The 67,020-nt window shown below is 50.6% G+C and overlaps 7 protein-coding genes and 1 long non-coding RNA gene across 9 annotated transcripts; 7 read left to right on the top strand and 1 right to left on the bottom strand.

The window, feature by feature from the left end:
- The first annotated feature begins 10,329 nt into the window (after nt 1-10,329).
- Nucleotides 10,330-18,643, top strand: Siglec10 (sialic acid binding Ig like lectin 10). 2 transcript variants are annotated; one of them, XM_055613384.1, is made up of 11 exons: nt 10,330-10,587; nt 10,683-11,060; nt 11,197-11,475; nt 12,274-12,321; nt 12,645-12,908; nt 13,118-13,165; nt 13,262-13,519; nt 13,588-13,872; nt 14,091-14,178; nt 14,275-14,386; nt 18,119-18,643. In XM_055613384.1, exons 1-11 carry the CDS (start codon nt 10,392-10,394, stop codon nt 18,383-18,385), a joined length of 2,223 nt encoding a protein of 740 aa, XP_055469359.1. In that variant the 5' UTR covers nt 10,330-10,391; the 3' UTR covers nt 18,386-18,643. The 2 variants fall into 2 exon arrangements, with proteins under 2 accessions (XP_055469359.1, XP_055469360.1); XM_055613385.1 differs by lacking the exon at nt 13,588-13,872.
- Nucleotides 18,644-25,703: 7,060 nt separating this feature from the next.
- Nucleotides 25,704-26,867, top strand: CUNH19orf84 (chromosome unknown C19orf84 homolog). The gene is made up of 2 exons (XM_055613387.1): nt 25,704-25,876; nt 26,336-26,867. Exons 1-2 carry the CDS (start codon nt 25,842-25,844, stop codon nt 26,865-26,867), a joined length of 567 nt encoding a protein of 188 aa, XP_055469362.1. The 5' UTR covers nt 25,704-25,841.
- A 1,586-nt stretch (nt 26,868-28,453) lies between these two features.
- Nucleotides 28,454-33,921, top strand: Lim2 (lens intrinsic membrane protein 2). Its single transcript, XM_055613390.1, has 4 exons — nt 28,454-28,628; nt 31,596-31,745; nt 33,406-33,540; nt 33,753-33,921. Exons 1-4 carry the CDS (start codon nt 28,454-28,456, stop codon nt 33,812-33,814), a joined length of 522 nt encoding a protein of 173 aa, XP_055469365.1. The 3' UTR covers nt 33,815-33,921.
- On the bottom strand, nt 28,525-41,875 carry LOC129681480 (uncharacterized). Its single transcript, XR_008720851.1, has 5 exons — nt 41,793-41,875; nt 41,222-41,341; nt 40,844-40,986; nt 30,580-30,763; nt 28,525-28,609 (listed from the first exon to the last, which is right to left on the bottom strand). It is a non-coding gene; the product is annotated as an uncharacterized LOC129681480 (long non-coding RNA).
- Nucleotides 35,275-36,325, top strand: Nkg7 (natural killer cell granule protein 7). Its single transcript, XM_055613388.1, has 4 exons — nt 35,275-35,544; nt 35,622-35,768; nt 35,857-35,991; nt 36,104-36,325. The coding sequence occupies exons 1-4, from the start codon at nt 35,388-35,390 to the stop codon at nt 36,160-36,162; spliced, it is 498 nt and encodes a 165-aa protein (XP_055469363.1). The 5' UTR covers nt 35,275-35,387; the 3' UTR covers nt 36,163-36,325.
- Cldnd2 (claudin domain containing 2) lies at nt 39,692-41,604 on the top strand. The gene is made up of 4 exons (XM_055613389.1): nt 39,692-39,860; nt 40,145-40,285; nt 40,874-40,993; nt 41,257-41,604. The coding sequence occupies exons 1-4, from the start codon at nt 39,692-39,694 to the stop codon at nt 41,328-41,330; spliced, it is 504 nt and encodes a 167-aa protein (XP_055469364.1). The 3' UTR covers nt 41,331-41,604.
- A 149-nt stretch (nt 41,876-42,024) lies between the features above and the next one.
- Nucleotides 42,025-55,354, top strand: Etfb (electron transfer flavoprotein subunit beta). Its single transcript, XM_055613386.1, has 6 exons — nt 42,025-42,137; nt 50,224-50,382; nt 50,573-50,719; nt 52,222-52,284; nt 54,106-54,264; nt 55,136-55,354. The coding sequence occupies exons 1-6, from the start codon at nt 42,081-42,083 to the stop codon at nt 55,304-55,306; spliced, it is 756 nt and encodes a 251-aa protein (XP_055469361.1). The 5' UTR covers nt 42,025-42,080; the 3' UTR covers nt 55,307-55,354.
- A 4,778-nt stretch (nt 55,355-60,132) lies between these two features.
- Vsig10l (V-set and immunoglobulin domain containing 10 like) lies at nt 60,133-66,566 on the top strand. Its single transcript, XM_055613552.1, has 10 exons — nt 60,133-60,172; nt 60,262-61,062; nt 61,634-61,927; nt 62,027-62,311; nt 63,047-63,301; nt 64,145-64,423; nt 64,603-64,899; nt 65,311-65,424; nt 65,627-65,781; nt 66,398-66,566. The coding sequence occupies exons 1-10, from the start codon at nt 60,133-60,135 to the stop codon at nt 66,464-66,466; spliced, it is 2,589 nt and encodes an 862-aa protein (XP_055469527.1). The 3' UTR covers nt 66,467-66,566.
- Nucleotides 66,567-67,020: the final 454 nt, after the last annotated feature.

Here is a 67,020-nt window from a genome sequence, read left to right as displayed (position 1 = left end):
TCGCCGAGCATGCGCAGAGCCCCGGATATTATCCCCAGAATCACATGCAACATGAGAGGTACCACACACTTGGAATCTCAGCACGTGGGCGGTGAAGGCAGATGAGTGAAGATCTGGGACCGCCCTTGGCTACGCAGAAAGGTCAAGGCCAGCCTGGAGTACTCGAAACCTGGTGTCAGCGAGATGCCTCATGGGGTAGAAGCCTTTCCCATGCAAGTCTGCAGACATGAGCCTAAGCTTAATCTTGCAAAAGAAAACCAACCCCCTCAAGTTGTCCTCCGACTTCAACACGCTTCATGGAATGTGCACATGCTCACACACACACACACAGTGACAATAAAATGAAATTAAAAATTATAACAAAATTAAATTATAATAATATAGAAAGATAAATTATAATAAATTACATAAATTATAATAAAATTAAAAAATAAGCCATAATCAAAATATAACTTGCATTGTAACTAAGTAATAAAAGTAGGAAGTATGTGTGGTGGGGAGAGGACGCCATTCTGTTAGGTAAAATAAGCAAGACTGAGAACTGCAAGTCTAAAAAGAAATTTCTGTTATGTGCAGAATCTAGGAAAAGCAAAATGATATGAAAGTAGAAGAGAGAGCATTAGAGATGATGGGAGGAAGAGAGGAGAGGGCAGCTGAGGGTCAAATGAGATAAAATCAGACGGCACACATGACGTATGCCAACAACCTGAGATCAAAACGAGACACCACTTCACAGCCATTTCAAGACAAATTGCCAAAAAAATGGGAAGTGGCAAGAGCTTGATGGTGGAAACTCCAACAGACACAGACACAAGGCACGTCTGACCCAGTGGCTCTACCTCTGACCGTGTCTGCTGGAGGCTGAGACCAGGTTTTTAAGCTAACGCCCATGATCCACGGATTGGGAACCAGAACATGGGAGCTTCTTCTCATGTTCGGCTGACCAACGTTCGGAGCTCAGTGTATGTGTCATTGACGGGTGAGTAAGTACTTGCAGGCTTCAGCTACCCGAGGGCCCTCTTCCTGCCAACGCACTCACCACAACCTTATAGCATCCTGAATCCTTCCGTGCCCAGCACTTGCTGAGTGTGGACTGGGTTGTGACAAGTGAGGCCAGGCATGACGGCCCCAGCCGGTGCCCAGAAAGTCCCTCAGAAGTTAAGCGTGGGGCAGTGAAATGCTGTCTTCAGGGCATCACATGCCATCGCAAATAAAGTCTCTCGGCAGCTGTGGTTGTCTGCAGTGGGCCTGTATGATATGGGGCCTGTCCACAGTCCATCACAGACTGGGAAGAAACAGATGGGGACCTGCCCCTTTGTTGGTTAGGTTTTGTCAATATGACACAAACTAGAGCCATCTGAGAAAGGGAACCTCAGCTGAGGGATTGCCTCCTTCATCAGACTGGCCTATGGGGCATTTTCTTGATTGTCGATTGATGGGGGAGGGCCCATCCACGGTGGAAGATTCCATCCCTAGGCAAGTGTCCTGGGTTGGATAACAAAAAAGGCTGAGCAAGGAAGAGAAGGCAAGCCAGTAAGCCGCACTTTCCATTGCCTCTGGTTTAGTTCCTGTCTCCAGGTTCCTATCTTGAGTTTTTCTCCTGACTTCTCTTAGTGATAGAGTATTATCCGAAAGTTGTAAGATGTAATAAACAATTTCCTCCCTAAGTTGCTGTTAGTCACAGCATTTTGTTACAGCCCAGGGAACCAAACCATTGCCAGACTAGTTTCTACGATGGATTCTATGGGAGGACAATTGTATTCAATTGAGTGCCCAAGAGTGAGCCCGTCAGGCCCCAGTGGACGGCTCCAAGCCTGTAGATACATACACAGCCGTGGTTAAAATCCACAGGTCACAAACCAAACCAAAAAGACACTAATGTGGGAAAAGGACCTGAAGGGAGGAGGATGACAAAGAGGAGAGGGAGGTGAGAGGGCGGGAGTGAAAGAGAAAATGATGCATTAAATACACGTATGCCGAAGAACAAGCTCAATCAATAAGAAAAAGAAACTGAGTGTGTAGTGGGTGCCTGCAACCCCAGCAACGGAGAGTCTTAAGTCTACGGAAAGCTAGTTCAAGGCCAGCCTGATCTACATAAGAATGTCAAGAACCAAAATCACTAAGGGACACTGATGAGTTCCATGGGAGAGTTACGAAAGGCCCAGGGTTGGATCCACAGCACTGCAAGAAATGAAAAATGGTTGCTTGGAGTGGGAGGTCCTGATATGACTCCTGTGTCTGGCTCCTACTCAATGAAAGCATCCCCTTCCCCTGTCCTTCCCTTCCCTCTTTCCCTGGCGGACCTGGCTGTCTCACAAACCTAACCTGCTTCATGCCCTGGGCTTGTGAGAGAGGGACACCCCTATCTTCTGGATGTCACATACTCTCACCTCCCTGGGCCCCAGGACCATTCTCTGACCCTCATGCCCAGGCCTCAGCACCATGGTACCAACCTCACCTGTGACTGTCCCTGATATGACTGTAGAGAGGGCCATCCAGCTCAATGTCACCTGTGAGTTAAGCTAGGACGGTCTGTCCATGAAGATGTAGAGATAGGAAGGTGGGGCTGGACCACCATGCTGGGTGAATCCTGAAGCCCCGGTGAACTAGGGACACCGAAGGGTGCAGATTCTGCCCCTCTGAGCTGATTTCTGGGATTGCTAATTGCTGTGTCAGAGATTGTTGCCTTACCTCATGCTCACCCCCAAGAGATGAGAGAATCTCAATATCTGCATGCGGTACAGAGAACTCTCAATCCCGGCCTCTCCGGATGGAGCCGGCAGCTGGAGACTCAGCTGAACCAGCGTGGCTCAGAAACGGTGCAGGAGGTTCCTTGTCAACCACCCGTCAAGCCTCCTCCCGGGGATCTCTGATACTCGCAGGGATATTCATGGAAGACCGGCAACTTCTCCCTGTCCTTCTGTGGGGGCGTTTTTCCTCCAGTCAGTGGACCTCCTGAGGAGGTTTTAAATGATCCTTAGTTTTCAGATTGGCTTAATTTCCACAGTAGAACTGAGTGGCAAATACCAGCATTTCCTACGTACCTGCTGCATACATGTATACAGCCCCCCGTTACCGTAAGATATTCTATTGTCACAAAGAATGAATACCCAGAGACAGGTCACTCTCCCCCAGAGACCACAGGTCTCATCAGGGTCTATACTGGCATCACATGACCTTGGGTTTGACATGAGTATGTTGGCCTCTACCATAATGGTGTCAAAACAAATATTGACTCAGCTCTGAAAGTCTCTTGGCGATGCTTTGTTGTTATTGGTTGCCAATCCTCAAGCTCTTAACCCTCACCTCTGCCCAACCATCAGCAGCCCCTATCCTGCCCCATTCACACTGTTAATGGCATGTGATCTTAAAGAGGCTAAACATAACAGACTCCATTTTTTGTCACTGGCCTCCATCTTACACATGACCTAAAACTTACCCCACCTTCAGAGAAACATGTTTATTACACTTGCAGAAAACTACAACATTTCTGAGAATGGTCACACAATGTGACAACCCTGAAGCTGGCCGATCAGAAAACAGGTCACAATGACCTTTGCCCTTGAGGTCACTAAAACAATTACATGTTATCGTTATGGTTGCCAAAATAGTTACTCCGGTTGGTTACAGCTTGCCTCTAACCAACCACTATGTAACAAGCTTAAAAACCCTATAAAATCTAGTTTCTTTCCAGGCGAGGGGCTCCTAGCCTCTGACTGCTGTGTCAGTTCATGCTGGGAGCCAAAGCTTAAGCCCAAAATAAAGGCTCTTTGCTTTTGCATATGATTTCTGACTCCTGGTATGGCTGATGGTCTTTTGGGGTCTCGCAAACTGGAGACAACAATTAGCTTGTAGTGCGAGGCCAGAGGACAGCAAGTTCCAGGCCAGCCTGGACTAAATAATGAGATTTTTTTTTTTTGTCTCTAAGAACAAAATAGAACTCAGCATCAGAGATGTTGACACAATCCAATCACAAAAGATGGATCTAGATGAGAGAGATTCCGCACACTTCTTGAAGGAAGACTCAACGGGTAAATGAGCGCCTGTGTCGTTTATCAAAAGAAGCTTGCTGTCTTCATCTCACATGTGTCCTAGCTGTCAGGGATGACTCACAGACATTTCTAGATGTCACGGGTGGCCACAGAGGTCACACATCACAACTCTGTGGTTGCCGTGAGTAATTGCCGTGAGTCAAGCTGCCAATGACTCCCACAGCCAGCCCTGCAGATGGAGGAAGGCCTGGGAAGCACCTTCAGTCTAGTTCACCTGGTCTAGGACAAGGAGCCTGAGATAGCTGCTGGCATTCCTGATCAGATGCAAAGGTATCCTGGGACTCAGAAACACAGGAACCGCACAGGTCTGGGGTGCAACACTGTGCAGTGAAAGGGTCCCCTGAGACATGGGAGCCCAGGAAACACAAGGCTCTGAGAGGAAGCCCCTCCAGCAGAGGCGTTGCAGCTGTTAAGCCCAGCAGGGAGCCTAACTACCAAAGAGGCTTGCTGTGAAGGAGGCTGCAATCAATGCAATTAGCAGGAGGTTTTTATTTATACCAGCACGCTGGGGCTGACTCTAGATTTGGGCTAGAGTCAGCAGTGATTCTCAGTAGCCTCCAGTTTTTAAAGGGGTAGATGAGGGAGTTACAGGTCTGACATCATGGGAGCGGATATAGGGTCTATTGTGGGCACCAGGTCCGGTCGGCTAGACATCTGGGGTTTCTGATATGTGCAGATTCAGCTATTGTTAAAGGTGGGAAAAGGATTAGTACATTAGTGCAATGGTCAGACTAGGCCATTGTTAAAGGTGGGAAAAGCAATCTGCTCGTCCTGTGGTCTCTGAGAAACGGGGCTATGTGCCTTCAGTCAAAAAGTAAGGGGCTATTTGGGAGGGGAAATAGGACCATCTGGATCCGCTGCTACTTCCTTCTGCAACTGGGTGGAGGTCTTCTTATCTCCATCCGTGCAGATGGCTAGGGTCAGGAGGGGCTGTTACATTCTCCCGTTCTCTGGAAGAGTACTGAGAGAATTCAAAAATATCAGTTATAAGGCTAGTCTGAGTCTTTCACAGCCTTGAGGGAGAGTATCCCTGGCTGAACTGGAGTGCCAGAGTGTGCCAGCTCTGCTTCACCACGCCTCTTCTTCACATCCCCAGCTGAGCTGAGGAGCCCAGAAGCCTCCACCCGACTCTACTTCTTCTTCTCTTCCCTTCCTTCTTTGCTTCCTGGCTTCTTCAGATGAAAGAGTAACATGAAGCAACAAATCCCGTAAAAGAGATTTATTGGGAGGGACAAATCCAGGGTTTGGAGAGACAAATTCAGGGGTGGCTGCCTCTGTCACCCGGGAGTAGACAACAGGGAACTGAACAAAAGGCAGGGCTTACATAGGATTTCCTGGAGTGGGGGGATGGGGTGCTTTCCTGGGTGAGGATTGGTGGGATTTCAAGTCCTCAGGGATTAGTGGGTTTTCCTGTTCAGAGATTACTGGGATTTTTCTTGTAGGGTAAGGTTTGGGCACTCTTCTGCCTTGGGGCTGGGAAAGACAGGTACAGCCCTTAGAAAATGAGCATAGGGCCATTAGGGAAGTCTGTGGGGGGTGGGCCTGGCTGCTGGAACTCCTCAGGCAGGGTCCTGGCTACTTTCCGAGGGTTTACAAAGTTTACAAAGGGAACACTTCCCTGCTGCTTGAGTTGGCATGAATGGCCAACAATATGCAGATGGAGATGGACAGTAGAATCCAGAGCATGGAGTCAGGGGAGGGGTCCAAATTGGATGGAATCTGGGGACTCCCCACATCCAGGTCTAAAGTGGTTAAAACCACACATACAAGGAAAGCCTACATAAAATGCATTAAACCCTCCGCCATTCAAAGTCAGGGACATGAGGTAGAAGAAGCAAGAAAACTGGGAAGAGAAGCCACTGAGCAGAGTCCAGAGCTGGGTCCTGTGGTCACAGGTGAGTTGTCAAGGAGGGGACTGAGAGTCAGTCTCAGGTGTGACCGGAGCAGGGGGCTGGGGTGAGCATGATGCTGGTATTTAACCTGGTATTTAACTGAGGCAATCAAGATGATCTTGGTTCTCAAAGGTCTAGGAGCTGGGTTGGAAGAAATTCCCCTGGGCAGTACCCGAAGAAAGAAAGAGAGGTGAGGCAGTGGGCACTGTGGGTGTTAAGGATGCTTTTGAGAAAACCTGCAGCTAATCAGAGCTGGAAAATGGACCAGCAGCAGGAAGGGGCTGTTCTCTGTAATCTTCAGCCATCTCTGCCGAGGCTCAGTGCTATGTCTCCAGGGCATGCCACCCACTTGTATGTGACAGACATTTCATGCCAGCGGTAGCTGGACTCCCGTGGTGTTCCCACCACGTGGAGACCCAAGAAGATAAGCTAGGGTCTGGGGAAACTGCTGTCTTTTGACCATACATGACTGCAATGTCAGCCATCATGAAAGATTTATGTCTCCATCCCTCTAACACCTGAGTCACATGACACATCTTTTGCTTCTCTGTAGATTCATGTTCAGCACGTGAAACATCTCAGAGAGATCTGTGGTGCGGGCTCTTTGACCTCCCCACCCCCGAGGGAGGAGCAGTCTTGCTAGGCCACAGAGGAGGACATTGCAGCCAGTTCTGATGAGACCTGATAAGCTAGGGTCGGATGGAAGGGGAGGAGGACCTCCCCTATCAGTGGACTTAGAGAGGGGCAGGGAGGAGATGAGGGAGGGAGGATGGGATTGGGAGGGGATGTAGGAGGGGGCTACAGCTGGAATACAAAGTAAATAAACTGTAATTAATATGTAAAAATGTAATAATAAAAAAGACACTGACTAAAACAACCTGGGGGAGGAAGGGGTTTGTTTGGCTTACATTCTCATGCCACAATCCATCACTGTGGGTGCCAAGGCAGGGACATTGAGGGAACTGAAGCTGAAACTATTCAGGAGTGCTGCTTGCCGGCTTGCTCCCTCTGCCTTATTCAATTTGCTCTCTTATATAGCCCAGGACCAACTACTCAGCAATGGCACTGCCCAAGGCAGCCTGGACCAGCTTAAGAAAATATTCCATAGATGCGTCCACAGGCCATTTCAATGAAGGGAATTCCTCAGTTGAGGTTTCCTTTTCCCGGGTGTGGCAAGTAGCAGCTGGAGCTAACAATGACACTATGGATGTGGTGTGCATGCCTATAATCCCAGCACTCGGGAGGCTGAAGCAGAAGAATCCTGTGTTCAAGGTCAGTTTGAATTAAATAGCAAGTTCCCAGCTGCCCAGCCTACATTCATAGCATTAGATAAGTAGGTAGGTAGGTAGGTAGGTAGGTAGGTAGGTAGGTAGGTAGGTAAGTAGGTAGGTAGGTGGATGGATGGATGGATGGATGGATGGATGGATGGATGGATGAATGGATAGATGGGTGGGTGGGTGGGCGAATGGATGATAGTAGCAGACAGATAGTAGGAAATAGTGCTGGCAAGCAGCCTCTGTATGTCAGCCCATGTACTTTAAGACATTTCTGAATTGTGTGTGATCCCTGACACAGTGTAAGCTCTGTGCATGCTTTAGTATTAGGGGAATATTGGTCAGGGCAAACTTTGCATACTCTGGATAGACACTTTATTTATGCTTTTAGTCCGTGACTGGTTGTATCTCTTGAAGCAAAACCCAGAGACCAACATATTTTCCTACCATATTTCACACCAGCCAATCCAGCGAACATGAGAACCAAACATGGTGCAAAGATCAAGCCAGGAAAACTTCCACCCCAGCAACGGCTGGGGAAGAGCCTAGGGCTCTGTCCCTGGTGGAGAAACTTTTGGCAGCTGTGCAACAACCACCCGATAAGCGAGCCACACAACTCACAGACACTCAACAGGAGAGTGTCTCTTCCAAGCAGTTCACCAGGTCCCTGCTTCTTCTGGGTGGCTCAGGTGGGCTGAGCCTCTTTAGGATGCCCAGTTTGTCTGAGAGTACCTCTCAGAAGCCCTTACTGCTTCTGTACGCCTAGAGAAGGAGAGAGCTAATGAGTTTGCTATGTTTCAGAGACTTCCTGAAGCCTTTGAGTTGTATGTTTTCTGAACTTAACAAGCTTCTTTACAGAATGGCATGTTTCATCTCTTCTTAGAACCCCTAATGAGCTCCCCTAGAGGGTAGAAAATTTCATACGCTACACAGCATGGGGAGGATGGGGGAATACTAGGGGTATTTGGAGGTAATTGGTGGTGGGTAGATATGATCAGTATTCAGTGTATAAATATATGATTTCTTTCAAAGAATAAATAAAACGTTATTTTTAAAGGGATTCAGGCAGAAACAGCTAATGGTCACTTCCTCCAGGATAGCTGTTGTGTTTTCTTTTGAACAGGAATAAATGAGCACTCCATCCATAAAGCCTGTCATGAATGCTAGGCCCAGAACCCCCATATTATGGGCTTTTGAAGTTTATAGATTCTTTATTTGCCAAGCCAGATACTCCTCAGGTCAGACACCTTGTGGAGTTCACTGTTGTACTCCTCTCCCATCAAGCACTGTGCTGGATCCACAAATGCACAGAGGTTGATGATGAGCACAAAGAATCATTTTGGGAAGGATCGGGTAAGGGTGCTAGAGAGAGGGCTCAGTGATTAAGAGTCATAGTGTTCTTCCAGAAGACCAGAATGTGGTTCCCAGAACCCATGCCAGGCGCCTCGCAACTGCCTGTAACTCCAGCTCCAGAGGATCCAACATCTGGCTTCCAACGGTGACTGCACTGATTTGCACACACACACACACACACACACACACACACACACACACACAAAATCCATACACAAACACACAGAAGTAAAAGTAAAATAAATCTTTCTTTAAAAGGAAGACCAGGTAACAGGGCAGCATCTTAAAGAAAATCTCAGTTGCTCTTTTCACTGCTGTGATCAGATACTGCACAGAAGAAACTTCAGGGAGGAAACATTTTGGCTCACAGGTCAGAGAGCGCAGCCCACTGTGGCAAGGAAAGCAGGATGTGGGGACCGACTGGCTCCTTTCTGTGCTGAGAGCAGGAGGCATCTTTCCACTCAGGTGTGGAAAGGCGTCAAGGCAGCCCTCTAATCCTTGGAGACCTGCCCCATCCCAGTGAGCCACCTCTGTTAACCTTTGACCCTGCCCCAAAGGTTCCATGAACTTTCAAAGCAGCAACACCAGGAATCAAGCTTCAAACACAGGAGCCTTTGGGAAACACACACACTGCACACCCTTTGGCTTTTGGGGTTCCTGGATTCCTAGTACCAGTGTCAGCCCCAGATATGGAAAGCCTCATCAATGCAGAGATTACAAGCAGGATCTTCAGCTCTCTGACCAAAGAGGAAAGAAAAATGGGGAATAGTATTGAAGACTATGGGTACTGCTGGAGTTCAAAGTGTTCTGGTATACGAATAGCCTCACAAACTACCCAGACTCTGGTCTCAGTTAGGTATGGATGGTTTATTGGAACGTCTTTTCCAGGCTGATCGATCAGGGCCACAGTACGGACTCGGGAGCCTACCTGTGACATCTACAAGACCTCACAACAGGCTTTTTATAGAAAATTAACCAAATGCAAGAGACATGGTAGGAGCAGTACAAAGCAATATTACGTTTCTGGCTAGCCAGACAAAATATTATCAGCTAACCGTTAAGCTGATTGGTTCTAGGTGAGGTGAGTGAAGGTTTTCCACTCTATACAACTGACTGCAACCAGCTGTATAGATAACAAGAGTGCAACCAGACTGTAGCCAAGTGTATAGATAGCCAAGTATGAGTTGTGACACTATTGAATCACAAGGTCAGCTATGAACAACCACTTCTAGGAAGCAGAGTTGAAAAGTTTAAAACTTTGAACTCAATTTCCCCTTAGAAACAAAATGGAAGCTGAAGACAAAGATGGCTGAGGCTTTGTCTCAAACAGCAGGCTGCAACAGAAGGTCAGTCGCACGCCAGGGGCGATGAAGCGGTAGACTAAGACAAGTCTGTACTTCCCGAGTTAGCACAAGGAAAGAAAAACAGTGCAGTAAGAAATACCCAGTTACATTTGAACATCAGACAAAAGAAACTTTTTTTTTTTTTTTGGCATGAGAAGAATCCAACAAGTGTTTGGGACATTTTCCTACCAAGAAATAAAATGATTACCCATTTTTAAAAAATCTGAACATCAGTTTGGCCAGGAAGTCTCATTCCCCTGCACCCACAAGGACTCCCTTCAAAAGGCACCAACCAAAACTTTTACTTCTGCTTTCTCACTGACCTAGCACCTAAAGGAAAGCCCCCAACCTACAACCACCCACACCCAGGTCCCCAGGCCAGACATAGCCCTGTCCCTTCCTTCCCAGCTGGGAAGGAAGACTTGGCTGGGAAGGACCAGTTCCAAATTTCCCACAACACATGCAGTGGGCAAGTGGATGTGGGGGGAGTGGAGAGAAAGAAAAAGATCAACGGCCTCACAACTTGCCATCAGCGTCTTGCACCACTTCCCAGCGCTCAGCTTCCGCCGATATTTCCCCTTCTCTTTCACCCCAGTCAAACACCGACCAGATGGGGAAGGAGGCCTCTTTATGATGTCACTGCTGCTGCTTCTGCTGTCCTTGCTGTTGTGTGGTGAGTAGGCCAGAGGCCAGAGTGACCCAAACTGGGGCTGGGGCTGGGGTTGGGGCTGGGGCTGGGGTCGCAGGTTAAGCCTCTGTCTCCTACAGGGTCTCAACTTCAGGCGGGAGACTATGTCCTACAGGTGAAGAGAGTCGTGAAGGCACAGGAGGGTCTGTGCATTTTGGTGCCCTGCTCTTTCTCCTCCCCTGAGGCCCGCTGGTATAATGCTTTCTCAGCTTATGGCTACTGGTTCAAAGAAATCAGAAAACCATCACTTGACTTTCCAGTGGCCACAAATAATGAAAACAAATTGCTAGAACCAGGAACCCAGGGGCGATTCCAGCTCCTTGGGGATCTCCTCAAAAGGGACTGTTCCTTGCTGATCAAAGATGTGTATTGGAGAGACGCGGCAAGGTATTTCTTCCGGATAGAGAGAGGATTTGAGAAATTCAGTTTTCTGGATGGGTTCACTCTGCAAGTGGAAGGTAAGAGGTCAACATAACAGGCAGGGACTCCCTGTTTCTCCCTGGGGGAGGGGCACTGGAATATAAACTCTGATGCAAAGAAGACAGCTCCTGGGAGCAGCAGCTGGAGCCACAGCGTTGGTGCCCTCTCCCTCAGCCCTGACTCAGAAGCCAGATATCTTCATCCCTGAGATCCTGGAGCCTGGGCATCCAGTGACAGCTGTCTGCCTGTTTTCCTGGACCTCTGAGCAATGCCCAGCTCCTTCTTTCTCCTGGACGGGGGCTGCTGTCTCCACCCAAGAACCCAGACAGCAATTCTCCTATTACTCTGTGCTGAGCTTTACCGCGAGACTTGAGCACCATGACACCGAGCTCACGTGTCGGCTGGAGTTCTCTAGGAAGAACATGCAAAGGACTGTCCGACTAAGCGTGGCCTGTGAGTGTGATGTGGTATTTGGGGCTAGGTAGAGTTCGGGCGGTGGGAGGTGGAGAGTCCCCCAGCTCCACGCTCGGGAGAGTTCATGGCGGTGCGCTGGGGATGTGACTTGGCTGGTAGAGTGCTTGCCTGGCATGCACGAGGCCCTGGCTTCCATCCCCAGCACCACATAAACGAGAGGTGGTGTTGCCCATCTGTCTGCCAGCACTTGGGAGGTGAGGGCAAGAGGCTCAGGAGATCTAGGTCATCCTTGGCTGCACAGGACATATGCAGACCAGAATCTATGAGATCTTGTCTCGAAGGACAAGAGATGTCTCAGCTGATAAAGAGTTTGACACACAAGTGTGTGGAATGGACTGTGAACCCTCAGAACACACGTAAAAGCTGGTCAGGCATTGTGGCCCTACTGGCAACTTCTTCACTTTGTGGGGGGAGCGGGGTGCAGAACAAGCGGGGCCTGAGGAAAGTTAGCTGGGAAGACTGGCCACCTCACTGGCAAGCTCTGACTCAGTGGAAGACCTTGACTGGGCAAACAGTGTGGGCGGTGACCCAGGAAGACACCCTACCTCAACGCCCCACACACCAATGTGTACCCGTACACATACGCATGTTCACCACATACGTTCAAAAAGGAGGGATGCGGGCACACCATCCTGGGTGCGCCTGTGGTGTGCCCGCACCCTGGGAGGCAATGGTTGCTTCGTTTCTGGCTGCTCACTTGTCTTCCCTGGGATGGTGGCGCTTTTCTTTCGCTGAGATACTATTCCCCTCTGAAGTTGACATATAATCTTCTCCCAGATGCCCCCAGATCTCTTGCTATCAGCATTTTCCGTGACAATGTGTCAGGTACGAGGGTCTCCTGGGGTGGTGTAAGGTTGGCCCAGTCCTCTTTGAGAAATGACAAGAGGGACAGAGAAGTGGGGGCAGGCCTGAACTCTTTCTGCTGCCCCCTACCCTCTGTCCTGCTTCCTCTCCCTTTCCTTATCTCTGTCTCTCTGCCCATCTTTATCTCTATCTGTGTCTATCTATTTCTATGTCTGTATCCATCTCTATCTCTATGGCCCTCCTCTTCCTCTGTTTCTATATTTCTGTGTCTCTCTACTGCTCTCCTCATGCCTCTCTCTCTCTCTGTCACTGTCTCTGTCTCCTCTCCATGTGTGTCTCTTTAGTCGCAGAATTGCCTGGAGACACTCCACATCTGGAAGTCCAGCAAGGCCAGTCTCTGCACCTCCTCTGTACTGCTGACAGTCAGCCCCCTGCAGCACTGAGCTGGGCCCTGGAGGACCGAGTCCTCTCTTGGTCCAGCCCTGTGGGTTCCAGATCTCTGGCACTGGAGCTGCGCTGGGTAAAAGCTGCAGACACTGGACGCTACACCTGCCAAGCAGAGAACATGCTGGGGTCCCAGCAACGTACCCTGGACCTCTCTGTGTTGTGTGAGTGTGACCTAGGGAAGGCTCCTGGTCCTGAGGAGGGGAAGGAAGGGACAGGGAGGGACAGGGTTATAACACTCATCACTGTGCAGCTGTGCTGCTTGTGTGAGGGATTTGCCCACCCCTGGCCTCCATTGCTGGGAGGAGAGGAATGCTCTGCCCAGGGAGAAGGCCCTGGCCTGCCTGGAGCCAGTTCCCTGTCTTCATTGCAGATCCCCCAGAGGACCTGAGAGTAACTGTTTCCCAAGCGAACAGGACAGGTAGATAGATGGGCAAAGGGAGCTGGACATCTGGGTGGGGGATGGGAGGCGTCAATTGATGAGCCTCCTGTTGACTCTGCCTCCTGTCCTCCCCAGTGTTGCAAATCCTCAGGAATGTCACCTCCCTCGCAGTCCTGGAGGGCCAGAGCCTGTACCTAGTCTGTGTCACCTATAGCAACCCCCCGGCCAGTCTGAGCTGGGCTGGGGGGACACAGACCCTGATCCCAACGCAGTCTTCAGAGCCTGGGGTGCTGGAGCTGCCTCTGGTCCAGAGGGAACACGAAGGGGAATTCACCTGTACTGCACAGAACCCACTGGGTGCCCGGAGCATCTCCCTGAGCCTCTCTGTGCACTGTGAGTGGGGGAGGGCCACCTGGGACCTGTGATGAGGGCCGCCTGCTGACCCTTCTCCTTCCCCACAGACCCTCCGCAGATGTCTAGCCCCTCCTGCTCCTGGGAGGCTGAGGGCCTGCACTGCCGCTGCTCCTCCAGGGCCTGGCCTGCCCCCTCCCTGCGCTGGCGGCTGGGGGAGGGGCTGCTGGAGGGGAACAGCAGCAATGCCTCCTTCAAGGTCACCTCCAGCTCACTTGGGCCCTGGGTCAACAGCTCTGTGAGCCTCTTTGGGGAGGTGGGGCCCAGCCTCTGGCTCAGCTGTGAGGCCAGGAACACCCATGGGGCCCAGACCGCCTCTGTCCTACTGCTGCCTGGTAAGGACCCTTTGGGACCAGGGGACTATGGAGGGGGTATTCTCTATAGCTAAGTGGGGTCTGCAGCGGGGCTCTGTGGTTAGAGCAAAGATGCCCAGCCTAGGATGCAGACATGTCTTCTAGAAGGAAAAAGGAAGGAGCTTAAGCACAGTATGCAGTAGGACTGGAGTCCAGAGTGCCCAGTGCTGTAGGCATGGGAAATGCTCATTCTTTTGCAGATAAGGACAGTCCCTCAGCATTCTCCAAGGGAGCAGTTTTGGGCTTTGGCATTACAGCCCTCCTCGCCCTCTGCCTCATCATGATCATGTGAGTTGGAAGGAACTGATGAGGGAGCGGGGATCTGGGCCTCCCAGGAGAGGGCAGACCGAACGGTACATAGCAAGGCAGACGCCCTCTCCTCAGTGTGAAGACCCTACAGAAGAAAGGATCCCACGACAAAACCTTGAGACCCAAGCTGTCACGCGGCAGCACAGTCCTGGATTACATCAATGTGTTCCCCAAGACCAGGTCCCTGGTGAGTTGCCCACTGGGCTTTCAAAGTCAGTACTCCCTCTAATTCTGTCCCATCCCCTTCCCTAACCTCCTGCAGCTTTGCCTTAGAGACACAAAGGTGGGTAAAGCATCCAAGACCAAGTCCAAACCCTGGCTCCCTTAAGACCCTCACATCTTCCTGTTTCAAAGCCTAAGGAACAGAACAGAACCTTTCCATAGGTGGCTTCCATTTCTTCCATTATGTCACCACCAAGCACATGACTAACTACGTGTAACTACTTAATTTGTAGTTGCTGTGCTGGGGATAGAACCCAGAGCCATATGCATGCCTGGCGTACTCATCCCCTCACTGGGGGATTCTAAGCAGGTACTCTACCACTGAGCCACACTTCCAGTCTCTCTTTGGTAGATGCCAGACAAGTTCTGCACCACTGAACATTATCCTCAGCCCTACATAATAATTATTGATGTCCTTGTGAGATGGTGCATCCTACTGATTAAACATAGAACTCGAAGTCATCTGCCTGGGCTCATATGCCTTGCTCCTCCCCCTTTTTTCGTCATCACTTGGGCCTACTTCCGATACTTCCATAACTCTTTGATCATTCCAAAACATAAAGGTGAAGAAAAATCACAGCTCAAAGCACCCCGATTCCCTACTTTGGATTTCTGATGCCATCTTCAGGGACTTCACAGCAGGCAGCTTCCACCTGTGTCTTACAAGACTGACCGTGTGGTCATCACAGACAATCCTGTTCTTTTAATTTCCAATTTTAACTTTTCTTTAGTAGTGTTTGTTAAAAACTAAAAATGAGAAGAAGCAGGGGGACAAGCAGTATTCTCTGCAAGAGGTTTATTAGGGGGGTATGGAGGAAGTGGGTAGCAGGGCATGGTGGGGAAAGAGAGGGAAAGGAGGGATGGGGCGCCCCAGAGAAAGAGAAAGAGAAGAGTGTAAGAGTAAGAGTAAGAGAGAGACCACGTGTCGGATCGGCCCTTTTAAGGGACACGATAACCACGCCCTCCAGGTGTGACCACCTGGCTGGCGACATATGATGACGTCATAGGTTGTTGGGCAACCCAGAAGCAGCTTGTGTTCCAAAATACTAACATTCCTCCCTTTTTCTATAATTAAAAATGGGAGCTTGGGCTGCTTTTTATAAGGTAAGTTAAAGTATATAAATTTAGGCTCATTGGAAGCAGCTCTTGGTTGTCATGCAAGAGGTTGAGAGAGAGAAGAATTATAGCAACAAAATGGTCAGATTGCAAGGTCAAGAGTAGGGGAAGCCTCTGCCCTGGAAAATTTAGGGTAAAGGGTTGTCAATAGAGAGAGTTGCCAGCCATGCAAGGCATCAGGTAGAGACTGGGGAACACTGGGAGAACCAGGAGCCACTTGTCCTGGTCCTGAAGCACACCATTTCAGCCTTTTGTTAACAACAAGTGAATAACGGGCATAGATTCTTTTCTGGCTACGTCCTGCTGACACTGGGGACGCTGTAGGGAGGTCAAAGGCTGAAATGTTGGCCAAGTCCAGGAAGAATAGACTGCTTTGATGCTTTCCAGGGTCTGCAAGAACATCCATGGATGGGAGGGAAGGTGCAGGTCCAGCTTGTTGGAAGTCTGTGAGGTCAGAGTTGAACACCTGCAGCTTGTTGAAAGTCTGTGAGGTCAGAGCTGAACACCTGCAGCTTGTTGGAAGTCCATGAAGTCAGAGTTGAACACCTGTAGCTGCTTTGGTGCTGTTGTGGCTATAGGAAACATCTGTGTCTGGCAGGACACTGAAACACATATATAGGCAAAAGATAAAGTTGAGTAGGGAGAAAATCCTGTAGGTATACATTGAAAGGTTTGGATCGAGGAGGCTTGTACATGGGAACCTCTGTCTACCTGGAGGGACCTTTATTTACCCAATCACTGGCAATATTTAAAAAAGGCTTTGTTTTCGACCTGTCATTGAGGTGAGGTTTGGTTACAGAAGCATGTGAACTTAGAGGCCCTGGTGCCAGCTGACACTAGGTGTAGAAAGCTGAAATTCTCCAGCCTGTCTGGAGGGACGGGCATCTGGGCATCTCCCACTGGGGGCAGAGAAGTCAAGACCTTCCAGTGGCTTCCCAAGGGAAAGTGTGACTCCGAGTGCGGGTCCTGCCTGGTCAATAGCTCGTCAGCTCTTGGCCAGGGACTGGGGCACAGTGCCCAGTGAGGCACGGCCGAAGCACGATGGTTTGCCTAGCGCTAGGTCTTCCCATGAACGGGTAAGAGGGCAATCGAGTGGGGAGAGGAACCATCTGTGAGAGGGGACGTACCACCCAAGGGAGAATGTGGCCCTAAAATGGAGGTCAGCATAGAGGGTCAAACCTAGACAATTAAGGCTACGGCTGAGGGGGGTTCTTCTGTCTCAAAAGATAGTAGGAAGTTGCCAGAGCTCTGTGGTCAAGCTTCCCCCACCAAGAGAGGCGTTTATGCTGAGAAAATGGAGTGAACTCACCAATCCAGCCAGTGGTTGCATGCAGTAAACAGCAGTCTGGTAGCCAGGAAAGGAAGTCCCAAAACCAGGGAAAGGGGACTTTCCCTACCTTTTGAGATAGTACTTATCGGTAGTCCAATTGACCTGAGAGGTGGATTTAGGTGGACTTTTTGCAGCTTACAAGAATTACTTTTAAGTTTTAAGAAGGAGATAAAATTTTGACATGTTCGTATCACAATTGTACTGTGCATTGAGAAAAAGGCAGTAGACATATGTGTTAACGGCATAAGTACTTTTTAAGGTGAACTCTGAAAAGGCAAAAGCCTTTTATGAAGTAAAAGGGAAACTCACTTGATCTTAACTTTAGTATAAGCATAGACATTATGGAGGCTTGCAATCTTGAGCTTAGGACCATAGTAGTGGAATAGTGGTATAGTGGAATGTTTTTGTATCAGAGTTAGATTAATACATTAGAGTCCTATTAATAAAGGTCAAAACTCTGGACAGTCAATATAACAGTAGCATAACAACAGGAAGAAATATTAAGCCTTTTTACCTATTTAAGATACCTTAAATCACCTTAGATCTTGTAACCTTTATAACTTGCATTTACCAACCTTAAAACATTTTTTAGACCCTCAAACATTTACAAGTTGCATTACCAACCTTAAGACACATTTTTAGACTCTCGAACATGTATAACTTATGTTTACCAACCTTAAGACATCTCTCAAATATGTTTTTAGAGAGGGACCTTTGTATTTAGTTATTTACCATGAGACATAGTTGAAACTGCTATGAACATTTATTGTCCTTTTAGCTAAAGGGATGGTAAAAAGGTTTCATTTAGGCCTGTTTCTTGAGTCTGGACTGTGTCTAGGCCTGAAAATAGCAGCTCTAGGACTTAGGCTTAAGGCCTGGTTCTCCTGAATATGAAGAGAGCTGGGAAGGCATAGGTGCAGTTTTGTAGGGGCCAAAAGAAGGTTCAGATTCTCTGAAGTTAGGTGGGTAGAATCTGCCAGAAGAGGGTGCTGATAAGCAAACTTGGGTCCTCTGGAAGTGCAGCAAGCACTTTTAACTGCTGAGCCATCTCTCCAGCTCCAACCCCTGCTTTTTATTTTTTTCTTCACAGCATTCATGCTTGCCTTTATTACATCATTGTTTATGTGCTGTTTTTTCCCTTTTTTGTTCCCCCAAAGCTAGAGCCCCAGTTCCTAAGTCAGTGTCTGGCAAATGCTAGGTGTACAACTGCTTGCTGAGTTAGTAAATGAAGGATGTTTGCTATCTCCTCAGGCTCGGAATTGCAAGGCCAAGCCAGAAACTCCTTCCAGGGTCCCGCCCCTGGACGCTCAGTCCCCTAAATCAAAGAAGAACCAGGAGGAGCCACATGTAACACCTCCTGGCTGCCCAGGCCCCAGATCATCCTCTCAGGCCCCAGTCTCTGAGCATAATCCAGAGGAACTCCATTATGCTGCTCTCACCTTCTCCCGCCTCAGACTGGGGGAGACCCAGGATGCCCAGGATGCCTCTTCTGATTATGCAGAAGTCAGATTCCACTGAGGGCACCCTGGACTTTAGGACTGAGACCACCCACAGGGAAAACGGTACGTCAGTGAAGAAGGCCTCCAAAGAGCACAGCTTTTTAGTTGGACATGATAGCACAAGCCTTTGATTCTAGCACTTGGGAGGCAGAGGCAGGCAAATCTCTGTAAGTTCTAGGCCAGCCTGGTCTACAAAGCGAGTCCAGGACAGCCAGGGATGTTACACAGAGAAACCTTGTCTCAAAAATAAATCAATAAACAAACAAACAAACAAACAAATAAATAAATAAATATAGATTCTCTCCTTAAAAATAATCCTGAGCAGGAGCAGGGAGCAGGTGGGTAGATGTGCTTGTCACCAAGACCGATGAACTCTGAGACTGATCTACAGGATCCGCACGGTGGAAGGACCCTCCCACAAGCTGCTCTCTGAGTCCCCCGCCCCTCATCTGCATCACGGCTCACACACATGCACGCACATGGAAGTGACATAGACAAATGCGCAGAACAATTTACTTTAAAGATGACAGCTTTTGTTTGGGTATGCTCTAAGTGTGTCTCTCAAAGGCTCATGTGCTAGATGTGTAGCCCACTTTTTGGCAGGTGGAGGAGTGATGTGCTCTTTCAGGGATGGGACGTGGTAGAAGGTGTTAGGTCAGAGGCATTGCACAACCCTTGGAAGGTGTCAAAGCTAGTTTCAGAGTGGACTGTGGGCTTAGATTTTTCACCAAACCTACTTTAAGGTTCTTAAGCAACTTTTCCTCCCTTCCAACTCTCCTCCACCGGTAACCTTAGGTAGGAGATTAGTAGGGATTGTAAAGGGTTGTAGTCCTCTTTTATCTACATCCTGATGATTAGGGTTAGTGGGTCATTAGGGGATTACCGGACTCAGTCATCATGATACCATCACATGACAAAACTCAGCCTTCAAGGAAATCAGAAATTTCCACTTCTGTGTACCAGTTCTCAAGAGAAGTTACAAGTTTGGTAGGGTTGGTGAAGATTCTTTCCCAATCTGTAGGTAGCCAATTTCTTCTGATGACAATGTCTTTGCCTTACAGAAGCTTTTCAGTTTCATAAGGTCCCATTTATTGATTGTTGCTCTTAGAGCCTGTGCTGTTGGTGTTCTGCTCAGTAGGTTGTCTCCTGTGTCAATGAGTTCCAGGCTCTTCCCCACTTTTTCTTCTAACAGGTTTAGTGTGTCTGGTTTTATATTGAGGTCTTTGATCCACTTGGGGCTTTAGTTTTGTGCAGGATGATAAGTATGGATCTATTTGCATTTTTCTACATGTAGCCACCCAGTTAGACCAGCACCATTTGTTAAAGATGCTATCTTTTTTCCATTGAATGGTTTTGGCATCTTTGTCAAAAATCAGGTGTCCATATATGTGTGGGTTTATTTCTGGGTCTACTATTCAGTTCCATTGATCCACCATTCTGTTTCTATGCCAGTACCATGCAGAACTAAACAGAGAATTCTCGATAGAGGAATATCAAATGGCAGAGAAACACTTAAAGAAATGCTCAACGTCATTAGTCATCAGGGAAATGCAAATCAAAATGACCCTGAGATTTCACCTTACACCCATCAGAATGGCTAAGATCAAAACCTCAAGTGACAGCGCATGCTGGAGAGGTTGTGGAGAAAGGGGAACCCTCCTCCACTGCTGGTGGGAATGTAAACTTGTACAACCACTCTGGAAATCAATCTGGTCTTTCTCAGACAATTAGGAATAGCTCTTCCTCAAGATCCAACCATACCACTCCTAGGCATATATCCAAAAGCAGCTCAAGTACACAATAAGGATATTTGCTCAGCCATGTTTGTAGCAGCTTTATTTGTAACAGCCAGAAGCTGGAAACAACCAAGATGCCCCTCAACTGAGGATACAGAAAGTATGGTACATCTACACAATGGAATACTACTCAGCAATAAAAAACAATGAATTCATGAAATTTGCAGGTAAATGGTGGGAACTGGAAAAGATCATCCTAAGTGAGCTGTCCCAGAAGCAGAAAGACACACACGGTATATACTCACTCATATAGACATATAATATAGGATAAACCTACTAAAATCTGTACACCTAAAGAAACTAATCAAGAGGGAGAACTCTGGCTAAAATGCTGAATTTCCATCCAGAAAGGCAAAGAGGATGGACATCAGAAAAAGGAGAAAAGAGGGAACAAGTTAGAAGCCTGACACAGAGGGCCTCTGAAAGACTCTGCCCTGCAGACTATCAAAGCAGATGCTGATACTTATGGCCAACCTTTGAGGAGATTGCAGGGAATCTTATGAAAGAAGTGGGAGTTAGTAAGACCTGGAGGGGGCAGGAGCTCCACAAGGAGAGCAAAAGATCCAAAAAATCAGGGCACATGAGTCTTCCCTGAGACTGATAGTCCAACCAAGTAGCATGCATGGAGATAACCCAGAACCCCTGCACAGATGTAGCCCATGGCAGTTCAGTGTCCAAGTGGCCTCCATAGTAATGGGAAGAGGGACTGCCTCTGACATGAACTGATTGGCCTGCTCTTTGATCACCTCCCCCTGAGGGGGAAGCAGCCTTACCAGGCCACAGAGGAAGACAATGCAGCCACTCCTGATGAGACCTAACAGACTAGGATCAGAAGGAAGGAAAAGAAGACCTCCCCTACCAGTGGACTTGGGGAGGGGCATGCGTGGAGAAGAAGGAAGAAGGGAGGGATGGGGAGGGAGGAGGGAGGGAACTATAGGGAGGATACAAAGTAAATAAAGTGTAATTAATAAAAAAATTTAAAATAAAAAAAGCAAAAAAAATACATTTTGTATCTGAAGGTCAGAGAACAACTTAGGGAAGTCAGCTCTGTCCTTCCATCAGGTGGGACCTGAGGCTTGAACTCAGGCCTCCAACTTGGTTGCAAGTATCCTAACCTGATAAGCCATTATACTGGCCCAGGAAAGGGTTTTAACAGAAACAGGCCTGGATCTGCCATTAGCAAAATGAAGCTTTCTTGTGCTTACACATCTTGAAGGTAATGATCCCTGATGAGGAGGGGTTGAGGAGGGGTTGAGGAGGGGTTGAGGAGGGGTCCTGGCCATTCCTCAAGTTCAAGCTGGCTCTCCTGACTCCCAGCCTGGTGTTCTTTCCCACCCTGACCCATTAACACAACACTTCCGGGAGTTCTGGGTGCTAACAGCTCTCCCTCAAGTCCTAAGCCGTTATTGCAGAAGTCATGGCCTTAACACACGTATTTTGAAATAACTGACTTCTGCCCAAGTCTGTTACTCACTTTTTTTCCAAGGATAAAGAAACCTTCAAGTGTGGCTTCAGAGTTGACGCAGACTATAATAACATCTGCCATCCCTTATGCTGCTCACGGACACCCAGCCTGCTTTCCCTGCTTTCCCTGCTTTCCGGTGTCCAGCCTGAAAACGGCAGTGTTCACCCACTCCAGGGTCTACTTGAGCCTCTCCCACCACCCATGTTTATGTGTATATTTGTATATGTGTTAATGTGCGCAAGCGTGTGTGTGTGTGTGTGTGTGTGTGTGTGTGTATGTGTACGCAGTTCTAATTTTTTTTAACACTCTGCCTGGGCTGGTGACAGTTTAGCAGGTAAAAGGTACCTGCTGCCAAGCTGATGACCTGGGTTCTATCCCTGGGGTCCAAAAGATGAGAGGAAAGAATTAATTGAAATGCAGTGAATAGAATAAACAATAAAGCTTAACCCAACCCTAAATTAAAAGCTTAAACCCAACTCAAATTCCAGTTTCTCTCCCACAGCCAACTCTGGTTCACCCTGGTACCTGACCTAGAAGTGGTAGATCAGTTGACTTGAGAGAACTTTTTATTTATCTCATCCCCGCTTTTGAGCCTTGTCTGAAAAGTCTTGGGGATACAATGACTGCTAATGGGACAAGTGATTCTTGACCTAAATGGCCATAACTGTGGCCTTTCTTGGCTCAAGCTGCATGGTGAGTATCCAAAAATGGGCTTTCCTTGGGGCAAAAGCAGGAGGGCGGGTGCAGCAGAATGCCACCTGTAGCGGTCTTTTTCTTAACTCTACTTTATTTGGGGTGTTTAGGCCTCTACCTCCCTTCCACCAACACCCAAACCTTAAGTAGGAGAGAGAAAAGGTTAGTGGGTAGAGAGACCCCAACTCCTTTACTTCCTCTGGCTGTTGAGGGTCAAGGGGTTCTTTTAGGTCTTTATACCAATCTCCCTCAACCCAGACACAGCCAGAAGTCTCCTCCACACTGCTACACCCTGAAGCATTTCTCTCCGTGTGTCTGCTCCAAACCGCTACACTGTCTCTGGGTCTCTGGTCTCTGGTCTCTCCAAACTTTTCCATGCCACACGCCAACACTGAATGCCACACTGAATGCCACCACATGGTTTCTTTCTTGACTGCATATTTACACTCTCAGGGTCCTAGACCAGGCCCCTCTCTGTGCTGCTCGAGGAAGGCAGTTGCCAGCTGCCAAAGGTGATGCCCAGCACGTGACAATTACCAGCTGTGGCCAAACTATAGCCCAACTAAAATCCCACACTTGGGATTAAAACAAAAGCATATTTACATAACATAACTGAGTTTACAAAGAAACCAAAACTTCCATTACAGACATGGTTGGCCACAAAGAAATTTTCTCAATTTTTTGTCTTGGGGGGTATAGATAAGGATTTATTCACTGACTTTATGGCTAGGAGTGTTTTGCCTACATATCTGTAAGTGTACTATGTACAGGCCTGCTGCATGGGGTGCTCAGAAGAGACCACCAGATCCCCAAACCTGGAGTTACAGGTGGTTGTGAGCTGTCAGGTGGGTGCGGGGAACTGAACCCAGGCTCTTTGGAAGAGCAGCCAGTGCTCTTAAGCACTGAGCCATCTCTTCAGCCCCTCAATAGAGGGGCGTGGGCACTAAAGTTAAAAGACCCAAACGGAAAGATGAACTACCTGAGGGCACGGGTAGTCTCCAAGAGGTAGTCACCAATTCTTTTGTCTCTTGACAAGAGAACAAGGGCCTCTTGATAGGCATGATGGTGCTCGTCTTTAAAGCAGCACTTGAGAGGCAGAGGCAGGTGGATTTCTTTGAGTGTGAGGCCAGCCTGATCTACATAGTGAGTTTGAGGGACCCTACAACAAAGGAGTAGAACTTGTCCAGTCCCACCACTGTATGATAACACATAGCTCCTCGGTGTGTGTGTGGAACTCAGCTTAGTTAGAGGGGAGCGCTTGCCTAGCATGCAGGAAGCCACCAGCATCGCAGAAAGAGGCCATGGCGGCTCACTCTTGTAAGGAGGATGGGGAGGATAAGGTCATCCTCTGCTACATAGCAAATTTGAGGCCAGCCTGAGCTACATGAGGCTCTGTTACAGGTAGCACAGCTTTTAGTCCCTTTAATCTGAGCACTTGAGAGCCATGTCTCTGTGAACTTGAGCCCAGACTGTTTTACGTAGCGAGTCCCAGGCCCATCGGGGGTTACCATGGTGAGACTCTGTCTCAAAACAAAACAACCCAAAAAATTTCAATCCACAAAGTAAGTAAGCGAATAAACACACCCAAGCCTAGTCTTGCCTTCACACTCAGCCCAAACCCTTTACCCGCCTTTTCTACCTAACACGGGTCCACACTGGTACCTTGCCAGATGTTGAGCCTTTTGGCCGCTGGCAGAACAGTGAGGGGTAACTTTCTGCCTTTTATAAGTCACACAGCTTGTGGCACTCTCTTATGGCTGTAAGAACAGCTTCTGAAGCAGGAGAATGCGACAGTGGTCGCATTCCCATCCCACTCTGAAAAGAAATGAAGAGAAAAATGAGGACTTGGGAACCCAGGTGAACCGGCAAGGCTCCCACACCTGCACCGATGGCTTCAGCCTCTAGAGGGCAGCACAGCATACGTAGCTGTGCAGCAACAGCCTCCCACCCCAGAGAAGGTACTTCCTGGGGCCAGTACCCACCGGCACCCACCTTATCATCCCCCTACCTCCCCCGATGCCCTGACACAAAATCTAGAGTTGCCGAGCATTCTCCATCCTGAATGTCAAAGGGTGCCGCTTCCTCTACTATCCCAGATACTGCCGATCTGACCTGTCATCTGAGCTGCCCGTGTGTTTGTCTGTGCATCCGTGAGTGTTTGGGGAGGGGTGTATCTGTGTGTCTGTCTCTGAGTGAGTGTGTGTGTGCGTGTGTTTGATCTCCAGGTTGAAAGACAAACAATAAAGGCCTTCAAGATGGTTAGTGGGTAAGAGCACATCCTGCCGAGCCTGGTGACTTGAGTCCCCAGGACCCACCACGGTGGAAGGAGAGCACCAGTGACCACAGTTGGTCTCTGACAGGTGGGTTCCTAGGGGGTGATGGCAGCCTGCCCACTTGACTAGTGAGGAACCTGTCTCAAAACAGGTGTATGGGGTTTGAAGAATGATATCCTTTAACCCCCACACGTATGTGCGTACACATACATGCACAGAGACAAATATAGATGCCCATGCCCAGAACACACCGCAAGCAGCTTACTGAGGCCTCTCTACACTACTGCTTCCCAACAGTGTGAGGCCTTAAAAGCTAGAAGGGAAGTAATTTGGCTGAGGGGCCGCAGCCCTGCAGAGCAATGAAAGGAGAGACCTCACTTTAGCAGGTTGGAGGTCACCCCACGATCAGCACGTCCTCCCCAGGGCCTTCCTCTCTGCTGATTTCTAAACCACTGTGACCTTCACAGTGACTTAGAGCTAATTGCACTGCCTCCTCTTACAGGGACAGAACAAAAGAGAAATTGGAGTTTGCAGCAGACTCCAGAGCTTTCTTACTGGCTTACTTACCCAGATTAGGGACTGGGTGCAACACACTTCCTAGGTACAAGGAGGTACGGCCTTCATCTACTAGGTAGACTGAAGGTCACAAAGCAAGTCAGAGATCAAAGGTAACAGAATCCACCCCTAGGAAGCCTAAGTTTATCATGACTGAGGGTCCCCAGTCTAAAACTCAGAGCAATTCCTAAGAACATCCTGAGGAAACGGCAGAACTACAGAGAGAGCCACAAGCATCTAGGCCTACATCTCTGGGTCTGAGGAAGAGGCTGGGGTCTGCACTCCTTGGCCTTGGGGAGGAGGCTGTGTCTGAACCTCTGGGTCTAAGTGAGAAGGATGAGGATCTGAAGGAGGGGGCTAGATCCTGGGCCGCTGGGTCTGAAGAAAGAAGGCTGCGGCTGGACCTCTGAGTCTGAGGGAGGTGGCCTGTGGTCTAGAACCATAGGTCCAAGCTCCGAGTTGGGATTACAGAGCCCTTAGGTCCTCGCGTGCTCCCTGGATCTGAATTGCCGCTGGCTTCTGTCTAGGTGGGCGGCTACTCCGGGCTGCCCAATGGCAGCTCCTTGCATTCCGGTAGCCACGCCCAGAGCTACATGCTTTTTACCTATAGGCCCTGCCCTGTTTCTTTTGCCCCTCCCTTTTCTGTTAAAGCTCCGGAAGGATCTAGAAAAGACTTCAGACACGGCTGAGAAGATGGACAAGCCAAAAGATGAGGCTTTGTGTAATGGGTGAGTGAGATAAAAAAAAAAAAAAAACCTTCTAGGAAAGAGCCTTGCAAAGAAGAGGGGACAGACAACTTTAGCGCAAGGAGTGTCTTGACCTGAGCATACTGTTTAAAAACCAAACAGACTCAGGTATTAAGACCTAGGAACTCTCCAGGACTCTGGTGGCCAACTGTTGAGCAAGATACTTCTGGATATGCGGGCAAAGGGAACAGAAGTTCAAGGTCACCCTCAGCTACAGAGCAGTGTATGAGACTAGCCTGGCTCCTTGAGACCTTGTCTCAAATAAGTAAAATAATTAATTACACAGTTAGGCCTTAGACAGAGCAGCTGGGAATTGGAACTGACGTGTTGGGTCCTGGAACTAATGAGAAATGAGACAGTGGGTGGAGGGAGTCCCAGGGGCTGTGTCCCGTGGAGGCGGTGCAGTTGGTGATGTACTGACCGGCCTTATTATCTTCCTAGGGACAGCTCTTCTCTGCCGTTAGCTGGGACTGAGGCATGGCCTGCTTCAGCCGCCCCAGCCCTACCACCCTCGCTCCTGAGCACCCTAGACCCAGCCCACCTAGGGCTCCCAGAGCAACTGGCCTCTGTCACTGTCCCCATCCGCCTGGACACTCTGTCCTACCTCCTACACAGTGCCCTGCTGGGGACCTACAACCTCCAGCAGTCCTTACCCCCTTGCTCTTGCTCCGCCCAGCCATGCCACGTCGGGCCAGACACAGTCAGGAGGCCACCCCGGAGATCAGGCCAGGCCCGCGGGGGCTGGGAGGTTCGGCACAGGCCTTCCCGGGGCCGGGGCAGGGCCCAAGGGCAGCCACGATGGGGGCCCGGGAGAGCTGAAGAGCCGGAGAAGAGCATGGCAGGGCCCCCTGGGGCTGGCCCCACGACCCTGCCAGTGACACCACCATCCCAGGATGGGCAGAAGGAAGCTGGAGGACTGGAGCCACTCTTGCCCCCAGCGCCTGTTTCTGAAGACTGGGAGACAGACTACTAAGGACCCTGAAGAGCACCCAGTCACCTCGGGGTATTCCCAGAGCCCCGTGTTCTTAATCCTTCAGATGTACCCCAAGAAATACCATCTCTACCTTCTCCCCAGCCCCCAAACCACAACCTCTAACAGCCTCCTGAAGATCATCTGGTAAAGCCTGAACCTGACTTAATGACTTAACATCCCGAATAAGAAAACTCCCGCACCCAAACTCACAGCATCCCAGCGCCTGCTCCTATCCGAGCTTTTTCTCAGTGTTCTCACAGCCGCCCCAATCCCGTTTCCAGACCCAAAAGCATTTCCTCATTTCCTCTCTCCATTGCACAATCAACCCATCTTCACCAACCTCCCCCTACTCTGTTCTTGGCCTTCAACCCAAACCCATGTTCATTCCTAATTTGTTTATTTGCTGGTTTTATTTTCCATACTAGCCTCCGGAATGCTAGTCAAACTCTGAAGTAAACGGCAGTCCTCTTTTATTTTTATACTGAGAAAGGGTCTTGCCAAATGTCCAAGCTGGCCTTGAACTTGCGACCCTCCTGCCTCAGTTTTCCAAGCATCTGCAACTAAAGGTCTGGGCCACACAGTCTCCCATTATTCCCAATCTGTTTTGCTTTGTTTCAAAACCAGTCTCACCAATTCTCCTCTCTCAGTTGGCTGGGTGCTAAGATTGTACGGAACACTAGAGGGGACTGGGCTCACTCCCCATTTCTTCATCCTCATTCCCTATTCACCTCATCTCACGCCACCTCCCTATTCATCTTCATGTTACAACAGCACCCTGCTCAACTCCGGCCCCACACCCAGCATCTGCCATGGCCCAGTCCAGCTCTGACGAGCTCTTTATCCTACCCTACAAGGAACCCCTTGGCATGACAGCTGTAGCACATCAGCCACTGCTGTTTTCTGTCCCTCAGGCTGGGAAGCTCTGGTTGAACAATAAAAGGATGTCTGCTTGATCTCCTTTTCTGGACTGTGATTTCTGTGAGGCACAGGCTACCCAGAGTGAGGACCGGGTAGAAGCCTGGGAGGTGGAGGGGTTCACAGACAGAGCTTGGTGGGGCCCCTTTGTCCCCTGCTTCAGCAAATTCCATTGGGGCCTCTGCTGCCACTGTGTTTCTGCCTACTGGAAGCTGCTGGGCCATGCAGCCATTGTGTGGGGAGGCTTAAGGGATTTGGGGGAACCACGAGGCAGAGACGGCAGCAACCTGGCTCGGCTCAGTTTCCACAGAGGGGCTGTGGCAGAAGGAGGGCTCAGGACAGACTCTACCACTCAGGTAGGCACCGGAATGAGACCTTCAGCCCCACCCTGAGAAGTTAGGCTCCCAGGCCCTACTCTTCTGGGAACTTGAACCCCAGGGCCAGTCCTTCCTCTCCAGAAGCCAAGAACAGAGGCTCGTCAGGAATGAAGAATCCAGGCACCTGCCCTCCACCCTCAGACCCAAGCATCCAATCTGCTGTACCCTCCTCCTTTAGGCCCATAAATCCATTCCCCAGCCTTCCTCTCAAACCTGGGGGTCCAGACCCCAACTCTCCTCTCTCAGTCCCAGGGTAGCCACTCAACCTCAGCTCTCCCCTCTCCACAGATCACCATGTACAGCTTCATGGGTGGTGGCCTCTTCTGCGCCTGGGTAGGGACCATCCTGTTGGTGGTAGCCACAGCGACGGACCACTGGATGCAGTACCGGCTGTCGGGGTCCTTCGCACACCAGGGCCTGTGGCGTTACTGCCTGGGCAGCAAGTGCTTCCTGCAGACGGAGAGCATCGGTGAGCTTGAGGCCAGGGTCTGAGTGGTGCTAGGGTCTAACCCTCCCCCAGAACACAGCTCAGAGCCATCATCCCTCGTATTCTGAGGGAAAGCACAGTGGCTCAGAGAGGCAGAGGCACTGCCACGGGGATACTCAGCAGGGAGTGGAACAGTCTTGGCATCTCTGGATTGTTTTCTAGTTGCAGGAACAGGGTGTAAGGTTTTGTGGTTGGGTTAATGGGGTGGCATTTTCCCACATGAAAAGGCGTCAGATGCAGCAGTGAGGATGGAGTTAGCTCACTTTTTTTATGAAAAGCATTTTATAAACATCTGCTATGAGCTGAGTATGGTAGTGTATGCCTATAATCTCAGCACTTGGGATGTGGAGACAGGAGGATTGTGAGTTTGGGGCTCCATATTGAGACCCTGTCTCAAAATAAAAATTAAATAAGTAAATGCTATGAGCCAACAAACAGTGTTAGGGACAGGGATCACAGAGGCTGTTAATAGGCTGCATGCCAGATAAAAGGCTTTTTGCTACCTGCTGTGTACCAGGCCATGTTATAGATGGATGGATCCATGGATGGATGAGTAGGTGATTGAATGATTGATTGGTGATTGACTGATACAGATAGGATAGAAAGATGATGAATAGATGGGTGAGTGAATGGATGGATGGATGGATGGAGAGATAGATAGATAGATAGATAGATAGATAGATAGATAGATAGATAGATAGGATAATAGAGTAGATGGATTTGTAGTTAAATAGGAGAAATATGCATAGAATGGGTGGATGGTTAGGATAGGATAGCTGTATGTTGGGCTGGATGGAGATGTAGAAATATAAAAATATAAAAAGATGATGGGTAGAATACATAGATAAATGGATAGCTGATAGATAGATATAGATAGATAGACAGAAGGATAGGACAAACTAGATGATAGACAGGAAGGATAGACAGATGGGTGGATGCATCAATAGGTAGAAAGCATCTTAGTTACTCTTCTACTGCCATGACAAAACACCATGACCAAGGCAACTTATGAAGAGAGAGTTTATTTGGTGCTTTCAGTTTCAAAGAGCCCATGACCGTCATGATGGAGAGCATGATATCAGGCAGGTGGGCATGGTGCTGCAGCAGTATCTGGCAATCACATCTCAGTCCACAAGTAGAGGCGGAAAGAGAGACATACACTGGGCCTGGCATGGTCTTTAGAAACCTCAAAGTCTACCCTGAGTGACACACTTCCTCACAAGAAGGCCACACTTCCTAATCCTTCTCAAAAAGTTCCACCAACTGGGGAACAAGCATTCGAACAGAGTAGCCTACGGGGTCTATTCTCATTCAAACCATCAGAGGTAGGTAGGTAGACAGGTAGGCAGGCTAGCCAGCTGGCCAGGTAAAATGGCCTACTCCTGTAATCCCAGAACCAGGATTGCCTGTCACCCAAACAAACAAACAAATAAAAGGTACTTAAGTTCTAACCTGGAAGCAGCAGAGAGAGAGGCAGGTGCCTGCGGTTCACTGGCCAACCAGCTTAGTCTACTTGGTGAACCAGGCCAGTGAGAGACTGTATTTCAAGAAACAAGGTGGAGCGCTCCTGAGGCACGACACCTAAGGTCGACCTTGGGCCTCAACACGCATATGCACACACGTGCCCACATAAACAGCGCAGGCATGCGAGCAAGAAGGGTGATGTGGAGAAATACATTACATAGTATATATTAGGTGTGAATGTAGAATATTAACGAATAATACTGTACATAACATACTCTCGAAAGCATGGGAAATTGGTAACACCTGATATATTTTGTTTAAGGTATCATACAATATAGCATATGATAAGCTAACACATCAGGATACTGAGTGTTGCACTGTACAAGATCTTCGACAGGATATTAATTAAAAATTATTGGGTCTTATTCCTGAAAACAACAGTAATAGGCTGACCCTACTGGGTGCTTACCTAGCTCAAGGGCTTTCCACGGGTCACCCCCTTCCATCTCCCAGGAATGATGGCAGACAATCCAGTTGCGTGTAAGGATTGGGCAGACACAGACGTGACGGTGCACACCTACAGTTCCAGCACTTGGGAGAAGCGAGGGCCTTAAGACGTTCAGGAAAACCTGGCCTACGTAGCCAGAGCCTGTCTTAAAAAAGAGGAAAGCAAGGTATCCCAAGCCTGTAATTCCAGCACGTGGAAGGTGGAGGCAGGAGAGTCAGGAAGATAGATACATGGTACATACACCAGGAACGTGCATACACTAGAAAGACGCTCTACCGAGGAATCACAGGCAGCCTCTCCCTGAGGGATTCTAGGCAGGGCTTCCGACACAGTCACAGTCTCATACGTGTTCAGCTCGGGGCCAACAAATGAAGAGATATATAAGGTGAGGCCTGTCAGTCTTAGCTATGTCATCGGTTCAAAGACAACCTGGGCTACAAGAGGCCCAGTCTCAAAAATTATTACTTAACATCTATCATGTGCCAGACAAGGGTCAGGGGCCAGGGATGCAACAGAGAGTGAGGGAGTCAGCCCTGGTCTTTCCAGACACATAAATACAGTTAAAACAAAAGAACAGAACTTTGGAGATGCAGGAAAGTAAGATGGATGAGCATCAGTAAGAGAGTTTATTGTCAAGAGCTTATGGGGAACAGTCACTCGGTAAACACTTCACAAGGCCTTTGTGTAAGCCAGCCTCTGCTGGGGGTATGCACGGCAAGAGCCCAGCCAGCCCTTGTCCTCAAGGAGAAGTCAAGCTGAGGTGGGTGACATAGAAGAGACCGTTAGAACCCAGAGCAGAGGGCCACAGTCAGAACAATGCTTCCCAAGAAGCAGGTCTTGAGAGCTTGGGTTTTGAGGGATGAGTATGAGTGCACCAGGTGCAAAGACGGAAGAGCTGAATTAGATACGTGGAGGAAAAGAAGGCACGGTGATCCCAGAGGCAGCTGCTCAGGAATGACTGTAATGTGTCCCCACAGCATACTGGAATGCCACCCGGGCTTTCATGATCCTGTCTGCCCTGTGCGCCACCTCGGGCATCGTCATGGGGGTCCTCGCCTTTGCGCAGCAGTCCACCTTCACCCGCCTCTCCAGACCCTTCTCTGCCGGCATCATGTTTTTTGCCTCCAGTGAGTGGGCACGCCCTTCCTTCCCCACCCAAACTTTCTAACTCCTCATCCCCATTCCGCCCAACACCCTCTTCTTGTCACTCTCCACTCCGTTCCCTCCCTCATCCCTACGTCCAGATCTACTGACTTCCTTCTTTGCTTTTAACCTTTATTTTTAATTAGAGGCAATCACTCCCTCCCTTCTTTCCTTTCTCTGTCTGTCCTGGTGTTGAGGAAGGTACATACACCAGGAACATGCATACACTAGAAAGACGCTCTACCGAGGAATCACAGGCAGCCTCTCCCTGAGGGATTCTAGGCAGGGCTTCCGACACAGTCACAGTCTCCTTATAGGTGTTCGGCTCGGGGCCAACAAATGAAGAGATAGAGAAGGTGAGGCCTGTCGGAATTTCATTGCACAGGTGATGAGCAGAACATTAGTGACAGCTCTCATTTCTGTGACCAAGTATTTAACAAGAAACAACCTAAGGGAGGTAGGGTACACTTGGTTCACAGTCTGAGGGCACAGACCATCATGGCAGAGAAGTCACGGTGCAGAGGCGTGAGGCAGCCGGTCACGTTGCAACCGGAAGCCACATCGCAGTCAGGAAGCGGAGAAGACGGCTGGTATTCAACTCACTTTCTTATGTTTTTATTCTGTCCGGGACTCCGGCCCCTGAGAGACCGTTGTCCACATTCATTGTGGACATTCTGCCTTAGTTCAAATGCTCTGGAGGGCTGCTGAGATGGCTCACTGGCTAAAGACACTTTTCTGTCACCCCTGTCAAACTGAGTTTACGTCCCCAGAAACCACATACCGGAAAGAGAGAATAAACTCCTACAGATCATTCTGTGACCTCACAAGTACTGTGGCACACAGACATGAATAATAAAGTGTTTCTCTAGAAATGCATTCACACACACACAAACACAGAGAGAGACAGACAGACAGAGAGAGGTCTCTCAGCTGATTCTAAATCCAGTAGAAACGACAGAGACCAGCCATCACAGATGGACTCACTGCAGTGGACTGGGTCTACCCCCAGCTTCTTCTGCCACAGAGACAGTGCTGATATCTCAGGCTCAAGATCTCAATAGCCTTCTGTCTTAGTCATTGCTGTGAAGAGACACCGTGACCACAGCAACTCTTCTAAAGGAAAGCATTTAATTGAGGCTGGCTTACAGTTTCAGAGATGTAGTCCATTTGTTTCATGATGTGGAGAATGATGGCATTCACAGCATGGCAGAAGTAGCTGAGAGCTACATTCTGATCCATTGGCCAAGAGAGAGATGCTTCCTGATGACTAAGTATTCAAAAATGTGCGCCTATGGAGGCCATTTTTATTCAAATCCTTATACCCTCCCATCCCCTGATAGGTGTTTCTGATGGGTACCCTGAGTCACCTATTAGTTCATACAAACTCTGGTGTGATCCAAGGAGCTCTTTAGAGTAATGAGGCACTCAGAACACTGCAAGGATTCAGTTCTCTCCCAGGATCCAGAAACAAGGACCTGTTAAATGCTTTATTGTGCTTCCCAGCCTTGTCCTCACCCAATCCCATCTCCACTGAATCCTGTATCACCCTTATTCTCACCACTGTCCCCACACCCGTCAATCTCCCCTCTTCCCTATCTCTAATTCTTTTGCCCAACTATACCCCATGTCATGATCTCTCCCCAGCCCTATTTGTCCTGTTGGCCTTGGCCATTTACACCGGAGTCACCGTCAGTTTTCTCGGCCGCCGCTTTGGGGACTGGCGCTTTTCATGGTCTTACATCCTGGGCTGGGTGGCCCTGCTCATGACCTTCTTTGCAGGTACTGAGGCAGAGGGGTGGGAAGGCTGAAAACGTGGGGCAAGGCAGGAAACTTCAGAGGGTGAGTTGACAAGGTATTCTGAAGGCAGACTATAGGCCTAAAGGGTCTGGGGACTGGTGATCCTAAGGGAGGGAGTTAGTAGGGAGTCTCTTGGGGTGAAAAGGTAAGCTCAGGAGGGTTTTGGATATCAATGGGGATTTCCGTCCACACAGGAATTTTCTACATGTGCGCCTACCGGATGCAGGAGTGCAGGCGCCTATCCACCCCGCGCTGAGCCCTGGGGTAAACTTCACAGCTGGAAGTTACAAGGAGGGCACCGGAGAGAAGGGGGAGAACCCAGAGGCTGGAAGTCCTGACTCCTGAGGGAATGATGGGCTCAGTCCTCGATTCTAGACAGGAAAGCCCCGGATCCCTCTGTCCTGTGTGGGGAAGAAAAGTCGGGTCAGATGGGAGGAAACTGAGAAGACACGAGCCCCCACCTGCCCCGAGGGGTGGTAGAAAAATGGAAACTCCTTTAGAGGGCCATTTTGGGATCTAATAAAACTGATGTGAAACTATCGAAGTGTGAGTCCTCGAGGGGCTGGTTTGGAGAGAAACGGGCCGGTGTGGCGGGGGTGTTCTGATGTGGTGGCCTCACTGCCTCAGTCCTTCAGGGAGGGGAAGGTAAATGGGTCCCTACCTAGAAGACAGCCATGGTGCAATGTCTAGAAATGGTTGTGTGGTATAACAGGGTGGGCGAATTGATCTCTGAGAACATAGCCTACCTGTTTCCCACCCACCCAAGCTCCAGGCAACTCCTCGTCTCCCCTCCCCTCCCTGGACAGGCCCCTTCACTACAGAAAGCGTACCTCTGGCCCCCTCTCTATTTTATTTTACTGTTTTGGAAGGACAGGATCTCAGGTAGCCCAGGCTAGCCTTAAACTCACAATGCTCCCTTCTCAGACCCCTTGGGTGTTGGGAGGACAGGCCCGTGTGAGCACGTGAAGAGATGGCACATACATCTGTGCTTCCCCGTACAGAAGGTGTTGACCACTACTGGACGACACGAGACAAAGGACCCTGAATTGTCACCCAGACACCCTCATCTTGGCGATAAGGACACCCATGCTGGACGGTCCAACGTAGTGGGGTGACTTCTCACTATCTCTGCAAGATTAGGCTATGGGAGGGTCTTCCCCTCCTCAAGCTTTCTGGAATCCTGTCTGTCGTGGACAGAAGCCTTGACTGGGAACTCCGAGTCTCTCTTCCCACCTAGTCAAGTCCTTCCTCCCCTGGAACTTGTGTTTTGACCCCACTGCCCCTTTGCTGCTGGGAACTCTAGTGCTAGAGTCTAGGAGCTAAGCGTAAAAACCACAGGAAAGTGTGACACAACTGTTTCCTCGGCCATGTCGCCCCTTTCGGTTAACTCACACCCTCGTAGGATTAGCCCACCTCTTACCTCTGAGACCCCCAAACTCCTCCCTAAGGCCTTCCAGGAAATGTGCTGTCTCCATCTGTGGAGGTGCAGAACCTGTGGACAGTCTAAACCACTAACTAGACCACTGAGGGTGGACACCCCAGAGCAGCCAGCAAGTTATGACATCAGCAGGACCCTCCCCCACCCCACAGAAGGAGAGCCAATGTGAGAGGGGAGGGGAAGCCACTCCGGAAGGGAGGGTGCCAGAAGAGTCAGATGCCAGGCCTGAAGCTACAGAGGACTACCAGCCAGAGTGACTGCTTGCTGGCTGCTTCTCCGGCTTATAGGACCTGGGAGTCTGGGTGCATGGTCCTTTCCTTTCTCTAAGGCCCAACAGTCTGGGTCCTCTGTGTCTTTATCCTCTAAGAAGTGAAAACCCAGAGCTGTGCTCATGGAGCCCTGCCGGTCCCTGGCCCTGCTTGCTGGCTGCCTGGGCCTGACTTCTTCTCTGATTGCTTTGAGCACTGACTACTGGATAGTGGCCACAAACTCCAAATTTTCTGCCCACTCCGGCCTCTGGCCAAAGAGCCAAGGGATCCAAGTAGCAGGTAAAGGGGCAACGGGCTGTCTGGTGGTGGGGATTTCCAGTGGGAAACAGACACCCAGAAATCTCATCTCGCATTAGATTATATCCACGTGACACAGAGCCTCTACATCCTGGCCGCCCTGTGGGGCCTGGTGTCCGTGGGCCTCCTGGTTCTATCCTGCATCCCAGCTCTGTCCACCCCAGGCCGTGGCCCTCTGGTCTCAACTGTCATGGCTTTCACTGCAGGTATGAATGGGCTCTGGGCTGCACCAGGACACCAGGGCTGGTGAGTCATGCAGTGGACAAGCCAACTCTCTCTTGTTCCTGTCCTCAGCTCTCTTCATAATAGTGGCCACGGCGGTGTACACCAGTAAGCGATGGAGCCAGACACCATCCCCGCAGGTCCAGATATTCTTCTCCTGGTCCTTTTACCTCGGCTGGGCCTCCTCCATCTTCTTCCTCTGTGCAGGTAACCACTCAGCCCACTTCCCCAGTGGAAGACCATGATGGGGACTGGGGTGGGGCAGGGCAGGGAGCCCAAGTACTTAATTCTCCCCTCTCCTCCTATGTCTCCACACCAGGTTGCCTAAGCCTGGGTGCTCACTGTAGAACCCGTCGGGCTGAGTATGAAACCTTGTGAACGGGAGCCAAGGATAGCAGAGGCAGCAGGGTGTTTGGAGCCCTGTCCTCTCAGGAGCCACAAGAGAAATGCAGAATTGTGTCTCTACACCCCCACCCCTCCAGCCTTGCCTTACCCTTCATTGGTTTCTTCATATGCTCAATAAAAACCTGCTGAGATCTAACTGTTCTTATCTATCAGTTCAGCCAAGTCATAAGCCAGGCCAGGCCTATCATCGCAGTTACTCAGGAGGCTGGAGCAAGGAGTTTCCAGGTTCAAAGCCTGCCTGGGCTACACGGTGAGTTCAAGGCTAGCCTATGCAACGAAGTCAGAGCCTGCCTCAAGGCAAACATCAACCAGAGGGCTGGGGTGGTGGCTCGGTTGCAGAGACTTGATGAGCATGAATGAGGTCCATGCTGCAACCCCAGTCCCTAAGCCAACCACACATAAGCCTTGTGGTGGGTGACACAGGAGCTCTCAGGGAGGGTGAGAGAGATGCACACCTGCCCGCCTACAGCATATTCTGACCTGTCTCTCTCGACCCCCCATAGTGCTTTTCTTTCTCTCGGTTTCTATCTTTCTCTTTTCTTCCCCAAGCAGCCCCTCCCTTACTAGCGATTCCGCTCTCCCCCACCCTTCTGTGGGTCCACTTTGGGTCCACTGACATGTATCACACCCAAGCCCTAACCACCAGCATATGACACCAGCGAGATGACAGCCACAGCCTGAGGATGTGGGAGGAAACCTAAGCCCAGGCCTGTCATGTCATCTTTACTGGAGATGACATTTAACAACTGTTATTTTGGTTTAACATAGAGGATGGCACACAGAGCTTCCTGCCAGCTAAAGCAAGCCCTCAACCACCAAGCCTTATCCCCAGTGTTCCTACACTTTTTGCATAAGGTGTCCATAATGTGCCACACAGTCCTTGAAATTCTCAGCAATCCTCCTGCTTCAGCCTCTCAAGTATTAGGATTACAAACATTCATTAGCACAGGAATGATACTATCCAGGAAGAGGTGCCTGAAGATGGAGACATGGACAGGGTATGGAAAGTAGCCATTTGTGCCCGGAATATAGAATGTGGGGTGGTGGGAAGAAGATGGGAGCCAGGACCTCTATTGACACTATCTTTCTCCCGGAGATGGTGGAAATTGAGCAATAACTGTAAGGAGGGGAGAAACTCTCCCAAATGTGAGAGAGGTCTCCCTCCAGTGGCCTGCGGGTGAGATCCGAAGGTTGAAGAGCAGTAGAAAGGCACAGGCCCTGGGGTCAGAGGCACAAAGGAAGCAAGGAAAGCACCTGAGGCTCTGGCTGGACAAAGTGAGTGACACATCAGAGCTCTAACAAGTTTGATGGAAGCCAGTGATCTTGGTGGTGATGTGGTTGAGTGGCCATGGAGGAGAGCCAGGGGCAGGAGAGGGCTCCTCTCTAGGGATCAGATGAGGAGCCTGGGGCTAGAAGTGGCCTTTTGGTGGCTTTCTCAGATGTCAGGGTTGATATCCTTGAGGAGAGAGTGCTCTCCTGAAGAGAGGCATGTGATGGCGGCCAGAAGAGATCAGCATTTGCCTGGGGAGTAGAGGACTGAGTCCTGCTTGCAAGGGAGCAGAAAGCACAGACAGAGAACTGGGAACCAGGAGGCCCCATGAGGTACCACGATACTTAAGCTTCTAGGACAACTTGGTCAACCACGCAGTAGCCGCAACTTTGGAGCTCCCCTTCCTTCTCTTGTTCCTTTCTTTCTTCCTCCCTCCCTCCCTTTCTTCCTTTGCCTCCTCTCTTCCTTCCTCCATCAGCTGTCCTCCCTCTATCCCTCTTCTTTTTCTTTTTGAGACAGGAGCTTAGCTGGCCTGAAGCTCACATGTAGATCAAAGCTAGCCTTAAAACGGAAGGCTATCCTGCTTCCTCCTTCCAGATGCTAGGATTGCAGACAGGAGCAGCCAAGCCTGGTTCCCAGGCTCGCTTTCTGAGCCGTCATCCTGTTAAAAGAGCCTCTGGAGCTAGGCTCAGAAAGCAAGAGTTCAGCTCCCAGCATCCATATCAGGGTGGCTCAAAGCCAAAGGAGCTTCAGTTTCAAGGGATCCAATGCCTCTGGCCTCAGTTAGGCACATGCACTCACACACACATATCCAATCACATATACATAATTAAAAATAATACAAATGAATTCTAAAAATGAAATTAAAATTACTTTAAAATTTTTTTAAATGTAAATCAAAATTTTAAAAGAGAAGCTTGGCTTGGTGATGCACTCCCTGAACTTGGGAGACTGGGGCTGGAGAGTTGCTGTAAGTTTGAGGTCAGCCTGGGTTATGTGGTGAGTTCTAGGCCAGCTAAGGACTACATAGTGAAACTCTGCCTCAAAAAACGACAGAATAGAACACAACGAAAGATAGGAACGGTGGTGCAGGCCTATAATCCCAGGACCAAAGAATCAGAAGTTCAAGGTCAGACCTGGGCTGCTCAGATGCTTTGAACATGCCATGGGCTACAAGAGTTAAATGACCCTATCTCAAAACAACAATCCCGCTGGGTGTAGTGGCACCTGTCTTTGATCCCAGCACTTGGGAGGCAGAGGCAGGCAGGTCTTTGTGAGTTTGAGGACAGGATGGTCTACATAGTGAGCTCCAGGACAGCCAGAGCCTTGTAGGGAAACCATGTCACCCTGTCTCAGAAACAAACAGAAAAATTCTAGACCAGGGATATAAAATAAATATGCTTCTGCAGGAGGGTACCCCTTTAAATGGTGGCTAAGGGAAGGGATTCTGGAATCTCTGCTGCCTCACAGAGACCCATCCTCCTCCCCACCCCCAATCCTGTGGGCTGTCTGTTCCAGGGGACCAGGCTGTAAGTCATTTTCTGGGAAGTGTTTGTATAGGGGTGGGGGTGGGAAGAGCACCGAGCCAATGGGGCTACCTTCCTCAGCTGAGGACGGAAATGCCTGGAAGTTAGTCACTGAGCTGTGAGGCCTGAGAACTTAGAGAATTAAGTTACTTAGAAGGAGTCATAAGTTCTTAGGCAAGGTGGTTGAGGAAGAGGCAAGGGGGTCATGGGAGATTGAAAATCTTTTTTTTTTTTTTTTGAGAGAGAGAGTCTCACACATCCCAGGCTGGCTGTGAAAAATGACCTCAAACTTCTAATCCTCCTGACCCTTTCCCCCACGTGCCAGATGTGCTGGTGTGCCCCACTCTGGCTGGTGGAACCCAAACAGGGCCTTGTGGTGGGGGCAAGCACTTCACCACTGAGCTACAGCCCTACCTCCTGCTTCGTTCTTGTTTTTTGTTTTGGTTTAATGGAAATAGGGTCTCACACTGCGGTCAGAACTCATTCTGTAGCCCAGGCGTGGCCTTGGACTTCTGATGTCTTGCCCGAGCCTCCTTGAGGCGAGGATTATGAGGCCTGAAGCACCAAGTGGCTGCTGTTGGGGATTTTGAGGTTGCCAGGCAGGAGTACTTGGGAAGGGAGGCCCTCTGAAGAGGAGGCGCTTCCCCCCCAATCAGCGGCGTGAGCCAGTCCTACCTATGATGTCCTTGGCAGCTGCCTCCTTGGCATGGGGGTGAAGAGGAGCCTTCAGATTGGAGGCAATTTGCTTAATATCTTGACCAGCGTCCTCACAATACTGTCCACTGCCACCAACTACTGGAGCCGAGAACAGGGCGGGCACAGTGGCCTGTGGCAGGAGTGTGCCCACGGCTCCTGCACCAACATCCCCTGCCAGAGTGAGACCTTCACCTGTCCCCGTGTCAGACCACACCGACCCCCAGCTCCGACCGGGGCTTTCCAGCCCAGCCTCAGATCCAGCTGTCCTCCACCACCAAGGCCCGTTCTCCCCAGATCTTTGTAGCTGAGCTGCCCTCTCCCTACCAAGTCCCCCTCAGTCCTGAGACAGCCGAGCTCTAGACTCGCACGGTCTGTATGTGGTGAGGTGAGGATGGCCAGAAGACTTGAGGGCTGCTTTCTCATGGCGGCAGGGTGCCCAGCTGATGCCCTCCTGTCTCTCCAGACACCCTGGCAGTGACCGCGGCGTGCATGGTGTTGGCAGCGACCTTCAGTACCATATCTTTGGGTATGGGGATAAGGATTCAGTGCCAAGAGGGCCAGTCACTGCGCAGCCAGAAAGTCATTGCCTTACTTGTTCTCAGCGGTGAGAAGGCAGTCACTCCCATGTAGCCGGGGTGGGGGTGGGTGGGAGGCGAGAGGGTGATGAAGGAGTTGGTCAGAGAGAGGTTGATTAGCATAGTTAGAAATGGGAGGTAGGGGTGGGGGATGAGACGGAAGGATGAAGTGGAGAAGGGCAATACAGGGATAACAGAATCCTAACAGCGGGAGCTGGTGTTATCTCTGACTCTTTTGCCTGCTCTTGGAACTTTCATTCTCCTACTGGGTTCTCTTGTCCAGCCTCAATATGTCGGCTTTTGCCTTGTCTTATTAGATCTTGTCTTGTCCTGTTTGGCTATTGTCTCTTGGATACCTGGTCTTTTCCGAAGAGGAAACGGAGGAGGAGTGGATCTGGGAGAGGATGGAGATGGAGGGAGCTGGAAGGAGTGGAGGGAGAGGAAACTGTGGTCGGGATATATTGTATAAAGGAAGAATCTATTTTTAATGGGGGTCCACGAGAGGGGAGCCAAAGGGTAGCTGGGTGTGCGTTGGTTAGTCAGAGACGTGGGCGGTTCTGGGAGGCAGGCGTGGGTGCGGCCCTTACCTGGTCACCTGACGGGTGGGCGTGGCCCAGGGCTGCTGCTGCTGATTGCGTTGATCGGGTACACTGCAAGGAATGCCTGGAAGCCGGAAGTCTTCTTCTCCTGGTCCTACTTTTTCGGATGGCTGGCTTTACCCTTCTCGTTCCTTGCGGGTAACCAGCACAAGGGGGAGAGGGTGGAAACTGCCCCTCCTGAGGACTCCCCTCCCCAGAAACTTCCCAGTCACCTGTTCCGTCACGAAAGCCCACCGTGACTTCCAGGGACGCCTCCCCCCTCCCCAACACCTTGCACTCCAGACTCCATCACACCCGGTGGAGACACCGTTGGAACCCCCAAACCCTAGTCCCTAGGCAGGCCAGGTCATCCGCTCCGCCGCCCACCTTCCTTCCCCGGCTCTGCACTCTCCTCCTGCCAGGCTTCTGCTTTCTGCTGGCGGACATGATCTTGCAGAGCACCGAAGCCATCAGCGGGTTTCCAGTGTGCCTGTGAATGCAGCCTGCCTAGGGCAGAATAAAGGAATGGCTTTTAGCGCCGGCCCTGCGTGCTTTTCTGCGGAGCGTGGAGATACATGCTTGAAGACCACGGGGACAGATACTGTGGCTTGTAGAGAGTTAAGGAGGTCAGGAGGAATGCGGGAGAATAGGGACGGAGACGTGGACACTAAAACATGGAGTGGACCCCGGGGTTTCGCAGGAGACGCGGGAAGAGGGTGTAGGGTCGAGCCGATACCGGAGAGAGTTAAGGGACATGGGTGCTGGGAAGGGGTGGCGAGGACGAGCGGACCTGGGGAGTCACAGGGAAGGAAAGTGTTGACGCGTGGATACGAGGGAATCCAGACAGAACGCGGAGGCAACTGGAGCGTGGGGGGAAAGACACAGGGTGCGCGTGGGAGCACGGACACAGAAACCTGGAGTGGTGGAGCAAGGGGGAACCTAGATGTGGACTGCAGACCTGGGACAACACGAGCAAAAGACCGCGAACTAGCAAAGCTCTCAGCAAACTTCACGCCTGGGAATGAATGCCCTTTCCCCTACTTCCGCGCCACGCCCCCTACACTCTGCAATCCGCCCAGGATCCCGCCTTCCTCCCGGAATGCCACTTCCCATTGACTTTCTCCGTGCTGCGCGGCGGTTGATTGGTTGGTGTTGTGGCGCGCAGGCGCAGAGACAGATATGGGGGCGGAGTGTCCGGACGCCTGGATTAGATGCAACCCAACCGGGCCAGTGACTGCTGCAGAAGATGGCGGAGCTGCGCGCGCTCGTGGCTGTCAAGAGGGTCATCGACTTCGCTGTGAAGGTGACTTTCCCCAACCCCACTCTGTCCCAGCACCCTGAGACCTGAGCTATGAGCTTCCAGGGTCGGGAGCGTACCCCGTATGGGAGATCCTTTCAAAAGCCAGCTTCTGTTGCCCTTTGACCCAATGTCAGTCATACCTGGAGCAAAGATCACGGGCTGTGAGTTTCTGACCATCAGATCCCCCTGAGGTCATGATCCTGCTTTCCTCTTTCTCCGTCCCTTGATAACTGTGGGCTGGAGGAGTCATAGTTGCTATTTAACACGTGGAGAAACTGAGCACAAAGAAGTCACCTAGCAAGGGAGAAGCAGAATAGAGACTTGTATGTGGGGCCTGCGATTCAGTCATTAATCACCTTCCAGGCTGCATTGCCCGCGCTACAAGTACTGCACCTGGGGAGCCATCTGGCCCCATGGAACTCGGAAAGTGCCTTACACAGCCATGGGATGCTTGAGGAAATTCTCTACCTAGAACAGGAAGGAGACCTGTGTTTGCTGGAGAAGCAAGTTCAAGGGAGCCAGTTTGACTGAAACAACAGAGTGTCTGGCATTTCACTGTTCATTAGAGGTTTGAGGGCAGCACCCTTGAGGGCCTGGCTTCCACACACAGAGAAGCTGGTATAGCCAGCATTGAATCAGAATGGGTTCTCTCTCAGTGCTTGGCCTAACCAGAACTGAAAAAGATGGTGGCAGTTCATGTCTGTCTGTCTGTCCCCATCATGCTGGAGTTCACCTCTGTGTCCTTAAAATTTCCTAGCAGAGGGACTGTGCACCCAAGAAACCTTCCAGAATGGTGAAAACTGGCTGCAACACTGACATTAATGCCGTCATCCCTACAAGGCCCCCCACCCCACCCCCCAGGAATGAGATAAGGAAAATACAGGAGACAGATTCAGACATGACCCTAACAGCAGACGTTGAAGTGGGTACAAAGCACCAGCAGACACAAGTCTTGTACAAAGATCAGTCCATTTGTACATCTCCTGTACCCTTAATCCCATAGGGTGGATGAGGAAACCGAGGCCTGTGGGGCCCTGTTACTTGCCAGATCCCAGCTGGGTAAGCAGCAGGAGTCCAGGAAGGTCTAGCTCTCTGTCTGTCTGCTAGAGAGAAGACAGTTGGCTTAAGCAGGCTTCTAACAGCCTGTGACGGAGATGGTACTTACAAACTAATTGAGATACACAAGGGTTTCTGGGTTAAAACTCAACCACCATTTATTTCTTTAGTGTGTGTGTGTGTGTGTGTGTGTGTGTGTGTGTGTGTGTGTGTGTGAATCCAACCCAGGACCTCTCAAATGCTAGGTCAGGCTAGTGCCGCGCCACTGTAGTTCTTTTTCTTTTATTTTTTTAAATTATCATTTTGTTGTTGTTGTTGTTGTTGTTATTATTATTATTATTATAACATTTTTAAATGATTTATTTGTGTTTTATGTGTTTTGGTGTTTTGCTTGCATCTGCACATGTATGAAGGTGTCGAATACCTTGGAGCTGGAGTTTACATACAGTTGTGAGCTACCCTGTGGGTAGCCCAGGTCTTTCTGGGAGAGTAACCAGTGCTCTTAGCCCCCGAGCCATCTCTCCAGTCCCTGATTTTATTTTTTAATTATGCCTATGTGTATAGATATGCACATATAAGCATAGGTACCCAGAAGAGGGCATCAGAGCCCCTGAAGCCAGAGTGACAGGTGATGGTGAGCCGCCTGATGGATGTGTTGGGCACTGAACCTGGCTCCTTTGAGAGAGCACCAAGTGTTCTTAACCGCTGAGCTGTTTCCCCAGCTACTAGAGCCGGTCTTATTTAGTCTAGGTTGGCACTCACTCTGAGGTCAAGGATGACCTTGAACTCCTGATCCTACTGCCTCTACATCATGAGTACTGGGATTCCAAGTGTGAGCTACCATGCCAGGGCCTCAGACTGGCCTCAGACTCTCAACTGGCTTTGATGCTGGGCCTGCAGCTCCATGTCCAGCACCCTCACCACCTTGAATCATCTCTAGTCCTCCTGGTGCAGAGTCTGGCCCCTGGTTGTCCTTGCTGTGTTCCAGTGAGAACTGAGAGCTAAGAGGTGGACACAGCGTGCTGTCTGCCGCTCTCCTTCTCTCGAGGTCGGTGCGCTTCCCTCCCTCACTGTGCACGGTTTCCTGCCTCACAGCCAGTGTCTGATAATACTCCCTTTAAGGATGTCAGTGAGCCAGACCTTGCTAGCCTGATTCTTTGGTACCATCTTTTGCTCATCTGAGTACCTGGGCCAGACTCAGGTACCTTTTCTCCTAACCCCTAACCTCCCATGAAGTCAGTTCTCAGCCCTAACCCTAATACACCACTGTTTCCTTTCCAGCCCCAGGCCCTAGCCCATGAGCCCCTGTCTCATGGAGGACCCAGCTCCAGCCTTCCCCCTGGATGGTGGGCTCTCCCTTCTAGCCCTTTCTTATCCAGCCTTGGGAACTTCCTACACAAAGGACAGTGTTTCAAGGCTCCCCAGAACTCCCAATACAGACTCCCACATCACCAGGCTGGCTTTGGGGACCCTTGGTTACTCGGTGCAGCCAAATATGCCCTCCTGAGGCCCTCCCTTGCCATTTCTGCTTCCACCTCTCCAGCCTGTGCTCCATGTCAACTGATTTCTTTGCCTTGATGTCCTTTCTGCGTTACTCTCCAGCATCTTCTTCCTGTCTTGACAATTTCAATTGATTACATCAACATTGACTCAAACTCCTTTCTCCTCAGGGTCCCTATAAGCCCTTTCCATAGTATATTGTGGTCCTCTGTTTACCTCAGGTGTGCCACCTACACCCCTATTTCCAGACTGGCAGCCTCATGCGGATTGGACCAAGTCTGACTCAACTCAGTGTTCCAGGATTACCCAATTCTTTATAGTGTTTCCTCACAGATCACCTTCTCTGGGGCCTTCTGTAAACCCCTCCTGAAGATCACGGTGCTCAGAGGCCCTGCTTCCTCCACACTCCTGCCATGTAACCAGTGCCACTTTCTTCCAGTTGTTCTGGAATTTGAGATCCGCTGGGGGAAAGACTGTCCATGTGTTCACAGTGAGGAAGTCTCCGGCTGCAGGCATGCCATCAGAGTGGTTCAGCCCACTGATAAAGTGGCCCTTAAAAATTATTGTCTTATTTGTTAGAATGTTTGCCTGTGAACGTTCTGTGCAGCAATCGCATGCACTGCTCTTGGGGGCCAGGAGAGGTCATCTGATCCCCTAGGACTGAAGTTACAGCAAGCCACCATGTGAGTGCTGGGCACTGAACCTCAGTCCTCTGCAGGTACAGCCACTGTTCCTAACCACCAAGCCCTCTCTCCAGCTCCAGATGAAATGGTTCTTAGCTGGCCTCCAAGACCAGCTGTCTGGGCCCGTTCTAGGCTCTGTGACTTTGAGGAAGTTAATTAGCCACTCTGAGCTCATTCCCCTCCTCTTGGCAGTAGTCTATGGTAGTACCTACTTGATGAGGGTTAATTGATTTTTATTTCATTTGTTTATTGGGGGGAGGGGGTCATGCACATGCCATGGCACTACTGTGGAGACCAGAAGCCAGGCTGAGGGAGTGGGTTCTCTCCCTCCACTGTTTGGGTCCCGGAGGTCAAATTTAGGATATCAGGCTTGGCAGCAAGTATAGCCCAGGCTGATCTGCAGCTCTTCATCCTCCTGCCCGAGCCTCTTCAGCATGTCCTACTGGCAAGTGCCACCATGGTTGACTGTTGGATTTAGGTTAAGTAAGTCCTTGGAACAGTGCCTAATGTGCAGTGAATGGTGTTAACTATTTGGATTGTGAGGGATGGAAGTCTGTTTAGCAACTTCCGTAAAATATAACCAGTGAGTGCAGGCCCAGGAGAAAGAGGGTGTTAATAGGTATTTGGCACCTCAGCAGTGCTTGTTTCTGGTCAGGGACACATTTTCCGTGAAGGCTGGCCTTCTGAGTTAACCAGGAGAGGCTGGGTAGTCTGAGGCCCAGAATGGACCCTTCCAGCCCAGGAAGCATGGATCCCCCGTGGAGTGGCCGCCCCACCCGTTTAGTGTTTGAGGAAACACTGGCTCCCTACATATCCACCTTCCAGCGTCAGGCCCTAGTGTCACACCCAAGAGGCCTGTGTTTGCAACTGTGTTGGAAGTTCTCAGTGTGTTGGCCAAAGTCTGTCTCATTGCTGCTGCCAGTGTGTGATCTTCCATCAGGCTTTGCTGCTCTGCTCGTTCTGTGCCCCATGGGTGCCCTTTCCCATCAAGCTCTGTTTAGAAGAGTATGGCATAGGCCCAAAGGGGAGTCTGTGCACTGTGTCAAGGGTCAAGGAAAGCCTGACAGAAGCTGCATTTTAAAACCCACCCTTAAAGAAATGTGTGTGTGTGTGTGTGTGTGTGTGTGTGTGTGTGTGTGTGTGTTGACAAACAAAAATTCAGATATGTGTCTATGGGTCCATGTGCCTAGGTCAGAGGACAATTTGAGGAATCATTCTTCTCCTATTACTGCCTAGATCCTGGGGATCAAAGTCAGGTTATCAGGCTTGGCAGCGGGCACCTTTACCCACGGGGCCTCCCACTGGACCTTTACCCACTGGGCCTCTTTTTCCCTTATGTTTGTCTTTGTTGGTTTTGCTTTGTTTGAGTTTCGTGTGTCCCAACCTGGCCTTGAACTCCTTATTCTCCTGTCTCTATCTCCCAAATACTGGGATTCCAGGTGTACACCCCTACACTTTGCTCATAGAAACCTCCTTGGCCTGTAATCCCATCTACCAAGGAAGCTCCTCATGAACACTAAAGTTCAAGGCCAGCCTGAGCTACAGTGAATCCAAGGCTATTTGAGCATTGTAGTAAGACCCTGCCTCAAAATTAAAGGTGATATAGTTAAGTGGTCTAGTGTCCACTCAGAACAGAGCAAGCTCTGGGTTGTGTCTCTTAAAGGGAAATAGATAGTTTATTCTGGATCCATTTTGAATGACTGTAGCCCAGAAACACAAATTAATGTTACCCTAAATCCCGTGTTCCAACACGGAATCAGTTTCATGACATTTTCATAGTTTATCAGAACAAAGAAAGTCATAAATCAGGGCAAGTTTTAAAATACATTGGTGGCTACACCAGAGAGGCAGGTGCATTGAGATGGGAGAGGCTTTTCTATAAACCCAAGGTGCTACATGTGGCATTCTTAGCCTTTGGATTAATGGAAGCTAATGGTCTGCTAAGTTAATAGATTGTAAATGTTTTTATCTGTTAGTCACAGACCTTAGCTCAGACACAAGGAGGGCCAAGACTAGACTAGAACTAGCTCAAGATAAGGTGGTTAGCCTGCAGCATTCCAGTCTCAAATCTGCAGGTACAACTTATTTTCAGGAGTTTTCTACAAAAACCAAAACCCCTCTTGGAGGTAGTGGCAAGAGACAAAGTTGCTGACTTCATGCAGCCTCCTACTTCCAAGACAGTCTTAAGCTAGACGCCCTCTCACTGTTCCCGCTTCTTGGGTCAGCACTTGGCTTCTCTGTGCACCAGTTGCTCCAACATGACAATAACAGTGACCGAGTTCCTTGGCTGTTAGGACAGACTACAAGAATCCAGGCTGCCAAAGTGAATTAGACCCTCGAGGCAGGGCTGCCTGCCTGAGCAAAACTTAGAATGCTGAATCATCTGAATCTATAGCTAAAATGCAAGCAAGAGAGGGCTGGAGATTCTACCCAATGACATGGTGCTTGCTGGCATGCTGGGCTGAAACTCAGATCTGGGGCACACACACACACACACACACACACACACAACACACACACACACACACTCAAACACCACTGCAGATGCGTCAGGCCAACCATTGTTTTCGGGCTTAGTCCCACCAAAGCTGGAAACGTGTTGGATACCTTGAAAGGTGTCCCACGAAGCAGGTGAGCTGGCAGGTTTCCCTGGCCCCTTTTTTCCTAGGTCAGCCCTGGGCCTCCCTCCACTTAACAGCACAGGCCTTTTCTGGGGAGTTCCCTCCTCATATTAAAGAGGAAATTCATATATTGCTTGTTTGCTTGTTTGTTTTAAGATAGGATCTGATGAAGCCCAGGTTGGTCTCAAACTTATTAGGTAGCCAAGGATGACTTTAATTCTTCTCTTATTTCCCAAATTCTGGGATTACAGGCCTACATTCACCATGCTTGATTTACCTGAGGCTGGGTCTGGAACCCAGGGCTTCTTGCCTGTCGGACAAGCACTCTTTAAACTAGGGGACATCCCCAACCCTACCTTGAATTTTATTTTATTTTCTAAGGCAAAGGTTTTTGCTTTTATTTCCCATGCTGGTATGTCTAAGAGCATGGACAGGTGACCTGGGGTTTTAGTTGTGACCTTGTAAGGAGGTCTCACTGGCTTGTGGACAAGTATTTGCTGCACAGCTAGTGACATGCATGGCAGTTCAAAACCATGGTCATTACCCCTCCCTCATGCCAATCACAGCTCTAAGGCTAGCTTGGGCTACAAGGTAAATTCAAGGCCAGTATGGGCAAATTTGTAAGACCCTATCTCAAAGTAAAAAGAGATGTTGCAATTTCACTGAACTGGCAGAATGTTTGCCTAACAACCACGAGTGACGAGCTGGGGTAACGCCTCTGTGTCAGAGCTTCTAGAATCACCGGTGAGGCTCTGAGGGTGTGGCCCCGTGCAGTGCCCCTGCCTAGAATTCCCCAGTGAGAAGCTGGGGGCATGCCTCGGTAGAACCCCTGCTAAAATCGCTGGGTCGTGGGATGTGGCAGAGCACCTGCTTAGATTCCCTCTAGTGAGGGACTCGGCATGGCTCTGAGGTGGAGCCCCTGCATCGCACACCTGTGGTGAGGTCGCCTACCTTGCACGCCTTTGGAAAGACTGTTGGTGGCTGTCACCAAAGTTCCATACTGCTGGCCCCTCCACTGGGAAGCCACCCCGTTCTACTCTGCCTCCCCTCCCAGCTCCTTCCTACCTCAGGGTCTCAGCACCTGCTGTAAACTTCTCTGGAATGCCATTCCTCACACTTTACCTGGTCACCACAGATCCTCTTTCAGAGCCTAGCCTAAGGGCCACTATCCCATTGAGCTCTTCCCTAACAGCTCTCGAAGCCCAGGTTACCTTCCCTCACAGCTCCAGGAACTAGACAGCGTCAGGGGCTGCCAGAGGGTGACACCCTCACCCAGGTGCTGCAGCTCAAAGCCTGCTTCCCCCTGTGCACATGGGAGATGATGAGAGCTGGTCTCGGAGCTAGATCGAGACAGTGGCTTAGAGCTGGACTCCAACATGGCACCCCTTCATTCGTAGCGGGTGACTGTATCGTCTTCATGTACTTATTCATGGGAGCAAGGTGTGGCTAATGACATACACCTGTAACCCCGTCATTAGAGGTGAAGGAAGTTGTCCACCATGACACACGAAGGAATACACAATAATAATGCCATTAACATTTTTATTTTTAATTATGTGTGCGTATGTTTGTGCACACTGTGTGTCCACAGTGCAGATGGAGACCAGAAGAGGGCGTCAGATCCCCTGGAGTTGGAGTTAACAGGCAGTTGAGGTGTTCCAGTCCTCTGGAAGAGCAGCAAGTCTTTAAAAAACTCACAGATTTAATAAACCGATTCTCCCCTGGGCCTTTAAAGGGAGACTTCTGCCCACATCCTGAGTTCAGGTCTATGAAACTAAACTTGACTTTGTTTTGAGCTACCTCAGCATTTGCCCAGCCCTCAAGCTTCTGAGCCTCCTGCCTCAGCCACCCTAGTGTTGGGTTACAGGTGTGTGCAACCACACGTGGCTGCGGGTGCGCTTCTAATACACTTGGAGATAGCCTGGAAGGTGTTATCATTCACTGGGGCTGAAGCATACAGGACTTTCCCATAAACACACGCACAGAGTAGAGGCAGAGTCTGGACAACCATGTCAAATGTCCCTGCTGCTTAGCAAAATCTGAATATGAAATAAGAGGGTGGCCTGTGAGTTCTAAATGGCTATGGGGTTAGAACCCATGACCCCCTACACGAGAAGGTCTTGGCCCTTTGTGGCCTCTGCTTTCCCTATCTGGCTGTGTAAGGGTCAGCAGTAAGGCCCTGGCCTTAGCCCCTTCCCTGATGCTGTGCCTTCTCTGTCCACCACACAGATTCGAGTAAAGCCTGACAAGTCTGGAGTGGTCACCGATGGCGTGAAGCACTCCATGAACCCCTTCTGTGAGATTGCAGTGGAGGAGGCTGTGCGGCTGAAGGAGAAGAAGCTGGTGAAGGAGGTCATTGCTGTCAGCTGCGGCCCCTCACAGTGCCAGGTGCTTAGGGAGCCTGAGTGTGAGTGAGAAGGTGGGGACCTCAACTCCTAGGTCGGAGGCTGTGTGGACACATGGGTCTGAGGGAGGAGGGCTGGGGTCTGGACCCTGGGTCTGAGGGAGGAGGGCTGGGGCCTGGGCTGTATGGTCACTAGCATGATAGATATCTAGTTAACTGCTCTGCCCTCTTCAGGAGACCATCCGAACCGCTCTGGCCATGGGTGCAGACAGAGGCATCCACGTGGAGGTATCAGAAAGCTTAGGCCCCCTGCAGGTGGCCCGGGTCCTGGCCAAGCTGGCTGAAAAGGAGAAGGTGGACCTTTTGTTCCTGGGCAAGCAGGTTGGTGTGCCAGGCCTTGTGTTGCCCAGCCCTCCCCCTGCTTAGGATGGGTGTGAGACCACACTGCAGCAGGGTCAGGCTTGGCAGCTTACACAACCCAGGTCATGCAGCAGGACCCTGCCATCTCCACTGACAGAGCATGACGTGGCAACACAGATGCTCCTGGCCAAGTGTGGAGTCCAACAGGCTGTGGTTTGGCTCACTTGGGTGAGACAGAGACTGGCCCAAGTTGGGGGTAGTGTAGGGGCAGTACAGGTTAAGAACACGGTGAGTCTGGCTTGATGACTGGTGTGTTTGGGGCCGGAGTGCGGATAACAAAAGAACATGCCTAAGTGGAAGAGTCAGACACCTGGGTGTGTGAAGGCAGAGACACTGTGGGGAGGTAGGAACTGAGGAGACTGGTCTGGCCTTGAAACCACTGAGAGTGTTGTAGGGCAGTGGTGAGCCACAGCTGGTCGGTGAGCAGGTGACAGGATCTCTGCTGGGGCCAGGATGAATGGCCTGGTGTTTGGAGAAGGTAGACCGAGGTGATGGCTGGGTGGTACTGGGCCTTGCTGTGCCCTTTGGAGACCCAGGGACACTGCCCTTCCTGTGGGAGCTGCCTCCACCCTTCTCATGAAGCTAAACTTGGTGGTGTCACAGGAGGGCAAAAGAGAATGAGGGAAGAGTCACAGGCAGAAGGGAGGAGAGAGAGGAAGGGAATTGCGGAGGGGTGCTGAGAAGGTGGGAGATGAATGGGCATAGAGGCAGAGGGTACAGGAGGCTAAGGAGACAGCTAGGGTCCTAGGGATGGGGGAGGGGCTCCAGGAAACCAGGCCAGCGCTGGGGAGAGGGTGTGGGGGCAGGTCATGGGAATCCCTCCAGCACTGTGAAAATCAGATAATAGAAGACATTACCGAAAGCCAGCGGGTCACAGTACAATTCTAAAGAGCAAAGCCACAGAGCTAGAGCCTGGTAGGGTTGGGGTCCAGGTATCCCTGGCACCAGATGTTGGCAGCATGGCATTTAGCACCTCCAGAAACATCAGGCTTGTTCTTCATGTTCCAGCTTGAGGCCTGTGTCCATCCCTGAACCAATCAGTGGAGTAAGAAAGGGAAAGTGGACAGAATGTCAGGTTTTGCTCTTGTTCCTCTGGGCTTCCCCTGTGTCTGGCACAGGTTCTGGCTTCCTTGGAAGTTAGATGAGCGCATGACTGCACAGAGCTCCAAAGGGATGCCAGGTTGCTCCACATCCATGCACACGTGACTGCTTGTTCTTTCGGTTCCAGGGAGGAAATCCTTCTAGACGTGGTATCAGCACTCTATGGCTCCAGGCAACATCTGCGTTGTCAATAAAGTTCTCTTGGTACACCCACACATCTTCATTTACCTATTGCCTGTAGCTAGAGTGCCATGTGACCTGCCTGAGCAGCTTTCAAAGTCTAAAGTGTTTCCTGTCTTGCCTGCTGAGCACTGTTACCGGTAAGACTATTGTGAAGGCCTCCCTCTCTCTCACCCTGCTAGGCCATCGATGATGACTGCAACCAAACAGGTCAGATGACAGCTGGACTTCTGGACTGGCCGCAGGTGAGGCTGGGGTAAGGAGCCTCTGACCTCATCCTCCAAGCTCCACTCCTCCCTGGGGCCTTTGGGCCTGCTGTCTTTGCCTCCTGGGGTGCTGTTTCTCCACCTTGCTTCCTGGCTCCCTCAAGGCCCCTTTTCAGGTCTCTGCTCAGAGGGACCTTTCCTGTCCACACTGGATGAAGCTTTGTTTTGAAGAGACTTGAAAGTTTGCCAGTTACTAGACTATCAGGGCTTGGAACAGCTTTCCTGAGAAATCAGGGACCTACAGTAAGCTATGCGCACCTGAAGTGCGTGATTTGCAGTCAGAGACCTTGTCTCAACGAGTAAAGTGGAGGACTGACAAGATGGCTCAGTGGGTAAAGGTGCTTGCTGCCAAACCTGATGACCTGAGTTTGATCCCCTGGACCCACACAGTAGGAGAAAACTTACACACACACACGCATGCATACGTATACACACACATGCAATAAATAAGTAAATGAATAAATGTAAAATTTTAAAATCATATGATTGAGGAAAACACCGGCTTCATCCTCTGGACCCCACGTGCACCTGTATGCCCTCATATGTACACAAACACACAAAGTTCACAGCCTGACACATTTTGACACAGGGTTTACCCATGAAATCGTTGCACCTCAAATGTCAGGTTTTAAATTTAAACTAATGAGGACATGCTGAGATGGCTCAGCAGGTAAAGGCACTTGCTGCCCAGTGACCCCCCGAGTTCAACCCAAAGTAACTGTGAGGTCCTCGCTGTCTTACCTCTACCTCGTGAGTGCTGTGAGGACAGGCATGCACCCGTAACCTGGCTTATGTGGTACTGGGAGTAGAAGCCAAGGCTTTGTGCATCCCAGGCATGGACTGTAGCAACCGAGCTTTGTCCTCAACTTCGAGTTCCTGATTCTATAGCAGAATTGAAAACCTGGTGTAGGGTTCTTTAACCAGTGTTGAGGACTGGATAGATGACTTGTCAGTTACGAGCATCGGCTGCTCTTGCAGACACAAGACCATGGTTCCCAGTGTCCATGTCAGGCAGCTCACTGCCTCTGACTCCAGTTCCAGGGGATCCAACACCTTCTTCTGGCCCGCTCTGCGCACTGCATTCACACACACACATATAAATGATATAGTAAAAATGATAAATGCAGTTGGTGTTAAAGTAGCAGAGGTGGCCACAGGGTGAAGCACAAAGCAGACTGGAAAAGAGACAGGTCCAGCGTGTTCTACCTTTCTCCTGTTATCTATTAAAGACTCAGGCCAGAAGGTGGCAGTGGATCCCGTAGAGCTGGAGTTACAGATGGGTGTGAGTCACTGTGTGGGTGCTGGGAATCGAACTTGGGTCCTCGGGAATAACAGTAAGTGTTCTTAACCACTTAACTGTGTTTATTTTATTGTTCATTACATGGATGTGGGGGAGGGTGGCAGCAGGGGTGAGGGTAGGCGTGATGGTGGGGGGGTACACACGTGTGCAGATGCCTACAGAGGCCAGAAGGGGGCGTCAGATCCCTGGAGCTGGACTTACAGGCAAGTGTAAGTCACCGGACATGGATGCTGGGCACCAAACACAGGACCTTTACAAGAGCAGCAAGTACTTTTAACTACGGAGCCAGCTCTCCATCCCCGTGCCACATTTGACTGAAGAAGTGAAGATGAGCTGCCCTTACCGCCACCAGAGTTGGCTTACTGTGGGTCGCTCCTGATTTTTCATGTCACAGGACGCTTTGTCTCTTGCTCTCGTCTATGCATGTGCTCAGCAGTGGAGCCTAAGGCCTGCTCGGTGCCTGTTCTGAATTCGCTTTCCTCTGATGCCATCCCCTCCAGGGCACATTCGCCTCTCAGGTGACACTGGAGGGGGACAAAGTGAAAGTGGAACGAGAAATAGATGGGGGTCTGGAGACCCTACGCCTGAAGCTGCCAGCTGTGGTGACCGCTGACCTGAGGCTTAATGAGCCTCGCTATGCCACGCTGCCCAACATCATGGTGAGTGGTTGGTGGCAAGCTGCTGGGACCTGTTGTGGTGATCGGTGCCTCCTCCGTGATTGGATGACACAAGACAAGGGCATCCAAAGGAAAGGGTCACCTAGCCATCTTTGGTAGCAGATTCACCTTTGCCAGTGATAAAAGTCAGTAGGCTAGTGGAGCAGCAGGAGGACCTGTCAGGGTCATGGCTGGTGGAAAGTCCCTGCAGACAGCAGAGGGGTTTCTTCCTGTCGTCCTGTCCTAGTTACTGGGAGTTTAATAGCCAGCCGATCCTGGGCAAAAAGCAAGACTTCATCCGGTCTTGGCTTGTGAGGGAAGTTTTAGGAAGCCATTGTTGAGGACATCTTGGAGGGAACTAAGATCCTTGGCAAACAGGAAGTGGGTCTCAAATCCTTACAGAAGCAAGATGAGTTCTTTGAGTCAGCTTGACCAAAATGATGTATTTGGTGCATCACCTAGGCCTATATGAAAGTTGAGTGTGTCACCTTGGCTAGTAGGGTCAAGCCAGCCAATGGGCAAGATTCAGTAGATCAGCTTAGCCAATGGGAAGATTCAGCGGGTCAAGTCAGCCAATATAGAGGCTACAGTAGGTCAGCTCAGATGCAGGCTATGGAATCACCATAGACAAAGGATCTGTTCTCTCTGCGCTCTCCAAGCAGCTTAGGATGGGTCGCTGAGGAAGATCTTGTGCTGTAGCTGAGCCTCCCAGGACATCCCAGCCTGTAGAGATAGATCACATTCCTGGCAAGCAGAGAGGTCCCAAGGGATCCTGGCAACAGATATGGCTCTCTACAGGCACCTCTCGCCAGGAGGAGGTTGGGTCAGGACACAGGTTTGGCAGCCCCCTGAGCCACTCATTTCCTGTGTGCAGAAAGCCAAGAAGAAAAAGATTGAAGTGATGAAGGCTGGAGACCTGGGTGTGGACCTGACCTCCAAGGTCTCTGTGATCAGTGTGGAGGAGCCCGCTCAGCGCTCAGCAGGAGTCAAGGTGGAGACCACAGAGGACCTGGTGGCCAAGCTGAAGGAAGTGGGGCGGATCTGAGACCCTCCCTGATACTCTGCAATAAAACTGTGCCTTTCCAAGCTGCCACCTCTGTTTCCTCATTCTGTGGACATCCACTCTTTGATTCACCCATCAAATGTCTACCTAAATCTGCCATGTGACAGGCCCTATGCAGGGTGAGGCTAGGGAGCCTTTGAGTCACATCCCTGCCATTGACTTCAGAGTAAAGGGATGGATGCTGGTGGAGGCAACTATAGTACAGGTTGATAAGGGCCAAGTGGGGAGGCACACAGGCCTTTGGGATCTTAGGTGGGATGCCTAGCCTGGCTTCCCAGGAAGATGGAGTTCAGATGAGTGCTGGAAGACTCAAATCCCATGTCTGGCTGGTTTCTAGCTCCAGGGCCCTGAGGCAGATATTGTTTGAGTCAAAGTTCCAGTTCATCAAGTGGGATTAGGAAAACTATCTATGGATATGAGTTGCTTTTTGTGGCATGCCCAGTCACCCGGATGTTTCGTGGCTTAGAACAGCGTTAGGCTTAGCTTGCTTATAAAGCTGTAGTTGGGACATGTGCTGCAGCCATCTTCTCACTATGGTAGCTGCCAAACCGCCTGAGCCCTCCCCCAAAGCCTTTTTAAAGAAGAGATTTATTCCTTTATTGTAAGTATGTGCAGATGTGACAGGAGGGTATGCGCACGACAGCAGGTGCCTTTTCCAGAGGCAATGGAGCTAGGCCTCTATGAACCACAGGTGCTGAGGAGAAAACCTAGGTCCCCAGCAAGAGCAGGAAGTAACCGCTGAGCCCGAGCCTTCTCTCCAACCTTAGAATACCTTTGATTTAATTTTTGAAGGTATCATAGCTGGATACAATGTATCTTGTCAGGCATGATGGGGTTCAGGCATTTAATCCCAGCACTGGCGAGGCAGAGGCAGGCAGATCTCTCAGTTCAAGGCCAGCCTGGACTATGTAATAAGTTCCGGAATAGCCAGAACTACAGAGTGAGACCCTGTGTCCTCCACTGTGTCCCCATCGTATCTTCACACCCTCTAATTTTTAAATTATTTTTTTGAAACCCACTAATTCCAGTCAGTCCTGTCTGCTGTGATGTGGACTGATGGTTTTTGAGTTGTGGAGTACAATCACCTCGTTCGTCCAGAAGACAGCCTTTCACAGCACTTCCTCGCCTGTCTAGCTGTTCCATTGTTTCTGCCTCCTCTTCTGTGATGTTCAGGTGGGAGGGGGAATGGTAATGACATCCCATTTAGGGCCGAGCACTCAAAAGTCACATAATCTCAGTACTTTGACCTATTATGAGTCTTTGCATTAACTATTCAACGCAGAAAGGCTTCTCTGGACAAGTGAAAGAAACACTAACTAAGCCAAACCCTCTTTTTAAAGCATTTGTTACTGAGCACAGTGGTGCACACCTTTAACCCCTCCCTGCACTAGGGAAGCAGAGGCAGGCAGAGCTCTGTGAGTTTGCAGCCAGTCTGGTCTACAGAGTGAGTTCCAGTATACCCGGGTGACAGAAAGATCCTGAGAACCTGTCTCAAAAATATTATTTATTTTTAAATTTTATGTGTATGTGTGTGCCACATTCATGTATACAGTTACCACGAAGGCCAGAAGAGAACACTGGACCCCCTGGAGCTGAGGTTACAGATGGTTATAAGCCATCATGTGAGCGCAGGAAGTGTTACATAGGAAAAACCACAGAGAGTAAGAGGAGAGGATGGATAGACACACAAGTAGAATGAAGGGATATTCAGTTTGAAGGTTTTCTGAGGTGGCATGGGAAAGGAGATTCATTTTGGGATGTCAGCTGAGGAGGAAGGTCAGCTGGGTGCTTTCCCTGCCTCTCTGAGCTAGCAGGCTTTCACCCCAGCAACTGGCTCCTGAGTCTCCATTGGTAAATCAAACAATTGAGATTTTGTTTAAAAATAACACCTTATTTTTATTTATACTATTGTTCTTGGTGAGATAGGGCCTTGGTTTTGTCCCAGCTGCCATGAAACTTGCTATGTGTCCCAGGCTTGCCCTCAGCCTCCTTCCTAAGTGCTGGAATTTCAGGCATGTTTTATGAGGCCAGTTCCATGTCTTTGTCTGGGTTTAGTTCTGAAGATTGAACTCAAGAGTCTTATACTTGCTAGGAATAGCCATGCCCCAGCCACTCACTGGTAGAGTCTAGGCAGTGGCTTTACCACTGAGCCACACTCCCAGCTCCTCACTAGGGGATTCTAGGCAGTGGCTCTACCACTGGGCCACACTCCAGGCCCTTACTGTTAGATTCTATGTAGGAGCTCTGCCACCGAGCCATACATATAGCCCTTCAAGTAATGCATGTTAGGCCAGCACTATTTCACCAAGACACACCAGCCCTTCTTTGAATGTTTCACTAAATTGCCCATTCTGGCCTTGAACTCCTGTAGCACAGAGAGGCTTTTAACTTTGAACAAGCTGTCCTCTAGTTTCAGGCTCTCAAGTGATGGATGGAGTGACAGCTACCAGACCTGCTTTGCTCACCATGGACTAGTGAAAAGCACAGAGCTAAAGCTTGAAAACTGTTTAACATTCACATATGACAGACAGCAGGCACTGTTTGTCTTCCTGGGTTACCTGCTCAGGAGGACTGTTTCTAGCTCCATTCATTTACCTACCAATCTCATAGTTTCATTTTTCCAGGCAGCTGAACTGTCTTCCATTGTGTAAATATGTTTTCTTTATCCATTCGTGTAAATGGCACATGTATAGCACACCCCTCCCCTTAGTGCTCAGGGACCTATTCAGAAGAGGGGGTTCAAGGACTGTAAGAGCCAGAAGTGGTGATAGCTCCAAAGAATCAGAACTCTCAAGACACGACAGGACTGATGCACACATGAACTCACAAGAGACTGTGAGTTCACAGTCTAAGCTGTCCAAGCTCAAACCAGACAAAATCCCAGCATGGAAAATAGGACATGAACACAAAGTTCTACCTCTAGCCAAGAAACTGCCCATAACTGATATCTACTCAACAGGGAAAAATCAGTTTTCTTCAATGGAGTGATGCTGGGTACATCATCCATACCTCAGGGCATGTCCCATGGTCAAGTATAGTCAGGCAACACAAGATGGACTCTGTACTTTATTTTATTTTATTATTTTATTTTATGAGAGAGGAAGAGCATAAAGATGCGTGGGTAAGAAAGTTGGGGATGATCTGGAAGGAGTTAGGAGGCAGGAAAAGAAATGATCAAAATATATTAAATTCTCAAAGAATATGTTAAATTATTATTATTATTAACATTAATTTATTTGTTTTTTTTTTTTAATCAGCTTTTCTTCTGTCCTGACTGTCCTGGAACCCTCTATATAGACACTACAATGGCCTTGAACTCTTAGAGATCCTCCTGCCTCTGCCTCCCAAGAGCTTCGATTAAAGATGTATGCCACTCTGCCCAAGAAAGCATTATTTTTTTTTTTCAAAAGGTTTTCAGATATAGCACTTTGGAGCTGTATATGATATACAGAGCATTCTCAGTGCATGGTGAGGACCACGCCTCCCACAAGCACTGTGAGCACTGTACTAAGTCTCAGAGGTTCAGAGCTGAGCAGAGGCCTAAAGCCTAGCAAGGGGAGATAAGAAAAGCTTTGTGGAGGACTAAGCAGTCTAACCAGCCTTGACCCAAGAACAGCCTCTCCTTCTGGCTCTTCAAGCTCCCACAGGAAATGTGGCCAGACATCATCATCTTCTCTTGGCCTGTGAAGTGAGGACCAAACAGCTTGCTCAGAGGACACTTAGAGGAAACCAGCCTGATGATAACACACAGATAGAATTCAGCATAGTTCCTGGCTGAACCTAAGTTGTCATTATTATGGCTGTTAATGAGGTGAGACTTGAAGGACCAGTTATGAAGTGGCCAGATTGGAGAAGTAAAGAGCATTCCTGGTAAAGGAAAGAATGCTGGCAAAGGCAGGTGAGATGGCATCAGAAGGGCACCGTGTTCAGGTGGGTAAGGGCTGAAACGCAGAGAAGTGGGCGAGTCCACTGAGGATGTCTGCAGCGGATGCTGTGGAGCCAGGCAGAATGGTGACATGGAGGGAAGGGTGGTCAGCTGGCCAAGGAGGGGCCTTACCCAGAGCAGGAGGTTGCAGAGAGTAGGTGGGGGGGGGGGGCAGATGAAGAGGATGAGGTCTGAGCAGTTGGCACCAAGAGTAGAAAAATGGAGAGCAAGATCTAGGTAGCATTTAGAGCCAGGGCAGTACTAGGGAAGAAGAGAGTGGGAAGCCTCCCCAGCCTTTGCATAAATGATGGAGCCATTTTGAAAGTATGGGTCAGAGGGAGGTACTGAGTTTAGCAGGTGTTGGACAATGGAAGCTGAGTTTTGGTTAGGACAGAGACAGCAACTGGAGACTTGGTTCTGAGGACCACAGGGAGTCACAGAAAGATCCGGAGAAGGGAACAGGGTCAGAGAAGAAGCTGTAGATAAGACAGAGTGGAGACCAGAAGATTGGGAAGCAGGAAACCTGAGCCAGGCAGGAAGCTCATAGGAGGGGCTCTGGTTTTTCAGACACTCCTAAAGGAAGTCTTCCTCCACAGTCCCCACAGGCTCGCTGCTTGGTTCCAGCTGGAAGTCCACCTTCCCCTGGGGGTGAGGAGTGGTGGATCAGCCTGGGCCTCTCCATACAACTTCTGCTGAAGACAAGAAGGGTGGGGTGGGCCACTCAGCCACCGTACCATGCCAGGGGACCCTGGCACCTCCCACAGGTCTGTCTCCTTTCCCCACCCAGGAAGCTAAGCAGCCATTCTTGCTGGACTTGTCAGACCTGGACGATGCAAGCTGTGGATCTCTTGTGTAGTGTTCTTTCCAGAGTGCAACCTTCGCCATGGGCCTCTCACTGGCTCTGCCTCTCTTCCTACTCCTGGGTAAGTTCCCTGTGCCCCCTCCTCCCTAGCAGCCCACTCCCTGGCAGGTTCTCTCAATGTTCTCTCTTCCTTCCTCTCCCCTCCTGCAGCCTTCAGAGCTGGGCTCCTCACTCTCCAGCCAGCTTCTGGATCTCAACTACCCTCTGCCTCCTCCTCAGACTCTGCACAGGGCTTTGTTTCAGAAGTCTCCTCCAGCCAGGCCCAGAGCTGGAACTTTTCAGATCAACCTCCAGGTTCGGAAGCTTCTGCTGGAATCCACGATTCGAGCTGGTTTCCTCCGGGGCTGAATTCAAGCCATGTACCTGGACCATTCTGGACCAATGTGTCTTCCGGGGGACAGCATCTCACCCCTGATGTCACTTTCTCTAAAATCCCTCCTTCCAAAGACTCTGGGCCTTCCTTCTCTGTCAAGACTCCAGCTTCACACACATCATTTCAAGCCCCAGACACCAAAGTGTCCACCAAGGCCCCAGGGTCAAAGCTATCCCCAGAGCATCAGAACCTTGAACTTTCTGTCCAGAACCCGGAATCTGAAATTTTGTCGGAGACTCGCCAGGCTGCAAGCTTCCCCCAGCAGGTGGGAGGACCCCTGGCTGTGCTAGTGGGCTCCACCATCAGGCTCCCCCTGACTCCAGTTCCCAGCCCCAGGGCCCCTGCTCCTCTGGTGGTCTGGCGCCGGGGTTCCAAGGTATTGGCAGCTGGGGGTCTGGGGTCACAGGCTCCCCTGATCAGTCTGGACCCCATGCATCAAGCCCGCCTGAGATTTGACCAGATTCGAGGGGGTCTGGAGCTCACCTCTGCCCAGCTGGATGATACAGGGGTGTACACAGTTGAGGTCATCAGGGGAGGAGTCTCCCAGCAGATTCGGGAGTTCGTGGTGGGTGTGTATGGTAAGTGGGCCCTGAGGTCTAGAGTGTAAACTGTAGAGCATGCTCTCCTCACAGACCTATGGGCAAGTCTGTGAATATGCTTCCGTCCCAGAGGAAAGAACCTGGGGATGGAGATAGAAGCCGAGGCAGGCACCAAGACCCCATCATTTCTGAGGGAGGAGGTCTGGGACCGGACTCCTAGGTCTGAGAGAGGCCTGGACCCATGGGGTCTGAATCCCTGGGACTGAGGAAATAAGATTGGGATCTAGACCCCTGGGTCTGAGGGAAGAGGGCTCAGGTCTGGACTGCTGAGTCTGAAGGAGGAGGGCTGGAGACTCCGGGGACTAATGGAATAAGATTGGGGTTTGGACACCTAAGCCTGATGGCTTGATGGCTAAGGTCTGTATCTCGGGTTGGAGGAGGGAGGGCTGGGGTCGGTATCCCTGGATCTGAGGGAGGAGGACTGAGAACTCAGATTTCCGGTGCAGTTAGGTGAAAGAGGTAAGACTGAGGAGGCAGAGACTTGGGGCCCAGGGAGGGAGTTCTGGCGTATTGACTCTCCGACTCATCAAAGACTGTTCTGGATCTCCAGAGCCCCTACCCCAGCTGTCGGTACAGCCCAGGGCTCCAGAGACTGAAGAGGGGGCAGCCGAGCTGCGGCTGAGCTGCGTGGGGTGGAACCCAGGTAGCGGGGAGCTGAGCTGGAGCAGAGATGGACGTGCCCTGGGGACCCCAGACCCTGAAGGCGCAGAGCCACCTCGCATCCGCGCGGAAGGGAACCAGCTGCTCATCTCTCGGCTTGTACGCAGCGACCACGCCCAGTACACCTGCCACGTCCGCAGCCCCTTTGGCCACACCGAGGCTGCAACGGACGTCAGTGTTTTCTGTGAGTAGGGGGGCGTCTCCCGGGTCCCCGGAGAGTCCTGGGCCCGGTGTCTGCGAGGTTTTTACAGTCCCGCTCCCCTTGTCTCGCCCTCCTCCCAAGACGGCCCGGATGCTCCCATCATCAGGGTCTCCTCCGACCGCGACGCCAGCCCTGCGCTCTACGTCACTGCGGGCAGCAACGTCACCTTGCGCTGCTCGGCCCCCTCGCGGCCGCCTGCGGACATCGCGTGGAGCCTGGCGGACCCCACCGAGGCTGCAGTGCCCGCGGGGCCTCGCCTCCTGCTGCCCGCTGTGGGGCCGGGCCACGCCGGCGCTTACGCCTGCATCGCCTCGAACCCCCGCACCGGCCGCCGCCGGCGTTCCGTGCTCAACCTCACTGTGGCTGGTAAGAGCTCTGGGGCCACCCAGCGGGAAGAGGGGCAGCACCCGGAGCCACGGGTGTCGGGGAAGGGAGGGGCCAGCACGACGGGCAGCACGACGGACTGCACGAGGGGCGTGCCCTTCAGGGAGGGAGGAGCTGAGCCAGCAGCCGCTGGGCGTGGCCCCCAGGAGGGGGCGGAGCTAGCTAGCAGTTTCTGAGAAAACCTTAAGCTGGCAAGGAAGGGACAAGGACATTCGTGGTTGAGGTGGGACCACCTGGAGGAGATTCACGTCCTCAGAGCGGAGCAGAAACGTAATGATGGGGCGGGTCTAGCCGGGAGGAGGAAGGACGAGGTGGGTGGGCGTGGACGGGAGGAAGGGTGACGTCGGAGGGTAATGCACTCAGCAGTTGCCACGGGCGTAGCAAGCGAAGTCCCGCGCTTAGGAAGGGCCCCGAGGGTTTGCCGGTTGTAAACTGAAGGGGTGAGGGCGCCAAGGAGGAGGGGCGGAGCCGGCAGGAGGCGAGGGTGGGCGGTCCTGGGGACGAAGGCTTCTCGGTCGAGTGAGCAGCGGAGTGAAAGGCAGGGCGAGTTTTGAGGAAAAGACTAGCAAGCCTCTCCCGCTGGTAAGTAGGCTCAGTGAGGGCGGAAGGGAGACAAAGGCGCCAGTCCACGTGGGAGGGAGAGAGGCGGAGAGGAACCTGGAGGAGGCGTGCAGCATCCCTCAGGGCTGAGGCTGGACGGTCTCTCCTCCGCGGCAGATCTGCCCCCAGGGTCCCCACAATGCTCAGTGGAAGGGGGTCCCGCGGAGCGCAGTCTTCGCTTTCGCTGCTCCTGGCCCGGCGGGGTTCCTGCCGCCGCCCTGCAGTTCCAGGGTCTCCCGGAAGGCGTCCGTGCGGGACCGACGCCGTCTGCTCTCACGGTGGCTGTCCCCGCCCGCCCGGAACTCAGCGGGGTCGCCGTCACCTGCCTGGCCCGCCACCTGATGGCCACACGCACCTGCACGATCATCCCCGGTGAGAGGGGCGGGGCCTCTTTGCTCTCTGTAAGGGAAATGGGTGATTTTTCTTTGGTCCTTTGCGGTTTAAGGAAAGGGCCAGCGAGAACTTAACTAGTTTCAGGAAAGCCAAGCTTACCTTTCTTTGGGCGCTGGTTCTCTCCTTCCATCATGTAAGTCTCAGGGATTGAACTCAGGTCGTCAGACTTGAGTTATCTGCTGAGCCATTTCCTGAAAGCTCAAACATCGCTTTCTTTGATCTTAGAGGAGGAACAAAGTTTTGCCCTACATTTCAGGGTGGGCAGTCAGCAGGAACAGGGTGTTTCATTTCACACCTCTGGGCTCAGAAAGAGGGCTGTCATCTTCCCGGGTGGAGAGGAGAGTAATAATCATGAGTTTCCCAGTCTTGGGGTCCTATGACATGTATTCAACAAATGTGTGCTGAAGAAGTCGGAGAATGAATGAATGAATGAATGAATGGGGTAGGAGGAATGGCTCAGTGAGAAAAGGCACTTGCCACCAAGCCTGATGAACTAGGTTTGATCCCCAGATCAAACCTGGTGGTGAAAGGCTAGAACTAACTCCTAGCAGTTGTCCTCTGATCTCTGTATACTTTCAGGGCAGACACATGCACAATAAATAAATAAATAAATAAATAAATAAATAAATAAATAAATAAATAAATTTTTAAAAAACTGTCAAGAAAATGAGTGAATGAACAAGTGGCTAGGCAGATCTTTCTCATCTGGTCACAGAGAAGGAAGGGACATTTGCCACCTTTTGCTTTAACAAAGGGCACAGGACTTGGCTATTCCTATCCAATAAGGTCTTGTTTGTTTGAACTGGGTGTCTTGATCAACAGAGGCCCCCGAGGAAGTGCTGCTCCAGCCGGTAGTAGAGGAAACACAGCCAGGCAATGTGGTAGTAGCACTGGAGGCCACTGGCTGTCCCCCACCCTCAAGAGCATCCTGGGCCCGGGAAGGGCGGCCCCTGGCCCCAGGAGGAGGGGGTCGACTGCGGCTTAGCCAGGATGGCCGGAAGCTCCTCATCAGCAACTTCAGCCTGGATTGGGACTTGGGGAATTACTCTGTGCTCTGCAGCAGTGCACTGGGCGCTGGAGGCAACCAGATCACCCTTACTGGTAAGCTCCAGCCAAACCAAGAACACTGATGTTTGAAAACCAACCCCCCTTCCCTCAGACCCAGGGGTCCAGGACCCAGCCCTCTTCCTCAGATCTAGTGGTCCAGATCAAACCCTCCTCTTTTAGAGCCAGCCCTCTTCCCTGTCTCCTGCCAGACCCTCAGCGTCTCTTCCTCCCAGGGCCCTGCATTTCCTCCTGGAGGCTGCAGAGAGCCCAGGAAGCAGCAGTACTCACCTGGGACGTGGAGCGAGGCACCCTGCTCACCGGCTTTCACATCCAGGCATGGACAGATGGCTCTGGCCTGGACAGAGTCACCATGAGTAGGGACTGGGTCTCCCTGCTCATCCTGGGCCCTCAGGAACGATCAGCCATAGTGCCACTCCCTCCTCGGAACCATGGGACCTGGGCCTTTCGCATCTTGCCAATCTTGGGGTCTCTGCCAGGGACCCCATCCCAAAGCCGGGTCTACCAGGCAGGTAGGTTGAGCTGTGGTACCTTCTGCCTTTCTCGCCTGACCGGCCACTCCTAGTCTGTTTGTATCAGGCCCTCTTCTTCTGTTATTCTTCGTGGGGTCTCCCTTGACAATGTCCTACCACCTGGTTGGCTTGAAAGAACAAATATCTATTCTCTCGTGTCTCTTTTCAATTTTTATTTATTTGATTATTAGTTTGTTTATTTGTGGATGGATGCACATGTGTCCTGATGTCTGTATATGGAGTTCGGAGAAAAATTTGAGGGAGTCGTTTCTTCCCTTTTGTCATGACTGTATCAGGGATTGAGGTCCGGTTTAATAGGTCTTCTCAGGAAGAGTGAGTTGGGGGCTTAGATGAACTTAAGTGCATCTCTGGGTCCTGTTTCCCTGCCTCCTTTTGGTGTGTGTCTTCCAGGCTCTGCCCTGAGTCCAGGGGCCATCGCTGGCATCGTCCTTGGCTCCCTGTTGGGCTTGGCACTGTTGGCTGGCCTTCTCCTCCTGTGTATCTGCTGCCTGAGGCATTCCCCAGGTGAGTGAGGAGCCCAGGAAGAGTCACTGGAGCCATATGGGAGTTTCCCTAGGCAAAGCTGAGCCATGGCCTAGACGTATCAATCAATGCATTAAATAACAGTCCCAACCTCCCTATCACCCTCTGAGACCAGCTTCCCTTCCTACTGACCAGAGTGGCATGTTGGAGTAATTGATCGTGGTTTCCTGCCGCCCTCTCATAGGAAGGCCATCTGTGAAAAAGCAGCACTCCCTGAGACTGGCTCCTGTGCTCACCCCACCGGGAAAAAAGATGCAGAGTTTGACCCCAGTGCAGACCCCACAGCCCCTGCCTGTCAAAAGCCAGCGGCAGAGCCCTCACCCAGTCAAGGCCCAACAAGTGAGTATGGCTGTTGTTAGCTCGTGCCCTTGGGAGAAGGGGTTGTTCTGATGCTTCCTAATGTCCGCCTCCTAGTTTCCCTTCATGACTTACAAAGTGTCCTAGTGAAGGTTACTATTATTGTGATGAAGCACCAGACCAAAGCAACTTGGAGAGGAAAGGGGTTATTTGGCTTACACTTCCAGATCACAGTTCTTCATCAAAGAAAGTCAGGACAGGAACTCAAACAGGGAAGGAACCTGGAGGCGGGAGCTGAAGCCATGGACGGGTGTTGCTGCTGGCTTGCTCAGCTTACTTTCTTATAGAACCCTGGACCACCAGCCCAGGGGTTACCCCCACACACACACACAGTGGACTGAGTCCTCTCACATCAATCACAGCCCTACAGGCGTGACTGCAGCCCTAGCTTATGAAGACAGTTTCTCAATCTTCTTGAGGTTCCCATCTCTCAGATGACCAGAGCTTGTGTCAAGTTGGCATAAAACTAGCCAGCACATAAAGGCTGATGAAACGGATTCTCCTGTCTATTGTTTGATTGTTTGACAGCAGGGCCTTCCTATGTATCCTAGGCAATATGACTAGGACTCCTCCTGCCTCTGTCTCTTATGTCCTGCAGTCATCATCTGCATCTGGCTTACGTAGATCCGAGGATGGGACCTGGAACCAGTATATTCTAGGCAAATAACTGAGCGACAGCCCCAGCCCCTCATGTTTTGTTTTGTTTTGAATACCCTGCCCAGCTCTTATGTATAGTCTTTTATTAGTCTTAAAAGACAAATAAATGCCAATTTATCTTCCTAAGAAGAATGAGATGTGACTTCTGTTTCCTATAAAAATTAGTCTGGACTTCCATTTTAAACTCTGAGGTAGATGGAATTTTCTTGTTTTCCAATTAAAGGTGAGTTGTTGAATGCCTGAGCTCTCCCAAGGGTGACTGAACAGTTTTTCATTGGCACACAGAGGATCCACACCTATAATTACAGCACTTGGGAGGCTGAAGCAGGAGGATTGCTGCAAATTCAAGGTCATCCTGGGTGATATAGCAGGACCCTGTCTCAGACAGAAAAGCAAACATACAAAAACAAATAAGAGAGAAATAAAAAAAAAAAGGAGGAGAGGAGAAGGAACTCAACTAGTTTCCTGTAAGATTTATTTATGTTTATCTGTGTAAGTGCCCTGCCTATATGCTCGGAGAGCATGCAGTGCTCCCAGAGGCCAGAAGAGGGCGTCAGACCCCCC

The sequence above is a fragment of the Psammomys obesus genome, unplaced genomic scaffold (assembly GCF_907164565.1).
Source record: "Psammomys obesus unplaced genomic scaffold, mPsaObe1.curated_primary_1811, whole genome shotgun sequence".
NCBI classification, from domain to species: domain Eukaryota; kingdom Metazoa; phylum Chordata; class Mammalia; order Rodentia; family Muridae; genus Psammomys; species Psammomys obesus.
This window is presented reverse-complemented; position numbering and strand designations above follow the sequence as displayed.

Excerpts from the sequence above, each read along its gene's own strand:
- Siglec10 (XM_055613384.1), top strand. The coding sequence starts at position 10,392 with ATGTGGGGGGAGTGGAGAGAAAGAAAAAGATCAACGGCCTCACAACTT. Across the intron at positions 12,322-12,644 it reads TTTCCGTGACAATGTGTCAG|TCGCAGAATTGCCTGGAGAC; the intron begins GTACGAGGGTCT and ends GTGTCTCTTTAG. Across the intron at positions 13,520-13,587 it reads CCTGAGCCTCTCTGTGCACT|ACCCTCCGCAGATGTCTAGC; the intron begins GTGAGTGGGGGA and ends CCTTCCCCACAG.
- CUNH19orf84 (XM_055613387.1), top strand. The coding sequence starts at position 25,842 with ATGGACAAGCCAAAAGATGAGGCTTTGTGTAATGG. Across the intron at positions 25,877-26,335 it reads GATGAGGCTTTGTGTAATGG|GGACAGCTCTTCTCTGCCGT; the intron begins GTGAGTGAGATA and ends TTATCTTCCTAG.
- Lim2 (XM_055613390.1), top strand. The coding sequence starts at position 28,454 with ATGTACAGCTTCATGGGTGGTGGCCTCTTCTGCGCCTGGGTAGGGACC. Across the intron at positions 28,629-31,595 it reads CCTGCAGACGGAGAGCATCG|CATACTGGAATGCCACCCGG; the intron begins GTGAGCTTGAGG and ends GTGTCCCCACAG. Across the intron at positions 33,541-33,752 it reads GCTCATGACCTTCTTTGCAG|GAATTTTCTACATGTGCGCC; the intron begins GTACTGAGGCAG and ends CCGTCCACACAG.
- Nkg7 (XM_055613388.1), top strand. The coding sequence starts at position 35,388 with ATGGAGCCCTGCCGGTCCCTGGCCCTGCTTGCTGGCTGCCTGGGCCTG. Across the intron at positions 35,769-35,856 it reads TGTCATGGCTTTCACTGCAG|CTCTCTTCATAATAGTGGCC; the intron begins GTATGAATGGGC and ends TCCTGTCCTCAG. Across the intron at positions 35,992-36,103 it reads CATCTTCTTCCTCTGTGCAG|GTTGCCTAAGCCTGGGTGCT; the intron begins GTAACCACTCAG and ends TCTCCACACCAG.
- Cldnd2 (XM_055613389.1), top strand. The coding sequence starts at position 39,692 with ATGGGGGTGAAGAGGAGCCTTCAGATTGGAGGCAATTTGCTTAATATC. Across the intron at positions 39,861-40,144 it reads CACCAACATCCCCTGCCAGA|ACACCCTGGCAGTGACCGCG; the intron begins GTGAGACCTTCA and ends CTGTCTCTCCAG. Across the intron at positions 40,994-41,256 it reads ACCCTTCTCGTTCCTTGCGG|GCTTCTGCTTTCTGCTGGCG; the intron begins GTAACCAGCACA and ends TCCTCCTGCCAG.
- Etfb (XM_055613386.1), top strand. The coding sequence starts at position 42,081 with ATGGCGGAGCTGCGCGCGCTCGTGGCTGTCAAGAGGGTCATCGACTTC. Across the intron at positions 42,138-50,223 it reads TCATCGACTTCGCTGTGAAG|ATTCGAGTAAAGCCTGACAA; the intron begins GTGACTTTCCCC and ends TCCACCACACAG. Across the intron at positions 52,285-54,105 it reads GACTTCTGGACTGGCCGCAG|GGCACATTCGCCTCTCAGGT; the intron begins GTGAGGCTGGGG and ends CATCCCCTCCAG.
- Vsig10l (XM_055613552.1), top strand. The coding sequence starts at position 60,133 with ATGGGCCTCTCACTGGCTCTGCCTCTCTTCCTACTCCTGG. Across the intron at positions 61,063-61,633 it reads GTTCGTGGTGGGTGTGTATG|AGCCCCTACCCCAGCTGTCG; the intron begins GTAAGTGGGCCC and ends CTGGATCTCCAG. Across the intron at positions 62,312-63,046 it reads GCTCAACCTCACTGTGGCTG|ATCTGCCCCCAGGGTCCCCA; the intron begins GTAAGAGCTCTG and ends CCTCCGCGGCAG.